At 35.5% G+C, this 60,948-nt stretch overlaps 5 protein-coding genes across 9 annotated transcripts; 3 read left to right on the top strand and 2 right to left on the bottom strand.

Annotated features, from left to right (window-relative positions):
- The first annotated feature begins 4,241 nt into the window (after window positions 1–4,241).
- Window positions 4,242–13,344, top strand: UPF3 (Smg-4/UPF3 family protein). 4 transcript variants are annotated; one of them, XM_068642592.2, is made up of 14 exons: window positions 4,242–4,544; window positions 4,635–4,741; window positions 4,832–4,927; window positions 5,033–5,131; window positions 5,405–5,484; window positions 6,551–6,649; window positions 8,353–8,485; window positions 9,366–9,466; window positions 9,834–10,329; window positions 10,470–10,559; window positions 10,664–10,779; window positions 10,861–10,907; window positions 12,556–12,672; window positions 12,949–13,344. In XM_068642592.2, exons 1-12 carry the CDS (start codon window positions 4,381–4,383, stop codon window positions 10,897–10,899), a joined length of 1,620 nt encoding a protein of 539 aa, XP_068498693.2. In that variant the 5' UTR covers window positions 4,242–4,380; the 3' UTR covers window positions 10,900–10,907; window positions 12,556–12,672; window positions 12,949–13,344. The 4 variants fall into 4 exon arrangements, with proteins under 4 accessions (XP_068498693.2, XP_068498690.2, XP_068498694.2 ...); XM_068642593.2 differs by having other exon boundaries at window positions 4,244–4,544; window positions 8,353–8,455; XM_068642589.2 differs by having other exon boundaries at window positions 4,243–4,544; window positions 10,664–10,907.
- A 1,237-nt stretch (window positions 13,345–14,581) lies between these two features.
- Window positions 14,582–16,250, top strand: LOC137834568 (B3 domain-containing transcription factor VRN1). Its single transcript, XM_068642594.2, has 3 exons — window positions 14,582–14,720; window positions 15,140–15,709; window positions 15,818–16,250. The coding sequence occupies exons 1-3, from the start codon at window positions 14,613–14,615 to the stop codon at window positions 16,082–16,084; spliced, it is 945 nt and encodes a 314-aa protein (XP_068498695.1). The 5' UTR covers window positions 14,582–14,612; the 3' UTR covers window positions 16,085–16,250.
- Window positions 16,251–17,414: 1,164 nt separating this feature from the next.
- LOC137834566 (putative methylesterase 12, chloroplastic) lies at window positions 17,415–21,612 on the bottom strand. Its single transcript, XM_068642588.2, has 5 exons — window positions 20,879–21,612; window positions 19,849–20,088; window positions 19,614–19,757; window positions 19,161–19,295; window positions 17,415–17,870 (listed from the first exon to the last, which is right to left on the bottom strand). Exons 1-5 carry the CDS (start codon window positions 21,110–21,112, stop codon window positions 17,598–17,600), a joined length of 1,026 nt encoding a protein of 341 aa, XP_068498689.1. The 5' UTR covers window positions 21,113–21,612; the 3' UTR covers window positions 17,415–17,597.
- A 5,172-nt stretch (window positions 21,613–26,784) lies between these two features.
- On the top strand, window positions 26,785–30,883 carry DNK (P-loop containing nucleoside triphosphate hydrolases superfamily protein). Its single transcript, XM_068642587.2, has 5 exons — window positions 26,785–27,537; window positions 28,097–28,555; window positions 28,842–29,219; window positions 29,298–29,365; window positions 30,465–30,883. The coding sequence occupies exons 1-5, from the start codon at window positions 26,971–26,973 to the stop codon at window positions 30,679–30,681; spliced, it is 1,689 nt and encodes a 562-aa protein (XP_068498688.2). The 5' UTR covers window positions 26,785–26,970; the 3' UTR covers window positions 30,682–30,883.
- Window positions 30,884–31,261: 378 nt separating this feature from the next.
- Window positions 31,262–39,790, bottom strand: LOC137834563 (O-fucosyltransferase family protein). Of its 2 annotated transcripts, none has more exons than XR_016521116.1 (10): window positions 38,959–39,786; window positions 38,659–38,731; window positions 38,335–38,402; window positions 36,410–36,498; window positions 35,757–35,954; window positions 34,576–34,749; window positions 33,313–33,480; window positions 32,576–32,743; window positions 32,270–32,460; window positions 31,262–31,712 (listed from the first exon to the last, which is right to left on the bottom strand). XR_016521116.1 is itself a non-coding variant. In XM_068642586.1 (10 exons), the coding sequence occupies exons 1-10, from the start codon at window positions 39,709–39,711 to the stop codon at window positions 31,553–31,555; spliced, it is 2,073 nt and encodes a 690-aa protein (XP_068498687.1). In that variant the 5' UTR covers window positions 39,712–39,790; the 3' UTR covers window positions 31,262–31,552. The 2 variants fall into 2 exon arrangements, 1 of the variants encoding a protein (XP_068498687.1); XM_068642586.1 differs by having other exon boundaries at window positions 34,545–34,749; window positions 38,959–39,790.
- Between the last annotated feature and the right edge of the window lie 21,158 nt (window positions 39,791–60,948).

The raw sequence follows: 60,948 nt of genomic DNA, 5'->3' as shown, positions 1-60,948 counted from the left end.
TATTTAACATTCTCATGTTAAGATAAACAATGTGTTTTGAATTACTCTAGGTTGTGTTGCACTATTGAAAAAACTCTAGTAAAAATCTCCGTCTTTAGGGTTTAGGGTTTAGAGTATAATAAATATGTTGTAGGTTTATCCTACATCATATTGTTTAAATTAAAAAAAAACATAAAATCTTCATCTTCTAGGAAGATTGTGCTAGTTGTTGACATGATTATGTAGTTTGGAGACTTTTTTTCATCAATAAAAAAAAGAATAAAGTAAATATGAAATATTCAAGGGATGTTTCAACCCTATTACAAAGAAACATGTTATGTATATGCATAATTTCAAGAAAAAAGTCCTTGATTACATCAATCTCCCACCTTTACAAAATAATTGTCATGGTCTTAGTTGTTATAATTACACAAAATCAAACAAAAACAACAAAACACAAAAATTCCAAAATGACTTACTAATAAGTTTATTATGATTTAACTAAAATAACAATTTTGAACCTTAAAAAAAAAACATCTCGAGAGGATTTATATAGTTGTAGAAAGAAATAAAAAACTGCAAAGTTTACCCTGCTCATGCAGCCTCAAATAATACATTTCCCATGAGATTTTTTCCCTTATATGAACTAATTTTGACTTTTTTTTATTAAGAACAACAATAAATTTTGTTAATAAAATTATAATAAAAAAATCACTAAAGTTATAGTAAATTACTTTTATAAAATCCCTAAATTGTTGCTTATTGTTAAGCTTTCAAATGATTATGGAGTTTGAAATAATTATTTTTGATGGCTTGATCACTTTTATTCATATAAACATGATTATTAATTTCAACAAGGTTCCAAATTTTTCATCCTAAAAATAAACTAAATACTCTGATCATTTTCATAAGCATGCATAAAGCAATTGTACGGAGAGAAATCTGATGTTTGAGATGCAACATAATAAGAAAATTAAAGTTCGAATTGGTAATGGTAATATACTTCATCACACACTAATACGGATTTTATCTTACGAAATCTTTTTAATGTTCCTCACATCACAAAGAATTTACTTAGTGTATCTCAGTTTGTCAAAGATAATAATGTCTACTTTGAATTTTTTCGTAAAGATTGCTATGTGAAACATTAGGTAACCAAACAGACTCTGCTTCACGGAACTGTTAAAGATGGCATCTATGTTTTTCTTGAGCCTCTTTTTTCTGTTTCTGCTAATGCAAACAACATTGTTGTTAAATCTATAAATTCTGATATACAACTTTGGCATGCTAGACTAGGCCATTGTAATTACAATATTGTCAAAACAGTTTTACAAACATGTAATATTCATTTGATGGTTGCAAATAGTTTTGTGATGCGTGTGTGTTTGCAAAGCTACTTAAATGCCTTTTAAAGATTCGACTACTATTTATATCTCTCCTTTGCAATTGATCTATATTGATATTTGGGGTCATGCACCCATTCTGTTTTCCACTGGAGCATGTTATTATATCTCTTTTCTTGATGATTTTTCTAAGTATACGTGGTTGTATGTCTTACATAGTAAATCTCAGGCTTTCTCCATTTTTAAATAGTTTAAGTCTTTAGTTGAAAATCAAACTGGTAACCGTCTTCAGGCTATACAAACTAACAATGCTAAAGAATTTTTATGTTTTAAATCTTTCTTGCATGAGCATGGTATTCACCATAGACTAACTTGTGCTTACACTCATGAACAAAATGGTACCATAGAACGTAAACATAGGCATGTGGTTGATACTGGTTTAACCATTCTTGTTGCAACCTCTTTACCTTTAAAATTTTGGGCTGAAGCGTTTCATGTCGTTGTTTATATTATTAATATTTTACCTACCTCTGTGCTTAACAGCAAAAATCCATATGAAACTTTATTTGGTATTAAACCTTGTTATGCTCACTTAAAACCTTTTGGTTGTGCATGCTATCCTCTTCTACGTCATATCATAAGCATAAGTTCAATTTTCGCTCTACATGTTGTGTTTTTCTTGGGTATAGTTTACAAAACAAAGGATATATTTGTTTATCTAATATTGGAAAACTATATGTATCTCACCATGTTGTTTTTAATGAAAAATTATTTCCTTACTCTCTTCCTGAGTACAATTTTCACGTCTCTTCTAATTCTATGGATTTTTCTTCTCATACTCCTTCTATGCTTATGCTCTTACCTGCTCCTTCTCATAACACTTTACATGTTCCAACACCTGTTTCACACACTACACCATCTATATCTTCAGAAACTGTTTTTCCTTCTTCTGTTATTAATGAGGTTTCCATTAATCCTCCTATAGTCAACAATGCTCATCCTATGATAACTCGATCCAAAGCTCGAGTGTTGAAACCTAAGACTTATACAACTACTGTCTCTTATGCTCACGAATCGGTCTCTCTTAAAGTTGCCTTATCATCCTCATCTTGGTTACAAGCTATGGAAGATGAATATCGAGCTCTTCTTCAAAATAGAACATGAAGTCTCACTTCTCTGCCTTCTGGTGCTAAAGTTGTGGATTACAAATGGATTTTCAAAAACAAGTTCAGTGCAGATGACACGTTTCAACGACATAAAGCACGGTTAGTGGCAAAAGGCTTCACCCAATCTCCAGGTTTGGACTATAATGAAACTTTTAGCCCTGTTGTCAAACCTATTACCATTAGAGTTCTGTTATCTCATGTTGTTTCAAACAATTGGCCTATACATCAAATTGATGTTAATAAGGCTTTTCTGAATGGAGATCTCACAGAAGATGTCTACATGAATCAACCTCCAGGTTTTGAATCCTCTAATTCTACTTTTGTTTGTAAGTTACATAAAGCTATATATGGTTTAAAACAGGCACCGCGGTCCTGGTCTAAGTTAAGTTTCACTCTTGAAGACCTTGGTTTTCATTCTACAAAAAATGATAATTCTCTGTTTATTCAGTTTACTAATACTTCTACATTATTTGTGCTCATTTATGTGGATGATATAATCATCACTAGATCATCTACGCATGCCATTAAATCTCTTATTTCTCATTTAAGTTCCAGATTTGCTCTTAAGGATCTCGGTCCACTGCATTATTTTCTTGGCATTGAAGTTTCAAAGGTTGTTGATGGAAGTCTTCACCTTTCTCAGACTAAATATACCCTTGATGATATATTTTAACATAATAAAGAGTTATTATTTTTAGCTTCTTAAATTTGTTTCTTTATACTTATGTTATATGAAAGGAAAATAAACTAAAATGTAAGAGTGGGCCAATCAATAGTAATATTCCTAACCCCACATATACAAAGTACAATAAATATATATATATATATATATATATATATATATATATATATATATAATACAACCAACAACACTATCTCCTATACTAGCAAGACAATTAATGATAGTATTGCATATATGTGAATAAGCTTGTAATTGACTGCACATGTACAAGCTGGTATACTATGAACATTTTAAATGATTTCTTTGTGAAAATGGAGGTGAACCAAGTCATCTTAAACCTAAAATGCATAACTATGAGTTTGAGAGCAATTTCACTCACATTACATTGGACTCACAGATACCCTAAGGACCAAACATGACCAAGACTCACTTCATAGCTTCCACTTTTGTGAGCAAGATATTTTTTAGTCCATAAAATTTATAAAAATCAAAGACCTAATCCTATTTATCATAATTCCATATATTCTTATTGTTTCTAATCTTAACCAAACTCCATTAATATTTAGTTTTACAAAATAAATGTAGAAGGGTTTGAATATTAATTGTAGGTTGATCTTAATTATATTTATGCAATACACAATGAAGTTCCAATAGATTTGTTATTTTGTCATTTATAAGTGTACTAAAGGATTGTCAAAATTCAAGAATACTAATTAATAAAAAAATAAATACTCATTAGTTTTGAATTAGGGTAATTCTTTAATTCGTGAATAGTTATCTCAATATTAAGAATCATCATTTTTTTTTATTTAAAATATTAGGTACTTCTATATTAAAATCGAAAGTATAACTTTTTGAGTAGATTGAAAAATATCTATATTAATTGGTAAAGAAAAAAAATATTCATTTTAGGACAATTCTAATATCAATTAACATTCTTTTATTTTTATTACTTTTTTAATTCTCCAAAATTCATACCGAGAAGAAGAAAAAAAATATTAATTAATCTTTAAAAAATTGCAAAAAAGTGATTTTAAATAATATATATTAATATTTTGATTAGTAGAAAGTAAAAAATGATCGTAAAAGAGGAAGCTTAATCGTTAGGAATTAGGTTAGGAGAGAGAGAGAGAGAGAGAGATTGAAAGAGGGAATTGGTTAAGAAATTAAGAAAGGAAGGAAGAGAATGATGTGAAAGAAAAAGGGAGTGATGATGGAAGAAAGGAAGATGAAGGTTCGTTCCGAAAGGGAGAAGACGAAAGTGGTGATTAGGCATTTGCCTCCTTCTCTCACTCAATCCGATCTCTTCCAACACATCGACTCACACTTCGATTCACGCTACAATTGGTTCTCTTTCAGACCCGGCAACACCAGGTTCATCTTCCTTTCAATCGCTTTTTCTTCCTTTCAATCGCTTTTTCTTCCTTTGTTTTTTTCCTAACAAAACCCTAACCGTTTTTGCAGCCTCAAGCGTCAGAGGCATTCCCGAGCCTATATAGACTTCAATTCTCCTCATGATGTGTTCGACTTTGCTCACTTCTTCCATGGACATGTTTTTGTTAACGAGAGAGGTAATTTTTTTTTTTTCTGTTTTTTTTTCTCTCTTGCACTTCACGTCTTTAACTCACTTTGTAACTGCTCAATGGTGAATCTTCAATCAGGTGCTCAACATAAAGCTATTGTTGAGTACGCCCCTTCCCAGCGTGTTCCGAAGCCTACTACCAAGAAGGATGGACGTGAAGGGACCATATACAAAGGTTCTTATAGTTCTGATTTTTGTTCTCTGATTGTGTTAAATGCTACATATTGTGCTCTTTTTTTATTTATGATTATCATTTTTTTTTTATATTTCACAAGGACAGATCCTGACTATCTGGAGTTCCTCAAACTCATTGCAAAGCCACATGAACATCTTCCCAGTGCAGAGATACAATTGGAAAGAAAAGAAGCTGAACAAGCTGGTTAGTTATTATTACTTCACCAACTACACTTTTTTTTACTTTTATTTAAGTGTGTTGGTACATAAACATTAGAAACAGCATAATGATTCTTCTGTCTCTGCCATTATGTGTTCATCTGCCATTGCTGTGTTTTTTCTCCGTTTTTTCTATTATAAATGTGTTTTGGAGGATCTTAGCACTAGGTTCTAGGCTAAACGTGTCGGTGGGGATTTATCTGTGATTCTGATGACAAATTTCAGTACCATTGGTCTCATTCTATATCTTCCTTTCCAGGGGCTAACAAGGAAACACCTATTGTCACACCCTTGATGGAATATGTTCGACAGAAACGAGCTGTTGACACTGGTATGCAGGTAATATTCTGGGTCTGCAGAGCTTTTTGGCTGTTTCTTTTGCGTCATGTTTAGATATCGAGGGTCCATTTAATTCATAGCTTATTACTTTATTGATTAAAAGAACGCTTTACTTGTATCTTTTGTTTTTTTTTTGTTTGTTTCAGTCTGGCATTGGCCCTTTAGATGTATAGTGAATAATTCATTTTGGCATGCATGTGCTTGTTTGCTGAGAAATTCAAAATTTAGAACAATCATATGTCAAAGGTTAAGATATATATAGCCCATTTTTAACATTTCAAAGACAGCAGCGCACATTAAGGACAACAAATAGGACTGTTACATATTATGAACGGGATTTAGGAGCGAGTTTAGATGTTTGTTTATTGCTTATTAAAGGCTTTGCTAGAAGAGAGTTTTAAGTGAAAATTACCACATGCTGTATAATATAGGTAATCAATATTATGTAAAAGTGATATTAATTTATCTGAATAATATTGCTCAAACATGTTCTCATTCGTGAAACTTTGTGCCACTAACTCTTCTGAAGCTAGGATAAATTCCGTGTCATGATTTATGCTAGATATTTTCCTCTCATAACATACTTGGATCATAAATTGGTATTGGGAAGGGGATGAGGGCTTCAAAAGTGAAGCTTGTAGTTACAGCCGTTTCATATTGTTGACAGGCTCTGTGTTTTGTTCTTTCCAATTGGTTGTTCTGGATTTCTCAAGATTAATCATATACATTTTTCAAATTTTGGGCACTTTATTTAGCTTTCTCAATAAATTTTTGGGCCTTCAGTATGTGTGATAAACTTTTTACTGCATAAAATTATGGCAAATGCACTACCTACCTCAAAATATTTGCAGTTTATCACGTGCACCCTTCGTTTAAATTATGCATGTAAACATACATAATTATAGCTTATAACTTACTCTCCTGCTGGGCTGGGTGAAAGAAATTATTCTGTTATTATATCTTTGTAATTTATTATATCACAAATGAATATAGGCTTAGGCGTTTTCCCCACTTGTGTATATGTTGTTGACATTACTTCACTTGTATTTATAACAATCAATGATAGGCTTCCTCAGCAGTGGCAAAAGTTAGCAGAAGATCCAGAGCGGCTTTGCCTGGCAAGCCTGGCTCAGGCAATACTAAACGAGGATCTGAAAAGAAAAAGGTAAACCTTTGTAATTGAATGCACATGTACTGTTATTGCTGTTCTGGATCCATAATCACTTAAGTCATTTTGAAGCTTTGACTTCATCTCATAAACCAATCTGTTTGTGAACTGTCAAGTGCATAGAAATGGTTGAATATGTGTATGGGCATACTGGTTGTTATCTATTTGCTTGATAGTACCCGCTCAATCTTTTTATCACTAGTATAAAACTGTAAAAAAAAATATTCATAGTTGTCAATAGTGGCTAGAGCAGCTGCTATCATCATGATGATGCACATCAGAATCTGTCAAAAGTAACAGAGCAGGGCTACCTCAGTCACGCTTCCGGGATTTTATGCCTGTGTGAAATCCCATCCACTGGAAAGCCTTTGTGACCTCCCTCATGCCGCTGCCGGCTTCCCCACTCTTCCATTTGGATGCTCTGTTAGTTGTTAGGGGTCTTTTTTTTTCACTGATAGGGGTGGTATTGTTTCACTTGAGAAAAGTACAAAAGAATTAAAATGAATTTGAGAGTGAATTTCCCTCTCTTAGGATCTCATATTTATAATAACTTTGGATATGACAGATACAATGAATGAGAGGGAAGAGAAGAAAATACAAAAAGATATATCTAGGAATAGGTACAACACAGCACAAAACACCTTTATGATAAGTTCTATTTAAGACTATTTATTCTAACAGTTTCAAAACCTGGATTTGTTTCACGATTGTCTTGGTTAGGTTTCAGCTCTATTTTTGTATTTGTTGGGCCTCAAGTTGTCTCCAATTTGAGTCGCAACATTTTTGTGCCAAATTTTTTCTTGGGTGGGTTCTTAACTTTAGTTTGATTTGTTATTTATGTTATGATATAATAATGTACTAAAGAATATCAATAGAAAAATAGAAAAAAATATTTAAAGCATAACATATAAAATGATAAAATAAATGATAATAATTAGCTACATAAAGCATAATATATGATATAATAAATTAAAAATGACAGGAAAACAAATAAATAAACTAAATAATTATAGTAATAAAAATAAAACAATATTTAATACGTAATAATAAAAAAAGTATAAATATTTTACAAATAAGAAGAAAAAAAAGAAATATATATATATATAATAATAATAAGTAAAAATGAATGCAAAATACTATTAAGCAATGGATGCAAACAAACACAATCACACATAAGAAGGGACTAAGTTACTCCTAGACTAACTCATTCTCCCCAATCATTTTCTTTTAATCTCACTGTTATAATAAGAGTATGTCTTGGTTCTCGCCCCTTAACAACTAGCTTTTATGAGAGGGTTTCCCAAATGCTGGGTGTTTATCGTTATGTTCTAACATGTGAAGATAACATTTAAGAGCAACTGTTGAATATTTCTTGATCTTGATACATGACCAAGGTGTTTAGTTTTACTCTCTGTAGCATTTGAAAATACTATCAAGCTTATCTTTTTGCATACATCTACTTGTGAAGCTACACAATCCTTCAACATATAAACTTATTTTCTTCTCAACTTTCTTTTTTCTTTGCATTTGGACTTCTTATTTTGTTGTTCTAATGCTAATAATTTTGAAGAATTTTGTTCTTTTTTCCCTTAGTAGTCTGACTTTTACTTTGCTTGATTGATATATAGATGTGCTATTTATGCTTGCAAAAAGAACAGTGAACTTTGTTACTTACTGATAATTGGCTTTGATTATGTCAGTATGTTCAGAAGGACAATGCCAAGAGTGCTGCTCGCAAAGAGTCAAAAGATAAATCAGCCTTTATTGTGGTTCCCCGGCGAGAGGATCTATCAGCTGAATCAAGTATGAAAGGAATTTCTGAAATTGAAGCATGTAACTCATCTTTTCTGACTTTCGATTTTTAGTTATTCTACATCTCCACATCTAATGTTGTATTATCAACTTTCACTTCGTGAACAGAATGCCTTGTTGTTACAAATCAATGTGTATGTTGTATTTAGTTGCATTCATATTTGAGTTAAGATGCCTGACATACAGCCTGGCATGACCTCAGTTTTTTTGTCTCTGTAGTATCTTGCAACTCAATTATTTTTGTTTGCTGCTTGTGGTTTAGTTCCTAGATTGTACTTATAAAATGCTGTATGATTGACATGATGTCTTATTTAATAAGTGTGTTTGTTTTACTCTAATCCCGATTTCCAAAGACACAATCAACGAAACTTTACTTACATTGTGTTTCTGTTCAATGTATCTGACCTCACTTCAAACGCAGTCTGAGTTTTGTGGCATCTCTTGAGTTTCATTCTTGTTCTTCATTAGCATTAATATAATCATGTATCATATTAAATGGACTATACCAATGGTTTGCTTCAAATTCTAAGAACTCCAAGTCTAGCATCTTTGCTCTGGATTGTTGTGTGGTGTGTAGATTGAGTTCTGAAACTAGTTTCCATTTGTTTACATGGTTCAGTAGTTTACTCTTTCTTTTTTGAATGTTATATCTATTTTATGGAACGATCTGGGTCCCCTGCCATCATACTTTCTCTAAATGATAGTGGACCTGACAAATGAAAGTGGTGGTTGGAACATGCGTGCTGTTCTTAGAACTAAGATTAGCAGGGGATTCAATCATCTGTCTTTAATTTGCATTTTCTTTAAGATTTAGCAATAGTGCTTAAGTTTCTAATTGAATTTCATATATTTTTGCTGGTAAGTGTTTTAATTTTCTTATTTGTGACTGATGAATTTGCAGTGCATGGCATTGAAGGTCCCATTTCTGGAATTCCACTGTCTTCTGACTCAGGAAAGAAAAAAATCCTTCTTCTGAAAGGGAAACAGCGGGAAATTCCCAGTGTAGGTTTTGTTTTACCTATAAAGGTTTCATTTCTTTTCAACAATATATGGTATTCCCATTTTTCTGCATTTTTTAATCATGTTAATATGATGATATCTCTTATTTGCTTTAAAAATGATGTTCTTCGTAATAAACAAGACTAAATAAAAGTATATTTTTCATGCCTGCGATACAAGGGTTTAGTTGGTGTGTTCAAGTAGACACCAGAAAACTATTTTCTGGTAGGAAGTAATTGAGTGTGACTTATTCCTGAAATTATTTTGAAGCTGTTTAATCACTCAAATGCACTGTGAAACCTGCATTCAAATGATAATAAGCTCATCATTGTAAATTTGTTATTATGAACATTTTTTACGGAATTTTCAGGCCACTGAGGGTACAGTAAAACAGCAAATCGTACAATCTGGAAATTCTCCCATTTCAACTCCTGCGAAACAGAACCAGAGACGTGAAAATAGTGGAAGATTGATCAGGAGCATACTTCTAAATAATGAATCTCGTCAAAGTCAGTCTATTACTGGGACACAACATAAAATTCAAATTTTAAGCTCAGAGAATGGGAAGAGACCACCTCGTTCTTTTGGCTCAAGGTCTGGGTTAAATGATCAACATCCAAATCATGATATTACACAAGTTAATTCTGACGGGGATTCTAAAAGGGCTTTGGATGAAAAATTCGTAAAAAGGGATCCTCATGGTTTAGGTAGCAGTGAGAAAACAGAAAAGCGTACTAGAAACAAGGATAGACCTGATCGTGGTGTTTGGACACCCCTTCGTCGTTCTGATGTTTCACATGCTGGTAGTGACTACTCGTCATCCTCAATGGCACAACCTACTCTGTCAAATCCTGAATCTGCTGAAGGTATGACTATTGACTAGGCTATTATGAGATGTTTACAAACAAAATAAATGATATATTTCTTTCAATATTTAGTATAAATATTATGAATCATTGCCACAAAAATAAAGCTGAGTCTGGTGGTGATTTTCTTGCCCAAACAGGAGAACTAAAAGAAAATGTTACTTCTGGGAACAGGGGCAGTGAATTCTCTGCTTCTGCAGGTGGAAGAGGCAATCCTTCTATTGAGAATGGTTGGAGTCTCTTTACTAATTGTTGTTTATAAATTAAAGACTGATAATAGAGTTTATTTGTTATTTTAGTTGAAATGTTTCAACCATACTTTCGAACTCTCTAGGTTCCCAAAGAAATTTTGCACGCCGTGGAGCTTCCTATGTAGTGAAGGATGATGGTGCAGTCAGTATAAGTGAAGGGAAACCTTCCAAGAAAAGTGTTGGGCACAGTGCTCATGAGGTATACATGTCATATGTTGATCTATTTTGGATTGTCTATTTTGTTGATTCATCGTGTGTAAGGTACTTATTATGTCTGCAGAAGCAAGTCTGGGTTCAGAAATCTTCTTCAGGGTCTTAAAATATGTGGTAAGCCTGATTTCCATTTGTTGTATGTTGCCTCTTGTACCTGAGATTCAGTGGTTATTGTACTGGGGGGATTAGCACCTCATTCTGATATTATTATTTATCACTTTGAAAATGATGGAAAGGCCATGGTGTGGAATTTACACCATACTCAACAATTTTTCTTTATCAGTATTAGTGACTAAATCATCTGCCCATCTTCCTCTTCAGTATAATTTCATTTCACGTTGATTTTTTCATGTTTTATTTCATTCCCAAGTATTTTGCATATATTTGTCCCAAGGGAGTCTACTATTTCTTTATGTGATTAAATTATCAAATTCAACATGTTTACCGATTTTCAATCATGAAACTGAATTACTATTTGATGATGGCTTCATAAGTGTATACTTAATTGATTGACGAAGATTATGATTATAGGAATATCACATCAAAATAGAAATAATTATCTAACCAGTTGAAGTCTAAGTGAATGATTGTATATTCACAAAACCTTGATCTGTACCCAATCCTCTGACCTCATGATATCATATGAAATGTATTCAATCAGGTATTTGCAAAATCCAAAGTAGCATTTGGTGTTGAAAACTAGAACATTGGGAAAACCTTGAAATATGATTTGACATGTGATTAAAAGCTTTTGAATCATTATATTCTGTGTATATATGAACGTGTTTTTAAAAGCAAATGCAAAACAATGTCTCAAGTAGTTATTTTAGGAGCTTATTGCTTAAATCTTTGTTTATTATGACAACAAAGTGTAGAAGTTTTCGCTTCTTCACATAGGGTGATGAGCTTTGAAAATGTAGGTTTTGTCATTCTGAAGTGAGATTTGAAACTTACCGTGGTTAGCCATTTAAAAAAATAGGCTGAGCCTGTGAATGGTAAGAGCTATAAGAGGAGACTCCAGGAGAAATTAGAGGAGCCCTTGAACCTTGGTTCTCCTCATTTACTGATTAGGGTAGGAGATGATAGATTCAAACTTGCTTTATAGATGGCAATGTCAATAAATAAAAATATTAGATTCTCTAACTATATCATTTGTCGTCAACCCATGGTTTGGACTTCTGTAATACAGTGATAAAGAATATGTAATGTCATGCAAAATAGGTTGTTGCAGCATGTGAGAATTAGAATTGTCATCTCATAATCTTCTTTGTAATTGAAAATATGCTATCTGTACCTTAGAATTGATTGTTTTGTAACTGAATGTCACTTTCCATGCTTATTTTCTCTCTCATTTGAAGAAAATAAAAACTAGTGGGTCCCACATAACTGCACCGAGTTTATGTAAGAATTTTTCTGTTTCCAATGATAGGATTATTTGATATACTATTTTGTTGGATAAAATCTATTAAGGTAAGGTGATTGCTTTACTAAGTTTCTTTACCATTTACTCTGATAAGTTGATCCGATGCCTCTAACTATCAATATTTGACATCTGGTATTGTTGATCATTACGTCCATACTGAAAGATTTGACAAAGGATTTTGTTACTGTAAATTTAACTGTGTATTTATTTTGTTTAACAAATGTGCCCGCGTACAAAAATATGCTGCTTTACCTTTAATTTGTTTGGACATTCATCTAGTTGTTTAAGAGTATTGCTTGCATTCAATATTACAATTAACTTTAGTAATGTTATAAACAGATTATGTCTACTCAGTCGGGACATCATTCCTGCAACGTTGAGCTACGGTCTCTGTTAAGGACATCATTCATCATGCACAACTAATTAAGGTCAACCTGAGTCTAAGAGACTTGAAAGGTATGTGCATTATGTAATACTTTTATTAAAATGACTCTAATTGAATAGTTGAACGTTGATTCTTAAGAGGGATGACTCAGGGTTTAGAAACCCCACCCATGCAACCTGAGAGATCGATTGTAGAAATATAACCCGTAACCTTCAAAGTCTCAAGGCTACTAGTAACCTTACGGGGTCTCGTAATCGAGGGATCAATTTGTTTTATATGTGATTAATATCATTCTTACTTTCTGAAATTTGTTTGGCTTTTGATCTTGTGACATCTGGATTTTGCAGTAAAATGATCCAGTTGTTTGCCTGACGGAGCCTGCACAATAAAGGGAATGCAAAGTTACAGACCTGGTTGACATGATTATCTACTGAAAACAGATTGGCATTGTTAACCATATGGGTGGAGTTAAGACTCATTATGGTTCGTGTCTCCTTGAATTGAAAATATTTCAGTGTTGGGAAATGTTTGTGTTTGGGATGTAACTGTAAAGTTATTGGTACATAACATGGGACAGTATGTTGGAAAGAGTGAAAAATCTTGTCCTGTTCGGTGGACAAGTAGTTGGTTATATAGTATTTTGTAAGGCTAATAGTGTTTATTTTTAGCGTGCACATGGTGTACGTGTTATTGTAAGGATATTATAAACTCCCTTGGTCCTCAAAAGGAGGATTTTTTCTCTACTTTCTTTTTTTCCCCCTTTTGTCACACCTCACCCCTCTTTTAACCCTTTTTTCCTCCTTTCTTTGCTCAATGCATGCCTTGATGAAAAGTAATTTCTATTTTGTTTAAAAATATAACATAACATAAATTTGTTTTTAGTTAATTATTTTTGTAAAAAGTTTAGCAGTAGAAATATGGTTACATTATAATGATTTTCTTTCGTTTAGTTTATTTGAAAATTAGTTACCTGTTTTTATCAAAAATCTTATAATAGTAATTGAATTTATTAGGTAGTAGTGATGCCAAACACGATTTATTAAAAAACATTGAATTTATGAAGTAGTTGATAAGGAAGATTAACATCATAAGAAACAAAACCTTTCTTTTAGCTTAAAAAGACAGACAGAATAAAAGCATGTTCGTGATATAACATTTCTCTTATTTCAATTTGAAGTATTGTTTTTTTAATAAATAACTTTTAAGTTGTGTCAAGTCATTGAATGGAAGACTAAAAATAATATAATCCATAAAAATCATTATTTGATAATATTTTTAAAAAATTAACAAATTATAGATAAGTTACATACTTATTTTATTTATAATAAATGACATAAATATGATTTAATTGAATTTTACACCTAAAATATATTAATTTAAATTATTTTATAATCTCTAATATCTTTATTAATATATTTTGTTTTAGTATTAAAGCTAAACTGAATCATATTTACAGGATTGAAAATATATTAAGTTTAGATAATATTTCTATTTTCCATCATACGTCAGATAAATATGTATTACAAAATATATTACTTTTTATGATAATCTCTTGATTGTTTTAATTTTTAACATATTTTTTCCTTTCTATATCACTGTATCATAAAAGAATACTTCTTTAGACGTTAAGTATTAAATATTTTTTATTTAAAAGAAAATGAAATTATTTAATATAGCCAAAAGATCATATTCAGATTATAAATCTCATACAATGAAGTAAAATAAATAAAATAATTTATAATATTTATTACTCTTAGTGGTCCTAATTATTCCAGTAAAATTATCTCCAATGAAAGATATTTGTAATCAATGTAAAAAAGAGAAAAATAAATTTTGAAAAAAAAGATGTATTAGTTTTATTAATTTAAAATGATTTTATATTTAATTATCTAAGACTACAAATCAAATCGGGTTAAAATTAATTTACTTTTTTAAGTGTGATTGGATATATTATATTACGATATGTTGTCAACCAAAGAAGTGGTGGGTGTGGGTAGAATCCCCTATTCCAATGGAGGGTCGGCAGAGAAACTACGGCGGAGGGTCGGCGCCGGCGGAGAGGGAATCTAAGCATTTTCTGAAGATCATACTTCCCTCTGCCATTCATGCTACCCAAATGGTAACAAACAAATCTAAGCATTTTCTGTTTGCCTTTTCTTTTCGTTCTTTCACCTCCATCATGCATCATTTTGCATGCTTCCTTCTTTTTTTAGATCAAAGTTTGGAAATTTGTCTTTGTTCTGTAAGCGCACAACTGGGAACTTGGAGGAAGATTAGCTTAATTGTTTGTACTTATAAAAATGTTTTTTTTTACTTATCTCTTTTTTGTTTCTTTTTCTCACTGTTGAGATACTCTGAAACTTCTTTGCATGTTGGACATTTGATGCTGATGATTAAGCTAAACAGTTATAACTGGCATTGCACGTGAGCTGGGGAGCATGTTCTTCTTTGCTCTTCTTTTCTTCACTAGAGAAGAAAGTGTTGCAGTTTAACTATCTACTTAGTGTGAGTAACTAATTTAAGAAGTGATCAATGCAGAGAATTCCCGAGGAGTTTATAAAGAGATTTGGAGATGAACTATCAACTGTTGCTACAATTACTGTTCCTGATGGTCGTGTTTGGAAAATGAGGCTGAAGAAATGTGGAAAAGATGTTTTCTTCAGCAGCAAATGGCGAGAGTTTGTAAACTACTATTCTCTGGGGTATGGTTCCCATCTAATTTTCAGATATGTAGGGAACTCAAAATTTTGTGTTCTTATATTTGATATTACTGCTGCTGAGATTTGTTATCCTCCCCAAACACGGGGCACTAATGAACCAAACTCGGAGAATTGGAAGAGATCCAAGTTTGAGGATCAGCAGCAGCACCAAGAGCTTGTGGTGGGGAATGGGGTAGAAACTACTGATGAAGATTATGTGAATTTAATACGTCCGAGTCAGACTAAAGGAAGGAAGAAAAAATGTTATTATTCTCATGGGAAACAACTCAAAAGTGGATGCAGTGAAAACCACTCTTCTTGGGAGATAACAAAGGATGTTGCTACTGCTAGTGATAGATTAATTGCAAAAAACCCTTTTGTTACTTGTACCATCAAGTCTTCTCGATTGGTGAGAATAATTTAGCTTCAATATAGAGTTAAAATAAAGTACTGAATTATAATTATTCATGCATAATGTTTTGCACGGATCAAATTAAAGTTGGTCTTCCTTGTGCAGTATGTGTCAAGTGAATTTGCTGGCAAGTATCTGAAGCCAGGTGTTGGTACGATGCTCCAAAATAGTAATGGAGAGCAGTGGGAAGTTTCTTGCTCATGTCATAGCCGTAGCAGAGCAATGATAATATCTAAGGGATGGGCTAAATTTGTGAGGGACAACGATCTATCAGAAGGAGATTTATGTGTGTTGGAGTTGATAAAGAGGGACCCCATTGTGCTAAAATTTACTGTGCGTGGCGAAGCTCAATATTATGACGTTGATGTTTGATCAGCACCAAGTAGTTTATTGATATCTAGCCTTTTTTTCCATTGTAATACCAGCTGTTAATTGGTTGCTGAATGGTTGGTGAGAAATTATCATCTTGGTGGTGTTTAATAAACATCTTGTATCAGAACTCTAATCCACTAAACTACAAACTTTAATCAATTAGTATGTATTTGTGTGTGTAATGATTCCTTATTTTCCGTGTAGACATAGCACTAACACCTGTTGATTGCTTACATGGTTAAGACTTCCTCGTATTCGTACACGGATTTGCTAGAACCCCACCACCATTCCTGCATCTTCCCCAACTGAAATGTCCTTTAGGAACCTGTTAAGGTACTTTGATTTATGTTGGAGGGTCCTTCTATGTTTTGTCTTGCTAAAATGTATATAATCTTGGACAGTAAACAAACACTGCATAATTTCTTAAAAAGTACAAGAACCAGTAAAATGATTTAACTTCTATTTCCTTGTAAGAAGTTTCCTACAAGATTATAGAATTTTGAAAGAAGATTCCTTAAGTACAGATGGGAAGGATGATAGATCACAGGCACTTTCACATTGCGTGTGCAAATGGATTGGACATTCTTTTTCTTTTTAGTCTACGATCATAGTGTTGGACCACTATATAGCAGTAGACTGACACTAGAAAATGTTTAAGACTGGTACATTCTTATGGGTTTGATCAAGATTGAAGAAATGTTTGGCAGGATAATATACTCATTTAGTATTTAAAAGATTACATTTTGAGTACTATTGTCAGAGTTTGTGTATAGGCTATTTTGATACTCAACTGGGTTTAGCAAATTTAGTAAGGTGTAAATTTACTAGCTTGCCTAACTCAACGCATAGCAGCATGATTCCACCCTTAAGTTTGTTCTTTTTAAAAAAATTAACTTTTTAAACTCCATTTTCATTATGAAAATTTAAGATAAACCTTTGTTTGTTCTGGTTTTCAAATTCAATTTACCTTTTCCTTTTACTGATGTTTTTGTTAGTTTTAGCCCCAAAACCAAAGATCAAACCCAAATAAACAAGACCAACATTAGACTAGGTATAATTGTAGTTTAAACCATGTAAACAAAATTGGACCAGTTGGTCAATCCAACTCATTGCCAGATTCAAGTTTGATTAAATTGGCCTAAAATTAATTTGGGTATAAAATTTTCAAATTCGATCCATATACAAAATGTATAAAGAGAATATTTTCCCATTTTACTCTATCATGAACTTGCAACAAAAATTAGTTGTCAAAGCAGAACTAGAGCTAGAAAATATTTCTATACACATGAAACAAAAAAACTTACAGCAGTCACTTACTAATTGAATAATATTTTTGTCTTAAATGGGATGAAATCATGCTTCTTCCTATATTATATTTCAAGATTATAAAAAATAAAAATACTTCTCCCAATTGGGCCTCTTGTTTCATGGTCAATGTAGAAAAGCAATATCAACTCTACAATTCTGTAATCCTAAGAGATGAAAGATAAAACAAATCATGTTGTGCATTAAGCTATGGAATTTGAGCTATTTCCACCAAAATTTTGTGGAGAGATTGTGGCTTGGAGAAGAATGGACAATGATCACTGCCTTTGATCTTGAAAACTCCCTCAGGTGGATTTTCCCTCACAAGCTTCTCTTGGACATCTGGTGAAAGTGCATGATCATCCAATGTTTGAATGTAAAACCTGCGTCCGGTGCCATATTTATCAGCAGATAAAGACAGCTTCTCCATGATTGGACCAAGAGGGCTGTGTCTCATGGAAACCATGGCTAAAGCAACATCCTGAAATACAACTCATTTCACATATTATCAGAACTTAGAAAGTGTTAATGCAACAACCAGGAATAAAAATGTAATAAATAGAAACAGAAATAGAAGAAAAAAATTCATCTGGGTATAAGGAAAATAACAAATACCACCTTAACATAACAATACTTAGTATCTTTTAGACAAATTTCTCAAGAAGCCCTTTTCCAAAAGAAAAATAAGAAAACAAATGAAATAAGCTTCTTCATAAGCTAAAATGTATGCATAAGCTAATTTGTAGAAACTCTTTTATTTCTGGATAAATATGTCCAAATAGACTCTTAGAAACATAAAAGCTAATGCTTGAATATATATGAACATTTTCACCCATGCTTGAATAATTCCATAACATTTGTCACAACGCCAACAAGTTCAAACGGATCCGAAATGGACTAAAGAAAAAGAAAAAAATTAGGAACCTACAAATTCAACAATTCTGCTCCTTCTCGGTCTTAAAAAGCAAACCAAGAGTCAGGTCAAATTCTCCTATTTTGTTAAAGGAATAAAAGTGACAAGAATCAAGTAAAAGGGATTGAATCCGAATGCTCTAACTATCATTCAGGTCACCTGTGTGTGAAAATCACAATCAATAAGAATCCTGAATTGACCACCTATAGAAGCACATACACTTTCAAGGATTCACTTGACTACTTTCTGCTTAATCTTCCTTAAGAAATCCTTTCCTTTTCTGGGGCAATTAAACAACTTTCAAAATAAAAAAAAACAGAAGTTTAAGAAATCATTTCGAATATTTGTCCATAAAGAACCGTCTATCTTAAAGAATGCAGTTAAAAATTATAAATGAAATAAGAACTCTGTCCTAAAGCATTTGGAAAGGGGGATAACACAACTACAACACATGAGCTTTTAGAGGACGGGGTTTAGTTCTTCAACTTAAAGCCAGGTTGGTTGAATACCAGCAAGCTAATTTTGAGTTCTGAGGGCATTATCTACCTCACTCAGAGCTCATAGATCAACAACAATTACAAAATTGCCTTTCAGTTCCACTATAGGTGGGGGAACAAAAGTTGTGTTTTCCTTATTGCACTAATGGGGATAGTCATTCAGTTACTCAATTTAAATCTTCTACAAGCATGAAGCTTGCAAGTGGAGTAAACAGTGAAGATAAAAGGTATGATCATCATTGAAGGTATACGGGCACAAATCATACAACTTCAAGTATCTAATTTGAATGGGCAGTCAGAATATAGCAGTTAAAAGAAGTTGGAGGAAAAGAAGTTAGAAATAGTCTTAAATCCTGTGTACCTTCGCTTGGGATTGGTTAAAATATAACCCTTTCATCTGCTCCTTCTCAAACATAAATCCTGTAGGGGGCTTTTCTTTACCATTCCCATGTATCAAAAACTTTGATTCTTGCATAAATCGTTCAGCAGATCCCAGCTGCAGTGTAGATAACTGGTTAGAACTTCCAAAAAAAAAGTGAAATGGGATGGAATCAAAATGATAGAAATAATAAATTAAGTAAAACATGTTCACTCAAGGATGAAAATACAAGATAAAGAACCTTTTCCTCCGGAAATAGTATATTATAGGTTTAGGAAAGGATGAAGTGCAATATATGCCCCACATATAACATAATTGGTAAGATATGGTTCCAAACTTGAGAAGCTTTTGTGAATAATTTAAGTTGGATTGTATTGCACCAATCTAAAAATTCAACTGATCACATAAGTAAACAAAAAGAAGCGAACTAGATACCTCATCGGCATAAACATCAAATGGTTTTTGACCATCAGACACCATTGTAGCACAAAGGAAAATTGCTTTTGAGATCTTCTGAGGATAATTTTCCAGCGCATAAGAAATACATGCACCACCAATGCTATGACCAACAAGAATAACCTGCAAAGTTTCCATCTTCATCAAATATAACAGAATGGTAGACAATAACATGCTTCAAGTTAAAACTATGTTCAATGTCACACATCCAAACCTTTTCATCCTCAGGAAGGTTTTCAAGATAAACAGTTAAAGGTTTTGAATAATCAGCCAATGTAGTGACACTGTTAGTGTCTGTGAGATCAATTCCAGAGCCAGTAAGATCTAAGGCAACTGGGAGCAGCCCTGCTTCTTCTAGAAGGGCAACAGTCTTGTACCAGCACCATGCTCCAAAACCTTCTCCATGGATTAGTACAAACCTTTTTATTTTAATGTTCTCCAGATTTACTGGAACCTGCACATGATACGCTAGCAAGTCAGGCAAATATTTCAAACAAAATACAGGGGCAAACAGATTTTAACATGCACAATCAAAAAGAGATAGCATTATGATACCCTATAGACTATAGCTAATGTCTGACCACCAACAATGCTTCCTAACCAATTTTCTTGGCAAAAACAAGGTTGTGAAATGCTAAGTACTGATTACACGTTTCCTTTCCATTGTAGGTCTCAAAACAATCTGTCTCCAAACATGAAACAACAATTTTTTCTTTAGACAATTGTGCTAGACTGCCTAAAAAACTAGAAGAAAAGAATTTTCCCATGAAGCTTAAGAACAAATAGGGTCAAAATGCACAAGAATATAGCAGAGTCAAGGAAAGTGGGGCATGCTAACCAGTACAGAATACAGGCAACTAATCATAAACAAATCGCATCTTCTTTTGAAAGCACAGTGAATTGGTCATGTACTTTTCTAGATGCACCTTTTGAGGCACAAAAGGAACAACCCCTCTTTTTAGCCAAAAATAAAATAAAACCGAAAAAAAGTAGCCCTTTGATTTCTTTTTGTATGTTCACTTTTCAGTCCTGGCTTGATATGTTGAGTCAACATGCATGCTCCCACTCATCACAAACACTAGTTTTGACTTCCACCCAACCCATATACACAAAGATCTTAATCATGATAAGCTACTTTTTGGCAGTGATGAAATGATTCAAAAATCAAAACTTTTCAATCAAAACCCACAAATCATGGCAAATATAATATAGTAAACAATTGAATAAACAAAAGAGGCACACACCTGCTTGGCTGAAAAAGATTCAGACACAGCATGCCTTCTAGAGGAGCCAATTCTCCGAGACATAGAGCCTTCAAACCTCTGAGACAATTGATGCTGCTGAAGTGCCATAGACAGGGCCTGAAGATGCAGCTCTTCCTCACTCACAGGCTTCCTCTGTGATCTACCCATTCTCTTGCTTCTCGATCCAACATCTTTCGAATCCTTCTTAGTCCTGCAAATAAAACTGTTACCCATCTTTCACTTTCTTCACTGCACCTCGGAAACCGAAGAAAGCCCAAGTTTTTCTTCCTTTATCGCTATGTCTTTGTCTTTTTGTTTAATTTTTCGTGGTGAGGGAGGGTTGGAGAAGTTGTGAAGTTGTTGGGTATGAATGCCAAAAATATAAAAAGGCAAAATATGCTAAGAAACCAACTGATTTTAGAGCTTATTAAATGCGTTGGATTTCAACGACTCCAGACTTTCAAATCATAATTCACTTCTCTCTCTTTTTCTTTCAACTTCAACCTAACCCAAACAAAAAAAAATACACCTTTTTCTTAATTACTCTGCTTAACAAGTGTTTGCTTAATAAGTGTTTTTTTACTTTTACAGAACAGTGGCAACCCAAACAGAACAGTGGAGACAAACTCAGCTCAAAATAAGCACATATTCTGTAGATGGTTTTCAACGTGCAGACAAGTGCAACCCATGTCATCATTTTGAAAAAAAAATACATAAATTGCTTCTAAAAGGTCAAGTTTTTCGTCTTCTACTGTGCTCTTGTATAAAGGCTCAAGGAAACTCTGTTTCTTGGACCAAAAAGTACCTTTTCTTACGTTAAACCTTTCTTTTAGATTATTAAGGAAGGATTCCATTGAAAATGAGTATATTAAGGTGCAAATAAGATTCTTTTTTCTTGTTTCACTTTTATTTAACCGATTTTAATTAATAATAAGATATGTATTGAAAAATTGTGTGAAAGAGTAGATTGTTAACACCTTGATTTGCAATAAAAACTGTAACATTAATTAATATTTGCAATTATAACTATTATTTTTTATTTGTTCAAAGCTAAATACATTTTTTAAAATAAATGAGTAAATAATAATTTCGTGTAATACTCCTTTATATTGGCAAGTCAGATTTCTTAGACTTGTAGCTGTGAATTAAGATTCTTTACTAATTAAAAGTATGCCTAATGTAGAAATCATGATATTAATTTTACTTTATCTTATTAAAGAAACTCTTATTATGTTAATGTGTTAGAACAAATAATAAGTATAACAAACAAGAGTTTGAAGTATTTAATAGTGCATATCAGTCATTAATGAATGTTTATTTTATGTTTTTAGAATTTATACATTTTTTTCTTTTTTAAGAAGAACTTGCTGAAAAGTTGCTTCTTGTAAACATTTTTTTTTCTTCTCAAAAGGTGGCTATCAATGTTAATGTTAAGAGTCAGTTGGTTATATCAAACCTTACACTTTGTTCAAAAAGATAAAGGGAAGTCACCTGCCTTGACGTGTAAAGCTTTGTCATGATTTATAGGCATTGTCGAAGAAGTCTCACACATTAAATGCTAACTCAAAAACTTTTAATGCGTCTTGAAGCTTTAAAACACGCTTATGAAGAAGCACTAGTAAAAGAAGACCCTCACAACAGTCACAAAGGACGTGCAATGACTATTTTCTTCCCAATACTGTATATAAAATATCTCTTTGAAGAAGGAAGAAGGAAGAAGGAAGAAAGTCTTCCAACAGGAACAAACACAAAATCATCTTGAGTTAACTTTAGCCTTTATAGTTGTGAGGAAGAACATTGTTCATGTTTAAGAGCAAGCTAAAAGAGTGAATCTATCATGTATTTGTCGTAAGACATAACATCTATTTTATTGAGCAATCTAGAGATTTTTATATCACTTCCTTTGTAAACCTTGACCTTTTTAGTTGGGAGTGACGGTTGTCCAAAAAATACTCAGTAAGAATCAATTGTATTTCAAAGAATATTTAGTCTTAGTCAATAATGATTGTGTTTCAAAAACAACTCAATTTAAACTATTAGTGGTTGTGTTTCAAATAATACTCAACAAATTAAATAGGAGAGACTAAAATTCGAATTATACGTGGAATATTTAGTCTGAAATAGTTTAAGTTTCAAATAATATAAGAGTTTTTAGTTAGGAGGCTTTGGTGGTTGCATTTGGATTTACAATCACATCATAATTATATATACTTTTTAATCTCAAAACATTAAGAAAAAAATAAAATATAGTAATATTTTTAAACTAAAAATAACATATTTTGATTTATAATTTAATTAAAAAATATTTACTTAATTTTAATTGTAGTTTTAGAGAAAATTGAATGTCGAAATCTTGTTAAATAATACTCCACGTATTTTTAGCAAGTGAAGTTTTTTTTTATTTTAAAGTAACATATTTAATAAAATTTAAATAATTGTTTTAAAATATATTGAATTGATATAATTATTATATATTGATATATTAGTAATATAAAAAATTACATTATTATATTATTTTATTTCAAATCAAGTGTTTTGTAATCTTTAATTATTTAATGGTTTTAAGTTGTTTATTCTCTAAAAAAAATATCTAATTTAAAAATTTCACACATTTCATAAATTTTCTCTAAGTCATGAAATCTGACCATATTATATAACATTTTTATTCTACTTTATTATTTGTTTGGTGTTATTTTCTTTGAACAATATTTCTTACTTTATTGTTAATACATAAATTATATTTGTGACAAAGGGGTTATTATCATGCTGACATTCAATGAAAGTGACTTAAATATTATCAATGACTGTGATTTAATTTTTTGTAACCATGTTATTGTATTTTGTGATGTACATAGATGCTTTATAGTTTGAAATATTTTTTAATAATGTAAGTTTATATTTTTATTTATGAATGTGTATCTCATTTCATTGAAAGTTAGTTTCAATATTTCTATCTCATCAAGATAAAACCATGTTTTAAAACTTATTAATAGATCATATAACAGTTAAAAATGCTTTTATAAAAGTTTTAGGATTTAAGGTTTAGAAAATAAGTTAAATAGGTCACTTCTTTAATATAGTTCATAATTTGAATAATTTATATATTTTTAAATTAGGTAATGATATTTTTAATAAATATATTGTAAAAACACTATTTCGTCTTATATTTCATGAAATGAAAACTATATTAAAAAGCTTATATATATAGAGAGAGAGGAATTTGAAGAGTTAACTTTTTTATGAACATCATTACAACAAGTATTTATTTCTGTTACATAAATTTTAGTGTCCTTGTAGAATAAATATTTAATACTTTATTGTATTTAATGAGTTTAATTCAGATAGATTATCTTAATTATTGTATTGGAAGGGAGAATAACTAATTTGAATAATTGGTTAAAATCCATTAAGGAAGATAATTGGTTATGACTGTTCTTTATTCACATTAATTATCTTAATTTAAGAAACTAATTAAAGTTATTGACAACTTTGTTTCGTTCTAAAAAAGCGAAGAGAAATTAAAATATTATTTATTTTCGTGATTTAGATTATAAATTTTAATGTTTAATGGTATGAATTTAAAAGATTTTAAACTGTTAGCTAAATTAGGTTTAAAAATGTTTAGATAAATATATAAAGCAATTTTAATAATAGTTTCTAAATATTATACTCTTATAAAACTATAAAATATTATTGAAAGTCATTTAAGTTACAATTGAGATTAATTGAAGGTGGAATATTTGGGGTTTTCGATTTAATTACACACAGTGACATATTAATAATAATTTTTATATTAGCTAGTAAATAGGATATTTGTTGCTGCATCCCAGGATTTGTTATTGCATCCTCTTTAATTTTAAAATTACAACTTTATGTTTTGTATTTTGTAACAATTATGATTTTTTAAGATGTAAAATTTGAAATAAAAAATTAATTTCATAGTAGTTATGAATTTTGCAAGTACTATTATTAAGTTTTAAGAGTTAAAATTTTGATTGCATAATGGAAAATTTACTAATTGTAAAATCTGTAACATAATCTAAATCCACAACATAATTTTGAAAATATATACGTTCTGAATAAATTGCTCGAAAAATGTATTTTTCACCATCTAAAAATTCAGCAATATTAAAGTAAATAAGTGTGGATTGTGCATTCTAAAAGAGAACATCCAAACTTTTTAAATCGAATATTTGCACTGGAATGAAATTGTTTGATTTAATTACTAACTTTCTTTTTTTCCTTTTGATTTTGTTGAAACTTAGATAGATATATTCCTTATGTTATAATTTTTCATATTCAATTTTTTTTATGTGAAATAACAAAAATCTCTTAAATAAAAGGAATGTGATAAAAATACACTGTGTAATTTCTTTTCTTAAATATTTTTTTTTATTTGGATTTCAGGAACACTTTTTACAATTCTAAACTCTCTTTTACAATGTTTTCGCCGGTTGACTCGCTGGCCGTTGACTTAAACTCCTTCTGTTGAAAAATCTCTCACCTGCAAAGACAAAGGTGTCTTAACGGCTGTTTGCACTCCGACGCTCAAGTCAGTATTAGGACAAAGAAACACCAAGTATATAAAGTAATTTTAGTCTTAGAAACTGTGTACCTTGTTAGGGCTCTTAGCACCCTTTATATAGGTCGAAACTAGAGTTTACCTTTGTGTTGTTACCCATGTCTAGGGTTCCTTGGGGAATGTCCTTGCGCCGCCATTACATAATCTTAGCATAATCTGACACATAGAACTTCCCTTAACTGGAGTGCAACGACTAACAGAGTGCCCGCCTGGGTACCAACTTGTGCACCTAATCTCTGCCGCCATCTGTTCTGAGGGTGCCCTAAGTATTCACGTGCCATGCATGCAACTTCCCTTGGAATCCCTAACCCTAATGGGCCTTAGTGCCTCTAAGGATTACTCACTCGTGTCGTGCCTGAATGCGCTATGCACACCACCTGCATGGATCCCTCGTGACTTAGGTTTTCCTCATATCTGATGTTTTAACTGATAACTTAGTATAATAGGCCCACCTTACGTGGTCCAATATAACTGTTCAGACCGTCGACGTCCGATCTCTCCCTCTTCTGGCGGAGTCTGATGTCGATCTCCAACGTCGATATCTATGGTATCGATATCCGAAGATCGACCAACATCCTGATATGTGTATCTAAAATCCACCTTACGTGACCCATCTTTACTTTCAGGCACTGGTGTGCTATCTGAGATCAGTCAATGAAGTCGATAACCGATGACTGGTCGGTACATTATGTTTTTAAATTTTGTTTTCATTAACGTATTTTTCTGCATTTCAAAATTACACTTTAGAAACACAATAATTCATTCAAAATCTGCTTTACAATAATGTATTTTTTTAATTATGGATTTTTATTTCCATAACTAGGGGTATTTTTGAAAATTCAAAAATTCATTGGATTGGATGCATGTTTCAAAAAGTTGGTGTAAGAAAAATTGGTATGAATTTCATTGTTTCAATTTTATAAATTTAATATTACTAATTTGTATACGTATGTGGTTTAAATAATTTTCCCTTATGTTTAATTAAACATATATATATATATATATTGATTATTACTATCATGCCATTAGTGACACACATATCAATTTAATAACTTTAGTCTATACTATTAAACTCATTAAGAATCCATTAAGTAATTCTTAATATTATTCAAGGACAATGAAATTTGAACACAGGCTTTAAAATTATACAATCTTCTTCCATGATAGATGATAACAGATTTTATTCATAATCCGTTCTTAAGAAAACAGTAAATTGATAGAATAAATAAAAATTAAGATTTTATAAAAAAAAGAAAAACAGGTTTAAAAAAATGTTTAATTAAATAAAAAATGAGTATAAGTTAGATTAGAGTAATTTGATTCCGTTGGACAGTTACAGAATGATCTGAAGTATGGTTTTTCATTGGGGAATGTGAATGGGTATCCAATTTTGTTGGGTAATAGAAAAATAGAAGATTGAGAGAGTGATAACACAACATAACAGTGAAAGAGGCTAAACCTAAAACCCTTCCCGCTCTAACAACTATGAGGAAAACACAGCTTCACTGAAATGCAGAAACTGCTTAACCCTTCTGCTTCTTCTTCTTCTTCTTCATCTTCTCTCCCCTTCTTCTCCATTTCTGTTCTCTCCTTTCCCAAAGTTTCTAACTTTCTACCAATGTCGGCACCGCCGCACCCTCCTCCTGCTGTTTCTTCCCTCTCCGACAAGAAGAAGCCTTTCGCAGCCCTTATGCCCCATCTCTCTTCTCGCTATCTCTCCTTTTCTTCCAATACTTGTTGTGGCTGTAGGCTAAGTCTAAACCCCACCCCCACCAGGACTAACACCCTTCTTCTCCTTAACCACTCCCCCAACCGCTCCCTCTTTTCGGCTTCTCACGGCTCCTTTATCTCCCACTCTCTTCACGGTGTTTCTGTGGAGAGCGACCACGCAAAGGAGAAGAGACCCTTTAGCCTCAGGCTAAATAGGAGGCAAAAGGGTCCTACCCCCTCTTCCTCTCCCGCTCCGTCAAATCCTGATTTGTTGGCCATCCCCGGTGTGGGTCCCAGAAATCTCAGAAAGCTCGTTCAGAAAGGTATCGCTGGTGTTGCCCAACTCAAGCAACTCTACAAGGATAAGGTCTCCCCCTCTCTCTTAAAACGTCTTTCTTCGTTACACATGCTGTTTTAGTGTATCCTGTTCTGGTTGTTTAATGTACAAAATCTTCCCAGGAAATCACTTTTGGAACACCACATTTCTTGGAACACGTTTAAAATATATATATTCCTAGGAACTTGGATAAATTTGTTTTTTCTAAAGTGATTATAGGAATGTTAAGAGTTATCGGAATTATTTTTAAAATTGTCATGCTAATGATAGGAATCTAACGTTCCTAACATTAGATTCATAGGAAAGGTAAAATAAATCTCCTACCAAACGACCCTTTTGTGTTTTTTTTCTCCTTCTGAATTTGGCTATGCTGAGTGTCTTCCAACTCAATTTATAGGAATGGTATTAATAATAAATGCCTCTGCTTGTAGTTATTTGTCCACTCTTGTTCTGTTAAGAGATTAAATAACTACCCCAAGTTCTTATAATCTTATTTTTTAGCTATGAAAGAAGGATAAAGAAATGTTATTTGGATTGTACTGACTATTTCGCAATATTGGTTGTTGTTTGTTTGGGTCATCTGCTGCAGTTCTTTGGCAAATCCAGTGATAAGATGGTTGAGTATCTGCAGAGTTCTATCGGGATAATCCACAAGAACCATGCTGAAAGTATAACTACTTTTATTAAAAAGAGTGTTGATGAGGAGTTGGAAGACAATTCCTCTGCGCAGCATCAGCAGAAGAAGCGCTTAACATTCTGTGTTGAGGGTAATATCAGCGTTGGCAAGACTACCTTCCTTCAGAGAATAGCGAATGAAACTATTGAATTGCGTGACCTTGTTGAGGTTGTTCCTGAACCCATTAACAAGTGGCAGGATGTTGGACCTGACCACTTTAATATTTTGGATGCTTTTTACGCGGAGCCACAAAGGTATGCCTACACCTTTCAGAACTATGTATTTGTTACAAGGGTGATGCAGGAAAGAGAGTCATCTGGTGGAATCAAGCCTCTTCGTCTGATGGAGAGGAGTGTTTTCAGTGACAGAATGGTGAGTGTTTGCCTCTTTGGTATTCTTGATCCCCTCTTTAAATCCTACCTGGCTGTTGATTGTCTATTGGTCTTGTTCCTTTCCTTTGGTTTGGAGTGAGTGTGCTAGTTTACCTTTTTCCTCATTCACCGATGATGCAACTTCTTCTGGATGTCATTTACAAAATAATAGCAACTATTGGATTTGAAGCCACATTTTCTTGCTTTTCTGTTTGATTTTATTAGGAAAGAAACCTGTGCGGTAAAATCTTGATTTTTTTTATCTCACTAGTCACTATTCAATTAAGGTTTTTGTGCGGGCTGTTCATGAAGCCAATTGGATGAATGAGATGGAGATCAGTATTTATGACTCGTGGTTTGATCCTGTCGTGTCTTCTTTGCCTGGACTTATTCCTGATGGTTTTATCTATCTTAGGGCAAGTCCTGATACTTGCCATAAGAGAATGATGTTACGGAAGAGAGAAGAAGAAGGTGGAGTTTCCCTGGACTATCTCCGTGACCTCCATGAAAAGCATGAAAGCTGGTTATTTCCCTTCCAAAGTGGTAATCATGGAGTTTTATCAGTCAATAAGCTACCCCATCACATTGACAACTCTTTACACCCTGATATAAGAGACCGTGTTTTTTATCTGGAAGGTGGTCACATGCATTCAAGCATTCAGAAGGTATAATATTTGGAAATCACGTGTCTGAATTTCTTATTTGCTGGAGTAGATTGGCTTAACCGTTTTAACTACACACAGGTTCCTGCACTGGTTCTGGACTGTGAACCCAATATTGATTTCAGCAAAGATATTGAGGCAAAGAGGCAGTAAGATAAACTATCTCTTACTCATTATTTCATTTTCCTTATCATGCATTATGGATTATGCTTTTCTTCCCTCAGACTTCTTTGCGTATGTTAGAATATTATGACTCTTATCGTCCCAAGGAGTCTTATTATTATGTTTGGATTGTTTTTTAGCTGAGCTCGTACTAGCTGTATGCTATGTCCTAAAGGTTAATGTGTTATTTTACATGCTTCTAAACTTTTAAATATTAAACATACTGGTAGTTTTGTTGGTTCTTTGGCAAACTTTGTAAATGCGTTTAATGTTCAGAAACCTGTACATACACAATTAAAATTAATATATGTTGAACAATTTTTGTGCTACATTGGTACACTACTTTTCTGGTGGATGTGAGCATGAATTTTATGCAGTAGTCATGATGTAACTGGCCAATAAAGCATCTGGAAAAAATAACTACTTTCTCTGAATCTATAAACCTAAGGTAAATGGTTCAATTCAAACTTATTTATTCACTTCTCTAGACACTAAACGGGTTTTATTCACTTGCCTTGTATTGTGTGTATCGTTCGATTGTTTCATCCCTAGAATATACGGGAGGGGTATATCAATATGTAATATACGTGTCCTGTAACTTACAACTAGGATTAGTGTTTTATAAATGGTTGTTTTGCATCTTGCTAATAAGATAATTTTGTTTAGCCAATAATGGATCTGCAGGACTATTTGGTAATCAACAACTGGGTCTGTGCTTACTTTCTTTGTCCTTCTGCTATTAGGCATAATTCCCAAACCTTTACCACTGTCAATTAATTAATTATTTGCTTTCCACGCAAATTTTGCACTTCTTTATGTTAATGTCACTCTTCACTAGCAAATCTTTAACTTGTCACTGCTTCTTTATAATAATGGTTGTGGTGAGTGAAACGTTACATTTTCTGTAATTGATATATCTGGAAGTAAAGGTAAGGTCTCCTTTAACAAGTAAATTCTTGTGATTTTACAATACTAGTTTTTAGAATTCCAATGGCGAGAGATTTATGCATGAAAATGCATTGAATTAGAACTATTTATCTATTGATTCTTAATGCATTGCAATTTTTTGTTTTGCCTGTGGTGCAGATATGCACGCCAAGTTGCAGAGTTTTTTGAATTTGTGAAGAAAAAGCAAGAGGTTCCATCCAAGGAAGGTGTTGAAGATGCGAGAAATAGCCAAGCCCAACGAAAGTTGATGCTACCTCATGAGGGTGGACTGTGGCTACCAGATGGAAAGCCTTTTCCCCAGGAAGCCCTCAGACCTTTGGACTTCAGACGAGCAATGTCATTCATGTCTGGCTAGTGGCTGCTAAACCTTGTGATTCTGGCCAAAGATATACTAATGCCCCCTTGTTGACATGTTCAGCTTTTTCTTGCATGTAAAAATGGTTTAACTCTGGACCTTGACTGATGTAAAATAGTGGTGGTATTTATGGTTGCCTAACGTTTTCCTGACACACTAGTCTTGTTTCTGTGATTAGCAAAGTGGTCTTTAGAATGTATTATTCTCTTGAGCATATAATTTTCTCCCCTTTGTGTTTATATCGCCATATGTTCTACGCGTCCCAATTAAAGAACGAAGTTGGTGTGTTTCAAAGAAAGTATACGAATGTCAGATTTGTCGGAAGGAATAATGCATTGTGAGAGATTGGGTTAGATGTCTCGTTAATTGTCATCAAGTGTAAGTTATAACTTTTTCAGACGATTGAGTATAGTACAATGAACAATGAGCACGAAATAGGGTTAGGTATGTGTCACTATAAATAATACCCACCAAGACTTTTCAGTGGCCCATATTATACTGCTCATTGATTCATTATTTCCCTTATTACATGGTTGAGCGTAACAAATTGGTTGCAATTGATAAGAATGGTCTCAAGGAATTGGATACATAATTGGCCATCGTTGATATTATTTATGACTTGCGACATGAAGCAGCTTGGCTCAGTGAATTAAATTGCAACAGCTCAAGATAATGACGTGCAATTTCTATCTGAGTTTACAATGAATCTCATGTACAATGAATCCCGTGTACATATACAATAATTACGATTATGATTTCACAGCTAATATTTGAACTAGAAAATAAAAAAGGTAATGGTACAAAATAAATTACAAGCATTGAACAGTTTGATCTCCTAAAGACAATTCCTCTACACTTCTAGCTTCATATATTACGTCGTGTTAGCGTTTTCCCTTTTTAGTTCTGCCTGTTTACACATGCAATCTGGCATGGGAAAAGTATATACAGATCCACCAACCTTTTTCAACTCGGTTCCCTTTTGATCACTATGACGAAGCATGTCTTTCATTTGCTGCTTGAATTCTTCCCATCTGCCAAATCAGTAAAAAATTCTAGTGACTTTATAACGAGTACAGAAACTATCCAGGTATCAAAATATAGGGTAAGAATCAGATGGGTAACATCGACATTTCAGACGAGAAAATAAATGATAAACATTTACATCTATTTGAAAACTGATATTAATTAATAGTCAGAAAGCAGACAAATCTAAAAGGTGAAACTCCTGTTCGTCCTACTAACGAAAATTATTGAGCTCATCTTTCATCGTTGTTTGCTGAACTTCGTGTCCCATGGAGCGCTTTATTCCCTTATTAGATTTAGTTCAATGTTTTTTAGAAAAATAATTATTGATATAGGTCTGTATAATGTAAATACATTCTGTAGTTATTATAAGAAAGACTATTCAGTATTTCCTCTTTCATGTATACATTATATTAGGATTATCAAATATAGAGGTAATTTTTCTCTTATTAGGGTAACCATATTCTAGAAAAATAAACTTCATCTCCTAATTAAATATTTTACTGTTTGAATAAAAAGGCAATTGCAAAAGCAAATATAAACCAGGAAATGGTCAAAGTTGTACCTTATATTAGGATTGTCGAACAATAGAGCCAATTTTCTCTTGTCAGGTTTTATTGTCTTTGCATGCCCACCATACATATAGCGCCTGTGACCCATCAAGAAGTGGGGAAAATTCCCACCCTGTGTTGTAACAAATACTTCACTGTGAAGGCAAACAGTATAATCAAGAGCGGCCAACCTAGTCGAATGCCCCTACATCATAAACATATGCATTACAGAAATAGTTTTTTTTTCCCCCTTGAATCACCTTTCATTGCCATAAAGTATAAAATGATTTTTTGTTAACAAGCATAGACCACTTCAATACCATAAATTGAGCAAGCTCTTCTGGTGTTGCCAGTGTATTCTTGGTTTGTAATCGTGGAAACATCTGTTTAAGAGGTGCCATGTACTTTTGTTCTTTATAAATTTTTCCTGCTGCAACATATACTGAGGTTGTGTTATCAAAACCCATGCCTCTAAGCATCAATCCCACCTACAGCATCAAACAAAATGAGGCATGAAAACTATAAGATAAGACCCACTTTTCATTTCATATGGTATCGCTTGTAGATGCCGCAACTCTTTTTTTTCCATTTCATCCTTAATATCTTTGATAGTTAATACTTTTATTTGGTTTATTTCCTTTCAATGATTTGCTGGTGTGGTAATGCACAATCATTGAAATAGGGTGGTAGAGAGGTTGGTAACAGTTTTTTTCTTGCAGCTGTGCGATTTGTAACTGCCCAATGCATCCTGTGCTGGTTGCGTTTTGGAAGGGAGAGATTACCACCAAAATATTGTTCTCACAATCCCATTTCTAAACTCTTATCCTTGAACACCCGAATCATTCCAACCTTTTAATTCCCTTGCCCATTGGATATCCATCTTTTCTATCAATGAAAAAAAGCACAACTGTACAGCCAAAGCACAAGCAACATATAATTTTGAAAACTGGTATTGTCCTTTTATTTTCCCAAAGGATATTAAACAGCACAATTATGGGGAAAAGAAATGGAAACGATGAAGAACCCCAACAAAGGACAAGAATCTGTAACTGCATACCTCTAATGGAGTCAATGGGCATCTTCCATCCACACGATTAACACCAGGCTTTATTATCCTATGCTTTCTTTTGAATTTACCTCGCCAACTCCTTTCACGAGCAATATCCATTTCATGTTTCTCCTCCTCCCCTCCATCATACTCACAGCATGAAAATGCAACCATATCCTTTATACAGAGAAAAAACAATTATAATAAATAATATACAATTACTGCAAAACTAAATAGCCAAAACACATAACACACATAAAATTGACAATATAGCCTATTTATAAATAATTTGTAAAACATAGCAGCAAAAGGTAACTGATGGATATGAAATCATGCAGTAATACATATAGTCAATTCCAATCAGTGAACGAATACTAAATGCTAAAATGAATTACTATATCTAGATATAAGGGAAAATCATATAAATATCCTAAATTATCCCAAACTTTATTTATTCCACATCATTATCCTCCTGTGCTAGAACTCTATTCTGCAGAGGTAAACATCTTTTAGCATTTCAAGAGGCTCAGCAAGAAAAATACTACATCCCCTTATCTGCAATTTAGGAGAGCAATAGAGAAGTCTCATGCAGGCTTATTCATTGCTCAGAACAGCGTATCCACAAGAGAGTGATGCAGGCAACTCCTCTGGTATTTGATGGTGTGCAGAGACCATTACATGCCTCCTGGATTTGATTTTGTATAATTCACTGAACACCCCCCAGAGGGATTTCAGAGAAGATACAGAAATTTAAGACTCTAAATGAGCTCATTTCAGCAGTTTTCTATAACAGAAGAAGACATTGGCACAGTTTTCCCTGTTCTTGGTTTGTGCTTAGCATTCAGTGAATGGAAAAAAGAATATTCCAGGCACACATAAGTGCTTGACCAATTTATAGAAAATTGCCAGGCAAAAGGCTTCTGGTGCAACATATAGTTTGAACATGCAGGACAAGGCTCTGAATATCAATTGATGTAGAACCAAGGGGGTGAAACATGGGAAATTAAAGGTTCAAAATAGCTTGTTTATCAATAATTTGCAAAAGAGACCGACATCAAGTGATCAATATTGTGTTTATAAGTCACAATTGGAAAGTAGGCATATAGTCAACCTTGCTTCAAATATCAAAGCTAAAATATAATGATATATCTATGGGTGTGGTAAAATCCTTAAACTATCAAAAGTGCAATACTGAATCTAGTAAATCCAAAAACATAAGTACAGAGACACTAGAAAAACACCTCCTCAAAACGAAGATGCACTGAAACATACTTTCCTCCACTTTGGGAGCTATGTTTAATCATCCGATCAACCATGCTTTCCGCAAGTGCTTGTATAGGTTCGGAAAATCTAAGAGCTCCAAAGTTGGCAAAGCACCTAAGTCTTTGGATTTTTGAGGGTACTGCTTGAGCTAATCTGTTGGAGAAAGGTGCAATGCGAACAGCCCTGTGACAAGCACGAGCAAAGTCCTCTTAGGAGCCATGCACAATATATGGCAAACTGGCTGTATGGAAATGAAGAACAGTGATCATAATAATAATAATAAGAGATCAGAACAAATTCAACAAGACCAGCCTTGCATTTGTTCCAGACAGAAGGCGAGCCACAAAACCTACGACTTTTTAAGCAAGTAGATTTTAAATTCAACTACTCAAACTTTCATACAATGTTATCAATACTGCATATCTACTTTTATGTTGTAAATGTGTGTTTGCATAAGCCTAAGTGATTCCAGATTTCGGAAGAGATTATCACCATGTAATCAGAAAATTGTATGACAGCAAATTATTTATCAAACCAGAGTGAGACTAAGATGACAAGGAACCGAATTATAGCACAATTCAGGCACATCTATCAAAAGAATCAACATTAGAGCATAGGAGAAAACTTTGTTGTTGGAATACCTAAGTGAATGATCCCTAACGTCTCTTTTTTATATATACTGTCAGAATGGGGGGTCATGTACAGCATGCTAATAAAAAATGCAGCAAAAGTCAGTGAAGTAGTATTACTATATATGGCTACCAGGTCAACAGGGACACTGTACAGTAATGAGCTGTTACTTGTTAGGGACCAAAAATCAGGTCTTTATTTTTATTGTTTGGGATTTTATTTACATTAATGAATTTGAAGAGTTCCCATTCTTCCTGTGATGACATGCCAATTTAAGAAGTCAATGATTCAGTAATCAAAGTATCGGTGAATAAAGAGATTTGATTTGATCTATGGAAACTCAAGCAGCCAAATGCGATGAAATTATTTTTCAGTTGTGAATAATACATATGTTTCTATCTTATTTGGCTTCCATTTTACATCTTTATCATATGAAAATATATGTTAATTACTATTGAGAATAACTAAACTTAATGGAAAAAAAGACAATAAAAATTAAAAAACAGCATTAGAACTGGAAGCCAACCAATGGTGAGAAAAAAAGATAGAGAGGCACACACCCCATTTCCAAAAGCCGAGGAAGGACCTTCTGAAGATAGTGAGCTGAACTGGACCAACCTTTTACTCTAAGATTGACAATATTACTTATGTTATTGTCAAATCGTTCGAGTACATCAACAGGGAGTTCTTTCACCACATGTACATGATTTCCAAGTGATTGTATGAAGAAATTTTCATCAAAAATGTCACCAAAATAGCTGCCAGATATCAAGATGAAGCATAAGATTATAATACATGAATAGCATCCCTAAGTAGTAGAACTCTAAGAAATAAATTGAGATAAAATATGAGAACTTTTGTATGTATCTCATATTCTGATCTCATAAACTATGCAAGCAGTGCATATATACAGAGAAGCTCTAACAGACTTTGATGAGCTGGCAACAATTAACGTCATTTTAACTAACTTTGGTGAGCTGGTAATAACTAACAACAGCTTTAATAAACAAACTATGCTGAATTGGTCGAGAGCCAGTCAGCTTACTACATAAAGAAGAATAACTCTGTTACTCTAATTGCATGGGTTATAAAATTACCTTTCCATTAACTTTGATTGCACAAGATATATGTACATATTACTATTATTAGTCAATTTTAATGTACAGTAATTATGTCACCAATTTTAAAATTAAGCATAACAAAAGCAAATTACCTTGAGTCTCGCCATACACTATTTAAATGAAATATAGGAATAAGAAGAGTTGCATTTAGTAGTCCGGCCACAGCAACAGCATCACATATCTGCATAAAGATTAGTAATAGTAAGTATCAAAACAATAAGGGCATATGATGCAAAGTAGATAGCAATTTGCAGTATCAATGTCCTTCATCTAAATTCATTAACTGTGTTAGCCTGACAGTATATCACCATACTTCCATTCAGAGAAAAATGACACTAGGACAAACATTAGGAGAAAAATATACACCAACCTCATAAAGCCCTCTAGATATAACTCATTAGGTACCTATTTACAAAACAAATTACTGTTGAAGAAAATAACCATTAACAGCATTCCAATCCCTTCTGCGACCTACATGATTCAAATTCCCTTGCACCCATTCACAAGGGACTTATTGCATGTTTAATATACAGAATGGTGATTCCATGAGATGAAAATGGAATGACATGCAAGCAAACTATGGTGATTCCATTACAGTTTGCTACATGCAAGCAAAAACATAAACAAGGAACATTCAGGTTTATTTATTTATTATTTATTTACAAGCAAACTATTGTGCAAAAAAGAAGAGCAATATTATTACTTGCGAGGATGTGCGTTTATAACTCATTTGCACTAAATAATTCTCTAGTATTAACTATAATTGAATAACTTGAGTTTCCTGTAACTGCCTTAATTTGACAGTTATAAATAACTTCTCTTGAGTCTGTGCTGTAATATAAATACTTGTGTAAACATAGAGAGTTGTTACAAAAAAGACTCAGAGTTAGTAGTAAACGTCTAACCAAGGCAGTTACAATAGACTCAAGGTATTCTACTGCAGTTAAGACTGGGGAATTATTTAGTACCAGAAGTGACTTTTTTTCCTCATATAGCACTATTTCCCCATTTGTTATTAATAAACAACTTCAATTTCTATATAATCTGTGTGTCCATTACCAATTAATACTAATTGACTTTGTTTTTTTTTAAATTATGCTTTGTATTTTTTACTTGAAATTAACATGATTACATCATCAATAATAATAAAAATAAATACTAATTTATGTTTATAAATTCAACTTTTATGTTGTTGCAGGGTTTAATTTTTTATTTTCTTCATTCTTACAAAAAAAACTAAATTTTAAACTAAATATTTTTAATTTATTACATTTTATTTTTATTTTGTAAAAGCTCATTTCTTTCTTCAATAATTATATTTCTAACTATTTTAAACATTAAAAATATTTATTTATTTTTACAACCAATACATTTATTTTTTAATGCATCCAAAATTAAAATTATTAATTCTTTTTAATTTTTTAATTCCTTTTTACTTTTTATTTTATTTTATTTTATTGGTTCCTAAGTTTATTTTTATTCTATTTTATATTTATTTTTTCTTTTCGTTCACTCTAGACAAAAAAAAAATAAAAAATTCTAAAAACACCATCTCCAGAAACCAAATTCTAAGAGTTTTTTTTTTCCAAAATACAAAAATGAAACCATGGGAAGAAAGGGCAAACAAAATGATGCTAGTGAAATAAAAACAAAAGAGTGCTGGATGAGGAAATAAAAGTGGAAACTATCTGATAAAAAAAAGTCACAAGAAGTAAAGGAAAGAAAAAGTTATTCAAAGTCATTTTATAAAATAGAACGATTTTTCTCAGTTCATAGAGCAATGAATCTCAATCCTATCTCTCAATGAGGAAATGGTATTCTATGCTTCATTCATGGTTCTATATAATGAGACCTAGAATTGAATTAACCTTCTATGATCATTATTTTCCGCATAGAAAAAGGGAATCCCTCATTACATGGAATGGAATCACCATTCCTATGTACCGAACATGATATAAGAATTCCAGATAAATAAACCAGTAAAATATAAAATCTTTGGTTTCATCAATAGGCATACCGACAAGCGTTGCTGATTCAATCCACCATTTGCTTCAATTATAAGGAACCCATTTGACTTTGGCAATTCTAAGTCGAAAAAACAACATGAGAAAAGATGGCAAGAAAAGGGTAAGCAAATTCCTTCAACAAAGAGAACAAGGACACATAATAAAATAAATAATCAAGATTCCATAAGTAAATGTGAAGTTGAAAATAAATTGAATGAGTGAGAGATGAACACCAAAGAAACAAAACAGACTAAAAGAGATAATACAAAATATGCAACAACCAACTAAAACAAATTTTGAAGATTGTACAATTAGTCATCCAGAGAAGAAACCACCTGCTTCGGGAACGCTTCTGTTAGCACAAGGCCTCCACTCTCTAAGCTCTATACTACTCCATGCTTTCATCAACTGCATGATTTCCATCCCAGATTCTCAGTCAATTAGTTCCAGTTGCAAAAACAGAACAACATATTGATCACCAATATAAACAAAAACAGTACAGCAGAGCTCAATCTCTTTTACAGCAATGGTAAGAATCATGGGAATCAGTTGTTTTCAATTTCAAATGTGGAATGAAGTAACACAAGACAGTACTACAGGAAGCTGAAAAAGGAAAAAAAAAAAAGATCAAGTACCACATTGCATGTTCCATTATTAGCATTGCCAGCCTCAGCCTCCATGAAAGGCCATAGCTTTTCGAAGACCTGAGGACTTCTATAAACAGAACCAGGAGGAGCACGCTTGTGTACAAGAACGACACCATTCTTTATACTGACAACATCGAAGCTGAAGGAACCCATATACAGCAACATTCCGGAAATGTACAACAAAGGCGCAAACAGAAGCAAACCTCGCCTTCTGAAAACTGCCGACATAAGAATAAAGACCAATTTCTCCATGGAATTGCTCTCCGCAGACAAATCCCAGTTTCCGTTCTTGCTCCGGCCGTGGCGGAACCGCGGCGACGACGGCGGCGACCGCGCTGCTCCACCCAGGCGGCTGTAACCGTGCATTTGGATTTGAGAAATTGAGATCCGCCAAGGAGATCCCAGATTGAGCTTCAAAAGGTTGGATTGGAGAAAGACATTGGATGAATTTGAGTGCAGGAGAATGCAGAGCGCGTGCGTGTGGTAGAAAGGGGAAAGGAAAGGAATGGCGAAAATTGGGCCTTTTTTGTTTCCTTTGGAAAAAAAAAAAAGGAGAAAATAAAATTCCGAGAAAAGGGAAAGGGTGTTGTGTTTGTCGGTAAAGAATGAGCGAGAAAGAAGGTAGCGAGTGTGAGCGTGTGAGAAAGAAGAAAGAGTCTGGTTTTGGTCTTGTGTCTGAAGCAAAGAAGGAGCACTAAAGATGATCACGTGCAATCTGCGTGCTTGCTTCTCCAGGTACATTTACGTTTCCTATGAATATTAATTAATAATGATTTTCTTTTAGTATCTTTTAATATTAACTTGTACTTTAGCTTCACATATTTGGCAATTGTTTCTGCCACTATATAACTCCACCCAAAAAGGAAAAAACCAAATATACCCTTAAAAAGTACTATATAGCTTCACATATCCTCTTTTCTGGAATACAATAATTTCTTCCAGATAATTTTTTTCAAAATATATTATTTTCAGTTTTGGATATTTTTATCTGGAATGGGATTTTGATTTTTTTTCTGGATTTTTATATCAGAAACACAAAAATCTATTCTGGATTTATTTTTCCAGAATGCATTACTTTCAATTCTGGATTTTCATTTCCAGAATAAAGGATATTTTTGGAATTTTTAAAATTATGTTGAGTGCAAGTTCAAAAGTGTTAGGTGTAGGGAGCATTTGCCCACATATTTATACTCCTTCACTCCACTTCTAGGAGTATACCTCATATAGTATATTGTTTGGACAAAAAAAGAAAAAAACACATAATAATCATATAAACAACAGTGCAATGTTCAAATTTTTAACATACAATTATTAAACAATATATAGTAATTAACAATGTAGCTAATAAATTTTTATGGCTATTAAAAAAAATTCCAATTATGAGAAAAGACAAATATATATTTTAATGAATCAAGAAACGTTAGATGAATGTTACAAATATTAAAAGAAAGTTAGATGAATGCTACAAATATTAAAAAAAAGTGCTGGACACCTAATAGTTCAGACAACAATGTTATCTGTAGACATAGTTTTATAATATACATTATTATAAATAGACAATTTATTTTGTATATATGAGATCTAAAATAAAAAAAAAAGAATAAAAATAGTTGATCAAAACACTCTTATATTTATATTTAAGAAGTAACACTCTTATATTTAAGAAGTGTGAGGATAATACAATTGTAAGATAAAGATGGAATGGTTCTTAACTTCAAATATATATGTATGTAGCATTACATGTTAAGAACCAAGATAAAAAAAATAAATTATATGAAGAGAACCATGTATTGAAGTGTTAAGCAGCAAACGACTCAAGTCGTATCAAATAGACACATGATGAAAGTGTTAAGTCCTAAACACATCATTGAGATCTTATATAATTTATTGTCTACAAGATCGAGACATAATATTATTCATTAGAAATCTTAATATGGTATTCTTAGTAATATAAAGATAAAGAGTGTGATCTAACTATCTCATTCTAATTTAAAGGATGTTAATAGAAAGTCATGAATATTTGCAAAGTTGAAAGCATGTAACCTAAAGCATGTAACCTACAATGATCCTTTCTATCTAAGAAAACACTTCCATGCAAAAAAGAAAAAAAAAAGGCTCCAAGACATAATGAGTAATCTACATGTATGTGAAAAGTGTCAAAAGACATTTTATAATTATATAATTATAGTTCGCCTTCTAGACGATATAAAAATAGAGAGTGATCTCAACTGTTAACCCTTCACCATTTTGAAGTAATTTCTAGAGTAAAGAGTGTAATCAAACAATAAACCCATTGATGTATATCTTAGAGATTTTTTATGTACTTTGCTTGAAGAGATATTGTGTGCATGGGATTAAACTTATGGAGAGTTTAAGAGACTTGTGTACTTAGCTTAGAGATGCGTTGTGTACTCAGATTGCCAAAATTTCAAAAGACTTATTTAGGATTTGATTCATAGGATTTTTACCTAAAACATCTAGAATTTTTATTGTGTTTACTCATAGTAAGAAGTGTATTTTATAAGTCATAATTAATTGTTCTATTATCGAATTCAAGTAGTAATATTTGCCTAAGATTTTGGATAATTTATTGATTTTTTTTGTAATGATTAGTAGGTCCTATAACTAATTTTTAAATAAGTTATAATCCCTTTTAATAGGACATCATGCTAACTAACATTACATAGCCCCAGGCTCAAGCCTTTTAAGGTGATAGCCTTGGTTTCCACAAAATTTCTAAAGATTTCTGAAAATTTCTCCCAAAATATATTTTTTTTTTTGAAATTCCACGTAAGAATCTCCACTGAATTTGGGAGAAAACGCACAAAATTTCAGGTAAAACGGATGATTATTCACCCACGAAAAAAATCAAACAGTTTCGCACACAAACGAACCTTCCTTTCAGCCCTAGCAGTGATGAATAAAAAATTTATTGCCAATCTTGTGGGACGAATCTGGGACTCAAATCTCAGCCAAAACACAGCAGACACAGTGACGAACGTCTGGTAAAAATTACAGAACAAAATACACAAGGAGTAAGACGTAGTAAGTCCCAGACCGAGAGCGAACAAAACTGGTTTTCTGAAAACAAGACGTCCTGGCTTTTCTTCCTCATATCTTCTTTTTGTGATTTGTTTATGGACGTGCCTCCTTTTATGGGTGCAAACAGCGTATGAAAGTACTTGTGTGAATTTTTTCAGCGCAATACAGACCCAGAATGGAATTGCAGAAAGCAGGGCGAAATTTTACACGTTTTCGTAGAGGATAGCCTTGGTTTGCACAAAATTTCTGAAAAATTCTCCTGAAATAGATTCGTCCTAAAATTCCACGCAAGAATCTCCACTGAATTTGGGACAAAAAGCGACAAATTTCAGGTCAAACGGATGAGTATTCACACACGAAAAAAAAAGTTTCGCACACAAACGAATCTTCCTTTCAGCCCTGGCAGTGATGAATAAAAAATTTATTGCCAATCTTGTGGGATGAATCTAGGGCTCAAATCTTAGCCAAAACACAGCAGACACAATGACGAACATCTGGTAAAAATTTCAGACCAAAATACCCAAGGAGTAAGGCGTAGTAAGTCCCAGACCAAGAGCGAACAAAACTGGTTTTCCTAAAACAAGACGTCCTGGCTTTTCTTCTTCGTATCTTCTTTTTGTGATTTGTTTATGCACGTGCCTCCTTTTATGGGTGCAAACAGCGTATGAAAGTACTTGTGTGAATTTTTTCAGCGCAATACAGACCCAGAATGGAATTGCAGAAAGCAGGGCGAAATTTCACAAGTTTTCGTAGAGGATAGCCATGGTTTGCACAAAATTTATGAAAAATTATCCCGAAATAGTTTTTTCCTGAAATTCCACGCCAGAGTCTCCACTGAATTTGGGACAAAACGCGACAAATTTAAGGTCAAACGGATGATTATTCACCCACGAAAAAAATCAAACAGTTTCACACAGAAACGAACCTTCCTTTCACCCCTGGCAGTGATGAATAAAAAATTTATTGCCAATCTTGTGGGACGAATTTGGGGCACAAATCTCTGCCTAAGCACAGCAGACACAGTGACGAACGTCTGGTAAAAATCTTAGACCAAAATACCCAAGGAGTAAGGCGTAGTAAGTCCCAGACCGAGAGCGAACAAAACTGGTTTTCCGAAAACAAGACGTCCTGGCTTTGCTTCCCCGTACCTTCTTTTTGTGATTTGTTTATGGACGTGCCTCCTTACCTGGGTGCAAACAGCGTATGAAAGTACTTGTGTGAGTTTTTTCAGCGCAATACGGACCCAGAACGGAATTGCAGAAAGCAGGGCGAAATTTCACAAGTTTTCGTAGAGGATAACCTTGGTTTGCACAAAATTTCTGAAAAATTCTCCCGAAATAGTTTTTTCCTGAAATTCCACGCAAGAATCTCCACTGAATTCGGGACAAAACGCGACAAATTTCAGGTTAAACAGATGAGTATTCACCCACGAAAAAAATCAAACAGTTTCGCACACAAACGAACATTCCTTTCAGCCCTGACAGTGATGAATAAAAAATTTATAGCCAATCTTGTGGGACGAATCTGGGGCTCAAATCTCAGCCAAAACACAGCAGACACAGTGACGAACGTCTGGTAAAAATTTCAGACCAAAATACCCAATTAGTAAGGCGTAGTAAGTCCCAGACCGGGAGCGAACAAAACTGGTTTTCCGAAAACAAGACGTCCTGGCTTTTCTTCCCCGTATCTTCTTTTTGTGATTTGTTTATGGACGTGCCTCCTTACCTGGGTGCAAACAGCGTATGAAAGTACTTATGTGAGTTTTTTCAGCGCAATACGGACCCGGAACGGAATTGCAGAAAGCAGGGCGAAATTTCACAAATTTTCGTAGAGGATAGCCTTTGTTTGCACAAAATTTCTGAAAAATTCTCCCGAAATAGTTTTTTCTTGAAATTCCAAGCAAGAATCTCCACTGAATTTGGGACAAAACGCGAAAAATTTCAGGTCAAACGGATGAGTATTCACCCACGAAAAAAATCAAACAGTTTCGCACACAAACGTACCTTCCTTTCAGCCTTGACAGTGATGAATAAAAAATTTATTGCCAATCTTGTGGGACGAATCTGGGGCTCAAACCTCAGCAAAAACACAGCAGACACAGTGACGAACGTCTGGTAAAAATTTCAGACCAAAATACCCAATTAGTAAGGCGTAGTAAGTCCTAGACCGGGAGCGAACAAAACTGGTTTTCCGAAAACAAGACGTCCTGGCTTTTCTTCTCCGTATCTTCTTTTTGTGATTTGTTTATGGACGTGCCTCCTTACCTGGGTGCAAACAGCGTATGAAAGTACTTATGTGCGTTTTTTCAGCGCAATACGGACCCGGAACGGAATTGCAGAAAGCAGGGCGAAATTTCACAAATTTTCGTAGAGGATAGCCTTTGTTTGCACAAAATTTCTGAAAAATTCTCCCGAAATAGTTTTTTCCTGAAATTCCAAGCAAGAATCTCCACTGAATTTGGGACAAAACGCGAAAAATTTCAGGTCAAACAGATGAGTATTCACCCACGAAAAAAATCAAACAGTTTCGCACACAAACGTACCTTCCTTTCAGCCTTGACAGTGATGAATAAAAAATTTATTGCAAATCTTGTGGGACGAATCTGGGGCTCAAACCTCAGCAAAAACACAGCAGACACAGTGACGAACGTCTGGTAAAAATTTCAGACCAAAATACCCATGGAGTAAGGCGTAATAAGTCCTAGACCGAGAGAGAACAAAACTGGTTTTCGAAAACAAGACGTCCTGGCTTTGCTTCCCCGTATATTCTTTTTGTGATTTGTTTATGGACGTGGCTCCTTTCCTGGGTGCAAACAACGTATGAAAGTACTTGTGTGAGTTTTTTCAGCGCAATACGGACCCGGAACGGAATTGCAGAAAGCAAGGCGAAATTTCACAAGTTTTCGTAGAGGATAGCCTTGGTTTGCACAGAATTTCTGAAAAATTCTCCCGAAATAGTTTTTTCCTGAAATTCCACGCAAGAATCTCACTGAATTTGGGACAAAACACGACAAATTTCAGGTCAAACGGATGAGTATTCACCCACGAAAAAAATCAAACAGTTTCGCACACAAACGAACATTCCTTTCAACCCTGGCAGTGATGAATAAAAAAATTATTGCCAATCTTGTCGGAAGAATCTGGGGCTCAAATCTCAGCCAAAACACATCAGACGCAGTGACGAACGTCTGGTAAAAATTTCAGACCAAAATACCCAAGGAGTAAGGCGTAGTAAGTCCCAGACCGAGAGCGAACAAAACTGGTTTTCCAAAAACAAGACGTCCTGACTTTTCTTCCCCGTATCTTCTTTTTGTGATTTGTTTATGGACGTGCCTCCTTACCTGGGTGCAAACAGCGTATGAAAGTATTTGTGTGAATTTTTTCAGCGCAATACGGACCCGAAACGGTATTGCAGAAAGCAGGGCGAAATTTCACAAGTTTTCATAGAGGATAGCCTTGGTTTGCATAAAATTTCTGAAAAATTCTCCCGAAATAGTTTTTTCCTGAAATTCCACGCAAGAATCTCCACTGAATTTGGGACAAAACGCGACAAATTTCAGGTCAAACGGATGAGTATTCACCCACTAAAAAAATCCAACAGTTTCGCACACAAACGAACCTTCCTTTCAGCCCTGGCAGTGATGAATAAAAAATTTATTGTCAATCTTGTGGGACGAATCTGGGGCTCAAATCTCAGCCAAAAGACAGCAGACACAGTGACGAACGTCTGGTAAAAATTTCAAACCAAAATACCCAAAGAGTAAGACGTAGTAAGTCCCAGACCGGGAGCGAACAAAACTGGTTTTCCGAAAACAAGACGTCCTGGCTTTTCTTCCCCGTATCTTCTTTTTGTGATTTGTTTATGGACGTGCCTCCTTTCCTGGGTGCAAACAGCGTATGAAAGTACTTGTGTGAGTTTTTTCAGCGCAATACGGACCCGGAACGGAATTGTAGAAAGCAGGGCGAAATTTCACAAATTTTCGTAGAGGATAGCCATGGTTTGCACGAAATTTCAAAAAAATTCTCCCGAAATAGTTTTTTCCTGAAATTCCACGCAAGAATCTCCACTGAATTTGGGACAAAACGCGACAAATTTCAGGTCAAACGGATGAGTATTCACACACGAAAAAAATCAAACAGTTTCGCACATAAATGAACCTTCCTTTCACCCTTGGCAGTGATGAATAAAAAATTTATTGCCAATCTTGTTTGACGAATCTGGGGCTCAAATCTCAGCCAAAACACAGCAGACACAGTGGCGAAGGTCTGGTAAAAATTGCAGACCAAAATACCCAAGGAGTAAGGCGTAGTAAGTCCCAGACCGGGAGCGAACAAAACTGGTTTCCCGAAAACAAGACGTCCTGGTTTTTATTCCCCGTATCTTCTTTTTGTGATTTGTTTATGGACGTGCCTCCTTACCTGGGTGCAACCAGCGTATGAAAGTACTTGTGTGAGTTTTTTCAGCGCAATACGGACCCGGAACAGAATTGCAGAAAGCAGGGCGAAATTTCACAAGTTTTCGTGGAGGATAGCCTTGGTTTGCACAAAATTTCTGAAAAATTCTCCCGAAATAGTTTTTTCCTGAAATTCCAAGCAAGAATCTCCACTGAATTTGGGACAAAACACGACAAATTTCAGGTCAAACGGATGAGTATTCACCCACGAAAAAAATCAAACAGTTTCGCACACTAAAGAACCTTCCTTTCAGCCCAGGCAGTGATGAATAAAAAATTTATTGCCAATCTTGTGGGACGAATCTGGGGCTCAAATCTCAGCCAAAACACAGCAGACACAGTGACGAACGTCTGGTAAAAATTTCAGACCAAAATACCCAAAGAGTAAGGCGTAGTAAGTCCCAGACCGGGAGCGAACAAAACTGGTTTTCCGAAAACAAGACGTCCTGTCTTTTCTTCCCCGTATCTTCTTTTTGTGATTTGTTTATGGAGGTGCCTCCTTACCTGGGTGCAAACAGCGTATGAAAGTACTTGTGTGAGTTTTTTCAGCGCAATACGGACCCGGAACGGAATTGTAGAAAGCAGGGCGAAATTTCACTAGTTTTCGTGGAGGATATCCTTGGTTTGCACAAAATTTATGAAAAATTCTCACGAAATAGTTTTTCCTGAAATTCCACGCAAGAATATCCACTGAATTTGGGACAAAACGCGATAAATTTCAGGTCAAACGGATGAGTATTCACCCACGAAAAAAATCAAACAGTTTCGCACACAAACGAACCTTCCTTTTAGCCCTGGCAGTGATGAATAAAAAATTTATGGAGGTGCCTCCTTACCTGGGTGCAAACAGCGTATGAAAGTACTTGTGTGAATTTCTTCAGCGCAATACGTACCCGGAACGAAATTGCAGAAAGCAGGGCGAAATTTCACAAGTTTTCGTACAGGATAGCCTTGGTTTGCACAAAATTTATGAAAAATTCTTCCGAAATAGTTTTTCCTGAAATTCCACTGAATTTGGGACAAAACGCGATAAATCTCAGGTCAAACGGATGAGTATTCATCCACAAAAAAAATCAAACAGTTTCGCACACAAACGAACCTTCCTTTCAGCCCTGGCAGTGATGAATAAAAAATTTATCGCCAATCTTGTGGGACGAATCTGGGCTCAAATCTCTGCCAAAACACAGCAGACACAGTGACGAAGGTCTGGTAAAAATTTCAGACCAAAATACCCAAGGAGTAAGGCGTAGTAAGTCCCAGACCGGTAGCGAACAAAACTGGTTTTCCGAAAACAAGACGTCCGGGCTTTTCTTCCCCGTATCTTCTTTTTGTGATTTGTTTATGGACGTGCCTCCTTATCTGGGTGCAAACAACGTATGAAAGTACTTGTGTGAATTTTTTCAGCGCAATACGGACCCGGTACGGAATTGCAGAAAGCAGGGCGAAAATTCAAAAGTTTTCGTAGAGGATAGCCTTGGTTTGCACAAAATTTTTGAAAAATTATCCCGAAATAGTTTTTTCCTGAAATTCCACGCAAGAATCTCCACTGAATTTGGGAAAAAATGAGAGAAATTTCAGGTCAAACGGATGAGTATTCACCCACGAAAAAAATCAAACAGTTTCGCACACAAACGAACCTTCCTTTCAGCCATGGCAGTGATGAATAAAAAAATTATTGCCAATCTTGTCGGACGAATCTGGGACTCAAATCTCAGCCTAAGCACAGCAGACGCAGTGACGAACGTCTGGTAAAAATTTCAGACCAAATACCCAAGGAGTAAGGCGTAGTAAGTCCCAGACCGAGAGCGAACAAAACTGGTTTTCCGAAAACAAGACGTCCTGACTTTTCTTCTCCGTATCTTCTTTTTGTGATTTGTTTATGGAGGTGCCTCCTTACCCGGGTGCAAACAGCGTATGAAAGTACTTGTGTGATTTTCTTCAGCGCAATACGTACCCGGAACGAAATTGCAGAAAGCAGGGCGAAATTTTACAAGTTTTCGTAGAGGATAGCCTTGGTTTGCACAAAATTTTTGAAAAATTATCCCGAAATAGTTTTTTCCTGAAATTCCACGCAAGAATCTCCACTGAATTTGGGACGAAACGCGACAAATTTCAGGTCAAACGGATGAGTATTCACACACGAAAAAAATCAAAAAGTTTCGCACATAAATGAACCTTCCTTTCACCCTTGGCAGTGATGAATAAAAAATTTATTGCCAATCTTGTTTGACGAATATGGGGCTCAAATCTCAGCCAAAACACAGCAGACACAGTGGCGAAGGTCTGGTAAAAATTGCAGACCAAAATACCCAAGGAGTAAGGCGTAGTAAGTCCCAGACCGGGAGCGAACAAAACTGGTTTCCCGAAAACAAGACGTCCTGGTTTTTATTCCCCGTATCTTCTTTTTGTGATTTGTTTATGGACGTGCCTCCTTACCTGGGTGCAACCAGCGTATGAAAGTACTTGTGTGAGTTTTTTCAGCGCAATACGGACCCGGAACGGAATTGCAGAAAGCAGGGCGAAATTTCACAAGTTTTCGTGGAGGATAGCCTTGGTTTGCACAAAATTTCTGAAAAATTCTCCCGAAATAGTTTTTTCCTGAAATTCCACGCAAGAATCTCCACTGAATTTGGGACTAAACGCGATAAATTTCAGGTCAAACGGATGAGTATTCACCCACGAAAAAAATCAAACAGTTTCGCACACAAACGAACCTTCCTTTCAGCCCAGGCAGTGATGAATAAAAAATTTATTGTATATCTTGTGGGACGAATCTGGGGCTGAAATCTAAGCCAAAACACAGCAGACACAGTGACGAACGTCTGGTAAAAATTTCAGACCAAAATACCCAAGGAGTAAGGCGTAGTAAGTCCCAGACCGAGAGCGAACAAAACTGGTTTTCCGAAAACTAGACGTCCTGGCTTTTCTTCCCCGTATCTTCTTTTTGTGATTTGTTTATGGACGTGCCTCCTTACCTGGGTGCAAACAGCGTATGAAAGTACTTGTGTGAGTTTTTTCAGCGCAATACGGACCCGGAACGGAATTGCCGAAAGCAGGGCGAAAATTTAAAAGTTTTCGTAGAGGATAGCCTTGGTTTGCACAAAATTTATGAAAAATTCTCCCGAAATAGTTTTTCCTGAAATTCCACGCAAGAATATCCACCGAATTAGGGACAAAACGCGACAAATTTCAGGTCAAACGGATGAGTATTCACCCACGAAAAAATGAAACAGTTTCGCACACAAACGAACCTTCCTTTCAGCCCTGGCAGTGATGAATAAAAAATTTATTTCCAATCTTGTGGGACGAATCTGGGGCTCAAATATCAGCCAAAACACAGCAGACACAGTGACGAACGTCTTGTAAGAATTTCAGACCAAAATACCCAAGGAGTAAGGCGTAGTAAGTCCCAGACCGAGAGCGAACAAAACTGGTTTTCCGAAAACAAGACGTCCTGACTTTTCTTCCCCGTATCTTCTTTTTGTGATTTGTTTATGGAGGTGCCTCCTGACCTGGGTGCAACCAGCGTATGAAAGTACTTGTGTGAGTTTTTTCAGCGCAATACGAACCCGGAACGGAATTGCAGAAAGCAGGGCGAAATTTCACAAGTTTTCGTGGAGGATAGCCTTGTTTTGCACAAAATTTCTGAAAAATTCTCCCGAAATAGTTTTTTCCTGAAATTCCACGCAAGAATCTCCACTGAATTTGGGACAAAACGCGACAAATTTCAGGTCATACAGATGAGTATTCACCCACGAAAAAAATCAAACAGTTTCGCACACAAACGAACCTTCCTTTCACCCCTGGCAATGATGATTAAAAAATTTATTGCCAATCTTGTGGGACGAATCTGGGGCTCAAATCTCAGCCAAAACACAGCAGACACAGTGACGAAGGTCTGATAAAAATTTCAGACCAAAATACCCAAGGAGTAAGGAGTAGAAAGTCCCAGAACGGGAGCGAACAAAACTGGTTTTCCTAAAACAAGACGTCCTGGCTTTTCTTCTTCGTATCTTCTTTTTGTGATTTGTTTATGCACGTGCCTCCTTTTATGGGTGCAAACAGCGTATGAAAGTACTTGTGTGAATTTTTTCAGCGCAATACAGACCCAGAATGGAATTGCAGAAAGCAGGGCGAAATTTCACAAGTTTTCGTAGAGGATAGCCATGGTTTGCACAAAATTTATGAAAAATTATCCCGAAATAGTTTTTTCCTGAAATTCCACGCAAGAATCTCCACTGAATTTGGGACTAAACGCGACAAATTTCAGGTCAAACGGATGAGTATTCACCCACGAAAAAAATCAAACAATTTCGCACACAAACGAACCTTCCTTTCAGCCTTGGCAGTGATGAATAAAAAATTTATTCCCAATCTTGTGGGACGAATCTGGGGCTCAAATCTCAGCCAAAACACACCAGACACAGTGACGAAGGTCTGATAAAAATTTCAGACCAAAATACCCAAGGAGTAAGGCGTAGTAAGTCCCAGACCGGGAGCGAACAAAACTTGTTTTCCAAAAACAAGACGTCCTGGCTTTTCTTCCCCGTATCTTCTTTTTGTGATTTGTTTATGGACGTGCCTCCTTACCTGGGTGCAAACAGCGTATGAAAGTACTTGTGTAAGTTTTTTTAGCGCAATACGGACCGAGAACGGAATTGCAGAAAGCAGGGCGAAATTTCACAAGTTTTCGTAGAGGATAGCCTTGGTTTGCACAAAATTTCTGAAAAATTCTCCCGAAATAGTTTTTTCCTGAAATTCCAAGCAAGAATCTCCACTGAATTTGGGACAAGACGCGACAAATTTCAGGTCAAACGGATGAGTATTCACCCACGAAAAAAATCAAACAGTTTCGCATACAAACGAACATTCCGTTCAACCCTGGCAGTGATGAATAAAAAATTTATTGCCAATCTTGTGGGACGAATCTGGGGCTCAAATCTCCACCAAAACACAGCAGACACAGTGACGAAGGTCTGATAAAAATTTCAGACCAAAATACCCAAGGAGTAAGGAGTAGAAAGTCCCAGACCGGGAGCGAACAAAACTGGTTTTCCGAAAATAAGACGTCTTGGCTTTTCTTCTCCGTATCTTCTTTTTGTGATTTGTTTATGGACGTGTCTCCTTACCTGGGTGCAAACAGCGTATGAAAGTACTTGTGTGTGTTTTTTCAGCGCAATACAGACCCGAAACGGAATTGCAGAAAGCAGGTCGAAATTTCACAAGTTTTCGTGGAGGATAGCCTTGGTTTGCACAAAATCTCTTAAAAATTCCCCGAAATAGTTTTTTCCTGAAATTCCACGCAAGAATCTGCACTGAATTTGGGACAAAACGCGACAAATTTCAGGTCAAACGGATGAGTATTCACCCACGAAAAAAATCAAACAGTTTCGCACAAACGAACCTTCCTTTCAGCCCTGGCAGTGATGAATAAAAAATTTATTCCCAATCTTGGGGGACGAATCTGGGGCTCAAATCTCCGCCAAAACACAGCAGACACAGTGACGAAGGTCTGATAAAAATTTCAGACCAAAATACCCAAGGAGTAAGGCGTAGTAAGTCCCAGACCGGGAGCGAACAAAACTGGTTTTCCGAAAACAAGACGTCCTGGCTTTTCTTCCCCGTATCTTCCTTTTGTGATTTGTTTATGGACGTGCCTCCTTACCTGGGTGCAAACAGCGTATGAAAGTACTTGTGTGAGTGTTTTCAACGCAATATGGACCCAGAACGGAATTGCAGAAAGAAGGGCGAAATTTCACAAGTTTTCGTAGAGGATAGCCTTGGTTGGCACAAAATTTCTGAAAAATTCTCCCGAAATAGTTTTTTCCTGAAATTCCACGCAAGAATCTCCACTGAATTTGGGACTAAACGCGATAAATTTCAGGTCAAACGGATGAGTATTCACCCACGAAAAAAATCAAACAGTTTCGCACACAAACGAACCTTCCTTTCAGCCCTGGCAGTGATGAATAAAAAATTTATTGCATATCTTGTGGGACGAATCTGGGGCTGAAATCTCAGCCAAAACACAGCAGACACAGTGACGAACGTCTGGTAAAAATTTCAGACCAAAATACCCAAGGAGTAAGGCGTAGTAAGTCCCAGACCGAGAGCGAACAAAACTGGTTTTCCGAAAACAAGACGTCCTGGCTTTTCTTCCCCGTATCTTCTTTTTGTGATTTGTTTATGGACGTGCCTCCTTACCTGGGTGCAAACAGCGTATGAAAGTACTTGTGTGAATTTTTTCAGCGCAATACGGACCCGGAACGAAATTGCAGAAAGCAGGGCGAAAATTCAAAAGTTTTCGTAGAGGATAGCCTTGGTTTGCACAAAATTTTTTAAAAATTATCCCGAAATAGTTTTTTCCTGAAATTCCACGCAAGAATCTCCACTGAATTTGGGAAAAAATGAGAGAAATTTCAGGTCAAACGGATGAGTATTCACCCACGAAAAAAATCAAACAGTTTCGCACACAAACGAACCTTGCTTTCAGCCATGGCAGTGATGAATAAAAAAATTATTGCCAATCTTGTCGGACGAATCTGGGACTCAAATCTCAGCCTAAGCACAGCAGATGCAGTGACGAACGTCTGGTAAAAATTTCAGACCAAATACCCAAGGAGTAAGGCGAAGTAAGTCCCAGACCGAGAGCGAACAAAACTGGTTTTCCGAAAACAAGACGTCCTGACTTTTCTTCCCCGTATCTTCTTTTTGTGATTTGTTTATGGAGGTGCCTCCTTACCTGGGTGCAAACAGCGTATGAAAGTACTTGTGTGATTTTCTTCAGCGCAATACGTACCCGGAACGGAATTGCAGAAAGCAGGGCGAAATTTCACAAGTTTTCGTAGAGGATAGCCTTGGTTTGCACAAAATTTTTGAAAAATTATCCCGAAATAGTTTTTTCCTGAAATTTCACGCAAGAATCTCCACTGAATTTGGGACAAAACGCGGCAAATTTCAGGTCAAACGGATGAGTATTCACACACGAAAAAAATCAAACAGTTTCGCACATAAATATACCTTCCTTTCACCCTTGGCAGTGATGAATAAAAAATTTATTGCCAATCTTGTTTGACGAATCTCGAGCTCAAATCTCAGCCAAAACACAGCAGACACAGTGGCGAAGGTCTGGTAAAAATTGCAGACCAAAATACCCAAAGAGTAAGGCGTAGTAAGTCCCAGACCGGGAGCGAACAAAACTGGTTTCCCGAAAACAAGACGTCCTGGTTTTTATTCCCCGTATCTTCTTTTTGTGATTTGTTTATGGACGTGCCTCCTTACCTGGGTGCAACCAGCGTATGAAAGTACTTGTGTGAGTTTTTTCAGCGCAATACGGACCCGGAACGGAATTGCAGAGAGCAGGGTGAAATTTCACAAGTTTTCGTGGAGGATAGCCTTGGTTTGCACAAAATTTCTGAAAAATTCTCCCGAAATAGTTTTTTCCTGAAATTCCACGCAAGAATCTCCACTGAATTTGGGACTAAACGCGATAAATTTCAGGTCAAACGAGTATTCACCCACGAAAAAAATCAAACAGTTTCGCACACAAACGAACCTTCCTTTCAGCCCTGGCAGTGATGAATAAAAAATTTATTGCATATCTTGTAGGACGAATCTGGGGCTGAAATCTCAGCCAAAACACAGCAGACACAGTGACGAACGTCTGGTAAAAATTTCAGACCAAAATATCCAAGGAGTAAGGCGTAGTACGTCCCAGACCGGGAGCGAACAAAACTGGTTTTCCGAAAACAAGACGTCCTGGCTTTTCTGGGGCTCAAATCTCAGCCAAAACACAACAGACACAGTGACAAACGTCTGGTAAAAATTTCAGACCAAAATACCCAAGGAGTAAGGCGTAGTACGTCCCAGACCGAGAGCGAACAAAACTGGTTTTCCGAAAAAAAGACGTCCTGGCTTTTCTTCCCCGTATCTTCTTTTTGTGATTTGTTTATGGACGTGCCTCCTTACCTGGGTGCAAAAAGCGTATGAAAGTACTTGTGGGAGTTTTTTCAGCGCAATACGGACCCGGAACGGAATTGCAGAAAGCAAGGCGAAATTTCACAAGTTTTCGTGGAGGATAGCCTTGGTTTGCACAAAATTTCTGAAAAATTCTCCCGAAATAGTTTTTTTCTGAAATTCCACGCAAGAATCTCCACTGAATTTGGGACAAAACGCGACAAATTTCAGGTCATACAGATGAGTATTCACCCACGAAAAAAATCAAACAGTTTCGCACACAAACGAACCTTCCTTTCAGCCCTGGCAATGATGATTAAAAAATTTATTGCCAATCTTGTGGGACGAATCTGGGGCTCAAATCTCAGCCAAAACACAGCAGACACAATGACGAAGGTCTTGTAAAAATTTCAGACCAAAATACCCAAGGAGTAAGGCGTAGTAAGTCCCAGACCGGGAGCGAACAAAACTGGTTTTCCGAAAACAAGACGTCCTGGCTTTCCTTCCCCGTATCTTCTTTTTGTGATTTGTTTATGGACGTGCCTCCTTACCTGGGTGCAAATAGCGTATGAAAGTACTTGTGTGAGTTTTTTCAGTGCAATACGGACCCGGAACGGAATTGCAGAAAGCAGGGCGAAATTTCACAAGTTTTCGTGGAGGATAGCCTTGGTTTGTACAAAATTTCTGAAAAATTCTCCCGAAATAGTTTTTTCCTGAAATTCCACGCAAGAATCTCCACTGAATTTGGGATAAAACGCGACAAATTTCAGGTCAAACGGATGAGTATTCACCCACGAAAAAAATCAAACAGTTTCGCACACAAACGAACCTTCCTTTCAGCCCTGGCAGTGATGAATAAAAAATTTATTGCCAATCTTGTGGGACGAATCTGGGGCTCAAATCTCAGCCAAAACACAACAGACACAGTGAAGAACGTCAGGTTAAAATTTCAGACCAAAATACCCAAGGAGTAAGGCGTAGTAAGTCCCAGACCGGGAGCGAAGAAAACTGGTTTTCCGAAAACAAGACGTCCTGGCTTTTCTTCCCCGTATCTTCTTTTTGTGATTTGTTTATGGACGTGCCTCCTTACCTGGGTGCAAACAGCGTATGAAAGTACTTGTGTGAGTTTTTTCAGCGCAATACGGACCCGGAACGGAATTGCAGAAAGCAGGGCGAAATTTCACAAGTTTTCGTAGAGAATAGCCTTGGTTTGAACAAAATTTCTGAAAAATTCTCCGGAAATAGTTTTTTCCTGAAATTCCACGCAAGAATCTCCACTGAATTTGGGACAATACGTGACAAATTTCAGGTCAAACGGATGAGTATTCACCCACGAAAAAAATCAAACAGTTTCGCACAGAAACGTACCTTCCTTTCAGCCCTGGCAGTGATGAATAAAAAATTTATTGCCAATCTTGTGGGACGAATCTGGGGCTCAAAGCTCAGCCAAAACACAGCAGACACAGTGAAGAACGTTTGGTAAAAATTTCAGACCAAAATACCCAAGGAGTAAGGCGTAGTAAGTCCCAGACCGGGAGCGAACAAAACTGGTTTTCCGAAAACAAGACGTCCTGGCCTTCCTTCCCCGTATCTTATTTTTGTGATTTGTTGATGGACGTGCCTCCTTACCTGGGTGCAAACAGCGTATGAAAGTACTTGTGTGAGTTTTTTCATCGCAATACGGACCCGGAACGGAATTGCAGAAAGTAGGGCGAAATTTCACATGTTTTCGTAGAGGATAGCCTTGGTTTGAACAAAATTTCTGAAAAATTCTCCGGAAATAGTTTTTTCCTGAAATTCCACGCAAGAATCTCCACTGAATTTGGGACAATACGCGACAAATTTCAGGTCAAACGGATGAGTATTCACCCACGAAAAAAATCAAACAGTTTCGCACAGAAACGAACCTTCCTTTCAGCCCTGGCAGTGATGATTAAAAAATTTATTGCCAATCTTGTGGGACGAATCAGGGCTCAAATCTCAGCCAAAACACAACAGACACAGTGACGAACGTCTGGTTAAAATTTCAGACCAAAATACCCAAGGAGTAAGGCGTAGTAAGTCCCAGACCGGGAGCGAACAAAACTAGTTTTCCGAAAACAAGACGTCCTGGCTTTCCTTCCCCGTATCTTCTTTTTGTGATTTGTTTATGGACGTGCCTCCTTACCTGGGTGCAAATAGCGTATGAAAGTACTTGTGTGAGTTTTTTCAGCGCAATACGGTCCCGGAACGGAATTGCAGAAAGCATGGAGAAATTTCACAAGTTTTCGTGGAGGATAGCCTTGGTTTGCACAAAATTTCTTAAAAATTCTCCCGAAATAGTTTTTTCCTGAAATTCCATGCAAGAATCTCCACTGAATTTGGGACAAAACGCGACAAATTTCAGGTCAAACGGATGAGTATTCACCCACGAAAAAAATCAAACAGTTTCGCACACAAACGAACCTTCCTTTCAGTCCTGGCAGTGATGATTAAAAAATTTATTGCCAATCTTGTGGGACGAATTTAAGGCTAAAATATCAGCCAAAACACAGCAGACACAGTGACAAACGTCTGGTAAAAATTTCAGACCAAAATACCCAAGGAGTAAGGCGTAGTAAGTCCCAGACCTGGAGCAAACAAAACTGGTTTTCCGAAAACAAGACGTCCTGGCTTTTCTTCCCCGTATCTTCCTTTTGTGATTTGTTTATGGACGTGCCTCCTTACTTGGGTGCAAACAGCGTATAAAAGTACTTGTGTGAGTTTTTTCAGCGCAAAACGGACCCGGAACGAAATTGCAGAATGCAGGGCGAAATTTTTGAAGTTTGCGTGGAGGATAGCCTTTGTTTGCACAAAATTTCTGAAAAATTCTCCCGAAATAGTTTTTTCCTGAAATTCCACGCAAGAATCTCCACTGAATTTGGGACAAAACGCGACAAATTTCAGGTCAAACAGATGTGTATTCACCCACGAAAAAAATGAAACAGTTTCGCACACAAACGAACCTTCCTTTCAGCCCTGGCAGTGATGAATAAAAATTTTTTTGCCAATCTTGTGGGACGAATCTGGGGCTCAAATCTCAGCCAAAACACATCAGACACAGTGACGAACGTCTGGTAAAAATTCCCAAGGAGTAAGGCGTAGTAAGTCCCAGATCGGGAGCGAACAAAACTGGTTTTCCGAAAACAAGACGTCCTGGCTTTCCTTCCCCGTATCTTCTTTTTGTGATTTGTTTATGGACGTGCCTCCTTACCTGGGTGCAAATAGGGTATGAAAGTACTTGTGTGAGTTTTTTCAGTGCAATACGGACCCGGAACGGAATTGCAGAAACCAGGGCGAAATTTCACAAGTTTACGTGGAGGATAGCCTTGGTTTGCACAGAATTTCTGAAAAATTCTCCCGAAATAGTTTTTTCCTGAAATTCCATGCAAGAATCTCCACTGAATTTGGGACAAAACGCGACAAGTTTCAGGTCAAACGGATGAGTATTCACCCAGGAAAAAAATGAAACAGTTTCGCACACAAACGAACCTTCCTTTCAGCCCTGGCAGTGATGAATAAAAAATTTATTGCCAATCTTGTGGGACGAATCTGGGGCTCAAATCTCAGCCAAAACACATCAGACACAGTGACGAACGTCTGGTAAAAATTCCCAAGGAGTAAGGCGTAGTAAGTCCCAGACCGGGAGCGAACAAAACTGGTTTTCCGAAAACAAGACATCCTGGCTTTCCTTCCCCGTATCTTCTTTTTGTGATTTGTTTATGCGCGTGCCTCCTTACCTGGGTGCAAACAGCGTATGAAAGTACTTGTGTGAGTTTTTTCAGTGCAATACGGACCCGGAACGCAATTGCAGAAAGCAGGGCGAAATTTCACAAGTTTTCCTAAAGGATAGCCTTGGTTTGCACAAAATTTCTGAAAAATTCTCCCGAAATAGTTTTTTTCTGAAATTCCACGCAAGAATCTCCACTGAATTTGGGACAAAACGCGACAAATTTCAGGTCAAACAGATGAGTATTCACCCACGAATAAAATCAAACAGTTTCACACACAAACGAACCTTCCTTTCAGCCCTGGCGGTGATGATTAAAAAATTTATTCCCAATCTTGTGGGACGAATCTGGGGCTCAAATCTCTACCAAAACACAACAGACACAGTGACGAACGTCTGGTTAAAATTTCAGACCAAAATACCCAAGGAGTCATGCGTAGTAAGTCCCAGACCGGGAGCGAACAAAACTGGTTTTCCGAAAACAAGACGTCCTGGCTTTCATTCCCCGTATCTTCTTTTTGTGATTTGTTTATGGACGTGCCTCCTTACCTGGGTGCAAACAGCGTATGAAAGTACCTGTGTGAGTTTTTTCAGCGCAATACGGACCCGGAACGGAATTGCAGAAAGCAGGGCGAAATTTCACAAGTTTACGTGGAGGATAGCCTTGGTTTGCACAAAATTTCTGAAAAATTCTCCTGAAATAGTTTTTTCCTGAAATTCCACGCAAGAATCTCCACTGAATTTGGGACAAAACGCGACAAATTTCAGGACAAACGGATGAGTATTCACCCATGAAAAAAATCAAACAGTTTCGCACACAAACGAACCTTACTTTCAGCCCTGGCAGTGATGAATAAAAAATATATTGCCAATCTTGTGGGACGAATCTGGGGCTCAAATCTCAGCAAAAACACAGCAGACACAGTGACGAAGGTCTGATAAAAATTTCAGACCAAAATACCCAAGGAGTAAGGCGTAGTAAGTCCCAGACCGGGAGCGAACAAAACTGGTTTTCCGAAAACAAGACGTCCTGGCTTTTCTTCCCCGTATCTTCCTTTTGTGATTTGTTTATGGATGTGCCTCCTTACCTAGGTGCAAACAGCGTATGAAAGTACTTGTGTGAGTTTTTTCAGCGCAATACGGACCCGGAACAGAATTGCAGAAAGCAGGGCGAAATTTCACAAGTTTACGTGGAGGATAGCCTTGGTTTGCACAAAATTTCTGAAAAATTCTCCTGAAATAGTTTTTTCCTGAAATTCCACGCAAGAATCTCCACTGAATTTGGGACAAAACGCGACAAATTTCAGGACAAACGGATGAGTATTCACCCACGAAAAAAATCAAACAGTTTCGCACACAAACGAACCTTACTTTCAGCCCTGGCAGTGATGAATAAAAAATATATTGCCAATCTTGTGGGACGAATCTGGGGCTCAAATCTCAGCCAAAACACAGCAGACACAGTGACGAAGGTCTGATAAAAATTTCAGACCAAAATACCCAAGGAGTAAGGCGTAGTAAGTCCCAGACCGGGAGCGAACAAAACTGGTTTTCCGAAAACAAGACGTCCTGGCTTTTCTTCCCCGTATCTTCCTTTTGTGATTTGTTTATGGATGTGCCTCCTTACCTAGGTGCAAACAGCGTATGAAAGTACTTGTGTGAGTTTTTTCAGCGCAATACGGACCCGGAACAGAATTGCAGAAAGTAGGGCGAAATTTCACAAGTTTTCTTAGAGGATAGCCTTGGTTTGCACAAAATTTCTGAAAAATTCTCCCGAAATATTTTTTTCCTGAAATTCCACGCAAGAATCTCCACTGAATTTGGGACAAAACGCGACAAGTTTCAGGTCAAACGGATGAGTATGTACCCACGAATAAAATCAAACAGTTTCGCACACAAACGAACCTTCCTTTCAGCCCTGGCAGTGATGAATAAAAAATTTATTGCCAATCTTGTGGGACGAATCTGGGGATCAAATATCAGCCAAAACACAGCAGACACAGTGACGAACGTTTGGTAAAAATTTCAGACCAAAATACCCAAGGAGTAAGGCGTAGTAAGTCCCAGACCGGGAGCGAACAAAACTGGTTTTCCGAAAACAAGACGTCCTGGCTTTTCTTCCCCGTATCTTCCTTTTGTGATTTGTTTATGGACGTGCCTCCTTACCTAGGTGCAAACAGTGTATGAAAGTACTTGTGTGAGTTTTTTCAGCGCAATACGGACCCGGAACAGAATTGCAGAAAGCAGGGCGAAATTTCACAAGTTTTCTTAGAGGATAGCCTTGGTTTGCACAAAATTTCTGAAAAATTCTCCCGAAATAGTTTTTTCCTGAAATTCCACGCAAGAATCTCCACTGAATTTGGGACAAAACGCGACAAGTTTCAGGTCAAACGGATGAGTATTCACCCACGAAAAAAATCAAACAGTTTCGCACACAAACGAACCTTCCTTTCAGCCCTGGCAGTGATGAATAAAAAATTTATTGCCAATCTTGTGGGACGAATCTGGGGATCAAATCTCAGCCAAAACACAGCAGACACAGTGACGAATGTTTGGTAAAAATTTCAAACCAAAATACCCAAGGAGTAAGGCGTAGTAAGTCCCAGACCGGGAGCGAACAAAACTGGTTTTCCGAAAACAAGACGTCCTGGCTTTCCTTCCCCGTATCTTCTTTTTGTGATTTGTTTATGGACGTGCCTCCTTACTTGGGTGCAAATAGCGTGTGAAAGTACTTGTGTGAGTTTTTTCAGCGCACTACGGACCCGGAACGGAATTGCAG

The sequence above is a fragment of the Phaseolus vulgaris genome, chromosome 5, assembly GCF_051622355.1.
Source record: "Phaseolus vulgaris cultivar YP4 chromosome 5, ASM5162235v1, whole genome shotgun sequence".
Classification (NCBI taxonomy): Eukaryota; Viridiplantae; Streptophyta; class Magnoliopsida; order Fabales; family Fabaceae; genus Phaseolus; species Phaseolus vulgaris.
The sequence above is the reverse complement of the archived record's forward strand: the minus strand, read 5'-3'. Positions and strand labels throughout refer to the sequence as shown.

What these genes read in the sequence shown, in the direction of transcription:
- UPF3 (XM_068642589.2), top strand. Translation starts at nt 4,381, where the DNA reads ATGATGGAAGAAAGGAAGATGAAGGTTCGTTCCGAAAGGGAGAAGACG. An exon ending in TGTTTTTGTTAACGAGAGAG is followed by an intron (nt 4,742 to 4,831) that starts GTAATTTTTTTT and finishes ATCTTCAATCAG; the next exon opens with GTGCTCAACATAAAGCTATT. An exon ending in AATTTCTGAAATTGAAGCAT is followed by an intron (nt 8,486 to 9,365) that starts GTAACTCATCTT and finishes ATGAATTTGCAG; the next exon opens with TGCATGGCATTGAAGGTCCC.
- LOC137834563 (XM_068642586.1), bottom strand. Translation starts at nt 39,711, where the DNA reads ATGTACCTGGAGAAGCAAGCACGCAGATTGCACGTGATCATCTTTAGT. An exon ending in CAGAAGCGTTCCCGAAGCAG is followed by an intron (nt 38,403 to 38,658) that starts GTGGTTTCTTCT and finishes TTTTCGACTTAG; the next exon opens with AATTGCCAAAGTCAAATGGG. An exon ending in AGTGTATGGCGAGACTCAAG is followed by an intron (nt 35,955 to 36,409) that starts GTAATTTGCTTT and finishes GATATCTGGCAG; the next exon opens with CTATTTTGGTGACATTTTTG.
- LOC137834568 (XM_068642594.2), top strand. Translation starts at nt 14,613, where the DNA reads ATGGAGGGTCGGCAGAGAAACTACGGCGGAGGGTCGGCGCCGGCGGAG. An exon ending in CCATTCATGCTACCCAAATG is followed by an intron (nt 14,721 to 15,139) that starts GTAACAAACAAA and finishes TGATCAATGCAG; the next exon opens with AGAATTCCCGAGGAGTTTAT. An exon ending in CCATCAAGTCTTCTCGATTG is followed by an intron (nt 15,710 to 15,817) that starts GTGAGAATAATT and finishes TTCCTTGTGCAG; the next exon opens with TATGTGTCAAGTGAATTTGC.
- DNK (XM_068642587.2), top strand. Translation starts at nt 26,971, where the DNA reads ATGCAGAAACTGCTTAACCCTTCTGCTTCTTCTTCTTCTTCTTCATCT. An exon ending in AGCAACTCTACAAGGATAAG is followed by an intron (nt 27,538 to 28,096) that starts GTCTCCCCCTCT and finishes CATCTGCTGCAG; the next exon opens with TTCTTTGGCAAATCCAGTGA. An exon ending in TGCATTCAAGCATTCAGAAG is followed by an intron (nt 29,220 to 29,297) that starts GTATAATATTTG and finishes AACTACACACAG; the next exon opens with GTTCCTGCACTGGTTCTGGA.
- LOC137834566 (XM_068642588.2), bottom strand. Translation starts at nt 21,112, where the DNA reads ATGGGTAACAGTTTTATTTGCAGGACTAAGAAGGATTCGAAAGATGTT. An exon ending in AATCTTTTTCAGCCAAGCAG is followed by an intron (nt 20,089 to 20,878) that starts GTGTGTGCCTCT and finishes TATCATGTGCAG; the next exon opens with GTTCCAGTAAATCTGGAGAA. An exon ending in TTAACCAATCCCAAGCGAAG is followed by an intron (nt 17,871 to 19,160) that starts GTACACAGGATT and finishes GTTGTATTTCAG; the next exon opens with GATGTTGCTTTAGCCATGGT.